Source organism: Saimiri boliviensis, chromosome 18, assembly GCF_048565385.1.
Source record: "Saimiri boliviensis isolate mSaiBol1 chromosome 18, mSaiBol1.pri, whole genome shotgun sequence".
Classification (NCBI taxonomy): domain Eukaryota; kingdom Metazoa; phylum Chordata; class Mammalia; order Primates; family Cebidae; genus Saimiri; species Saimiri boliviensis.
Genome location: NC_133466.1, coordinates 9,245,849 through 9,298,168, shown reverse-complemented (window position 1 = coordinate 9,298,168; position 52,320 = coordinate 9,245,849). Strand labels below are relative to the sequence as shown.

General features: G+C 48.3%; 1 protein-coding gene and 1 pseudogene across 2 annotated transcripts; both read right to left on the bottom strand.

The window, feature by feature from the left end:
- Positions 1 to 3,923: 3,923 nt before the first annotated feature.
- On the bottom strand, positions 3,924 to 25,244 carry CLDN14 (claudin 14). 2 transcript variants are annotated; one of them, XM_003927632.3, is made up of 2 exons: positions 24,624 to 25,244; positions 3,924 to 5,082 (listed from the first exon to the last, which is right to left on the bottom strand). In XM_003927632.3, the coding sequence occupies exon 2, from the start codon at positions 5,000 to 5,002 to the stop codon at positions 4,283 to 4,285; it is 720 nt and encodes a 239-aa protein (XP_003927681.1). In that variant the 5' UTR covers positions 5,003 to 5,082; positions 24,624 to 25,244; the 3' UTR covers positions 3,924 to 4,282. The 2 variants fall into 2 exon arrangements, with proteins under 2 accessions (XP_003927681.1, XP_010336590.1); XM_010338288.3 differs by lacking the exon at positions 24,624 to 25,244 and adding an exon at positions 23,505 to 24,354.
- A 4,454-nt stretch (positions 25,245 to 29,698) lies between these two features.
- Positions 29,699 to 34,275, bottom strand: LOC141581997 (26S proteasome non-ATPase regulatory subunit 4 pseudogene; annotated as a pseudogene).
- Between the last annotated feature and the right edge of the window lie 18,045 nt (positions 34,276 to 52,320).

The window sequence follows — 52,320 nt, the reverse complement described above, 5'->3', positions numbered from 1 at the left end:
GGTTGACATGAAAGTGGGATTTCTGGGAGATTTCAGAAGCTTTTGATTTCAAAAGTCTAAATCCATGAAACAATTAGGATGTGCTGTCCAAGAGGGGAAACAGGTGCTTTCAGTATAGAAGGGGCGGCTCCATCTCGGGAAATGCCTTCCCAGAGACTGCCTAGGAAAAAGTTACTTTCTCTCCAGGGTTCTACGGGGTAGAAGATTCCAGTGCCTATTCACAGGGAGGGTTAAGGAGCACTGGGAGCTCCTAGGCTGTGAAGGCATCAGGCCTGGCAGTCAGTGGGAAACCAGGGTGACCCCCAAGGACTGAAAACCGGTCCCCCATCCCTTCTAAGTCTAGGGCCTCCCTTTGTGCTGGGCCCCTGAGACCCGCCCTCAATGCAGGGGAAGGGAACCGGAAAACGTGGTTGACTTCAATCTGCATTTTTTCCCCCATAATGACTTTAGATCTCTCTGAATTGGAGCCAAATTTGATTTGATTTAGAGAAACAAAGAAACGCAGCATTTCTGAATCCATAAGGGTCACGCTGTAAATTTATGCCTGTAACAACGATTTCCTGGAACACATGAGTTGGAGTCATGTTCCCTTTGCAATCTGAAATGTGGGGTTGTACGTTGTACCTCCACCAGGAGATCAAGCTTTGTTGAAACAACCTTGGTTAAGAAATCTTAGTCCCAAAGATTTGGGCGAATACAGGCATCTCTCATGGCCAAGGTTGTAACGTGGCCAAGGGATCGCAAAGGATCTGAGTAACAGCGACAGCCAGAGAGAAAGGGGAGCCAGGCGCCGCATTCCTAACACCTGCTTCCTGAGGGTGGGAACCAAGGTCTTACGCAGTCAGCTTCCTGTCTGAACTGGCCAGCTGTCGGACGGCAGAGCCACGCATATCCCTTCCGGTGTGCCACTTCCTGTTTCCCATGGGATTCCATCTTGGACCTCTGGGTCTGACATCACCTTTCATCCAATCCGGCTAGGACCCAGTTAACACAAGCTCTGTAGTATGATGGTTCGGTAAAGAGCCACATATGGCCATGAAACAATTCCCTGAGTTATTTGGATAAAATCTGGAAATAAATGTGCTTAGACTATAGGTCATGTGTCTACTTGAGATAATGTATTCACCCCTTGCTCTGGGTTCAAATCCCAGGTCTTTTACTCACTTGCTCTGTGACGCTAGGCAAGTAATTTGATCTCTTTGTGCTTTAGTTTCCTTCTTTGTAAAATGGAGTTAAGAATAATATTCAGCTGGTACATTGGCTCACGCTTATAATCCCAGCACTTTGGAAGGCTGTGAGGTAGGAGGATTGCTTGAGCCTGCCCAGGATTTGGAAATCAGCCAGGGAAAAACAGTGAGACGCTGTCTACCAAAAAAAAATAACATTAATCAGATGTGTGATGGTAGACCCCTGTAATCTAAGCTACTCGGGAGGCTGAGATGGGAGAATTGCTTGAGCCTCGGCGGTCGGGCTGCACTGAACTGTGATTGAGTCACTGCACTCCAGCTTGGGTGACAGAACAAGACCCTGTCTCAAAAAAACAAAACAGAAAACTAAAAAGAAAAAAATACTATTTATCTAATTCAATCAGATTAGTAGATGAAAAGTATGTCTGATACATAGTAAATGATCAATAAATTGTAATCACTGTTACTAGTCTTTTACTTGAGGAGAAGAGGGAGCCATATTTTAGTAGTGACAGAATTCAGAGAAAGAGTTTGAAAAAGTTATTTTTTCATGGTGGGGTGTGGTGGCTCACTCCCGTAATCCCAGCACTTTGGGAGGCTGAGGCAGGTGGATCACCTGAGGTCAGGAGTTCGAGACCAGCCTGGCCAACATGGTAAAACCCTGTCTCTACTTAAAATACAAAAATTAGCTGAGTGTGGGGTGTGCACCTGTAGTCCCAGCTACTTGGGAGGCTGAGGCAGGAGAATCGCTTGAACCCGGGAGGCAGAGGTTGCAGTGAGCAGAGATTGCGCCATTGCACTCCAGCCTGGGCGACGGAGTGAGACTCCATCTCAAAACAACAAACAAACAAAAAAGAAATATTTAAGTATGTGGCCAGCCATTCCTTAAATCCTCTACTCTTCAATATTGCTAGAAGTCCCCTGAGAAATTTTATCACAGTGTAGTTTCTTAGGTATAAATGGCAGAGCCTAAAGCAGTCAGAAGAGGGCTGCCGGTGGGCACATGTTACCAGTGTGAGCCTTGGCCAGTGGAGAAGCAGGTGCCCGACCCAGTCAGGCCAGGAGGACACAGGAGGTCAGGAGAGCATCAGCAGGCCTCAGACCTGGTGGTTTCCAGGGCTCCAGGCTGTGGGCGGCCCGTCCTGCCCTTTCAATACCAGTTCTCAAGCCTCTTGACCCCTGTATAGAACCTCCCTGGCATGGAAGCCAGGGTCTCAGCAGGCTCACACGGGCGAGCCTGGCCCGCCGGCTGCATGCCTGCGACTGACCCACTGCGGCTCTTCCCTGCATTCGGGGAGCAGCCCTGACTCCCGGACCCCTGAGGATCGAGAGACTTCACATCACAGCTCCTCTGCGTATAGGTCTCAGGCCAAGCCCTTCCGCAGACTGAGCTGTTTCCTTTCACATTCAGAAGGTGACAGTACCTACTCAGGCTGTCTGAAGTGGGCCAAGGACAGGAGCCCCCGTGTACGTGAAAACAGGCCCGGGCTCCCTGGGCTGATGAGGTGTGTGTGTCACCATGTGACGTAGATGACAGCCAGCAGGGATCAGCGGTGTCCTCAGAGTCGTCAGGCCTCCCTCGCTCCCTAGACACTTTTTGCAGCTGTAGGAACAGCCACAGATGCTAGGACCTGCGCTCATGGCAGCCGGGACTGGCCACCCCAGAAAAGAAGCCAGCGAAGTCCCCGTGGGGCCCTTGGGGGCCAGCAGCGTCCTAACTGGGCTTTTTGCCAAAGCCTAGAAAGCTAAGACACCGGCCATGTTTCACTCCATTTTCCCCTCTCTTATTTATTTATTTATTTTTTGAGACAGAGTCTCACGCTGTTGCCCAGGCTGGAGTTCAGTGGTGCAATCTCGGCTCACTGCAACCTTCGCCTTCTGAGTTCAAGTGATTTTCCTGCCTCAGCCTCCTGAGTAGCTGGGACTACAGACACCCACCACCATGCCTGGCTGATTTTTGGGTTTTTAGGAGAGACAGGGTTTCACCATGTTAACCAGGCTGGTCTTGAACTCCTGACTTCAAGTGATCTACCCGCCTCAGCCTCCCACAGCGCTGGGATTACAGGCGGGAGCCGCTGCACGTGGCCCCATTTTTCCTTCTGACTCTTGTTTTCTTACCAGTGGGGACCTATTGCTCATGGGAAGAAAATGACATTGTCCTTATTTATTTATTTGTTTATTTTGAGACAGAGTCTCGCTTCATCACCAGGCACCAGGTTGGAGTGCAATGGCGCGATCTCGGCTCACTGTAACCTCCGCCTCCTGAGTTCAAGCAATTCTCCTGCCTCAGCCTCCTGAGTAGCTGGGATTACAGGCACGCGCCACCACACCCAGCTAATTTTTGTATTTTTAGTAGAGACGGGGTTTCACCATGTTAGTCAGGATGGTCTCCATCTCTTGACTTTGTGATCCGCCCACCTCGGCCTCCCAAAGTGCTGGGATTACAGGCGTGAGCCACCGTGCCCGGCCGACACTGTCCTTATTCTGTGACTTCTGGCAACTGTCTTTTTCCAAGGAAGCCCCTTCTCTCCAGCACTGCCCCTGAGTTCAAGCCGGGGTGCAGCTCCAGCGTTTTCAAGCATCTTACAGATGGAGATCAGCCTCGCCGTCCCTGAGATCCCCACCCTGCGTCCGATTCGGGACTCCCTTGTGCTGTGGTCAGCACTGGTGCATGGCTCTGCAACCCTGAGCCCCCACGGGCTCCCACTGTGGTTACCAGCACCTTAGGAGACAGAGTAACAGACACCGTCCGCATAAACAGCCGTGTCCACAGGGTTTATTCCTAGATCACAAACCAACCCCACTGACCGAACTCCCAAGTGACTGTATTAAACTTGTTATCAAATCACCCACATAAATACATATAATAAATACAAAAATGGGATTTTTTTTCAGTCTTTGGTACAGAGCGCTTTCTCCTCCTCTTATTTCACCTCTGTTCCTGCGCTCTAAAAACGCTTCCTCGCGTTCACGTTATTTCCTTGAATACAAAAATCACCTAGAAGTAAATTTGGTGCTAGAACCCCTGCCTCCATCGACACTCCCACAGGGGACCCAGCCCGCCGCGGCCCTGGGGAGAAGCTGGCCATGGGGACTCACACGTAGTCGTTCAGCCTGTACCCGCTGTGTGTGGCTGAGGTCACTGAGGGGGCCCGGTTGTCTTTGTAGGCAGCTGGTGGCTGGTAGGCGGGGGCGGTGGTTACGGTGGCTGTGGTGGCCCTGGGCTGGGCCTGGTAGGGCCGGTAGGGTGCCTCGTCCTGGCAGGACAGGCAAAGCAGGGTGCCACCGATGAGCGAGAGGGACGAGGAGATGAAGCCCAGGTACAGGGCCTGGCCGATCTCGAACTTCATGCTGCTGGGGAGCAGAGGGTTGTAGAAGTTCTGCACCACGTCGTTGGTGGTCCAGGAGACAGCCACCATGCACAGGAGGCCGGCCAGGATGAAGAGGGCGCCGCCGAGGATGGCGAAGGTGGTCTTGGCGGGCGTGCCCTTGGCGCAGCGTGTACACTTCATCCCGATGACGGCACAGGCGCAGGCCATGCCCGAGAGCAGGCAGGAGATGACCATGAGGGCACGGGCAGCCTGGAGGTCTTGGGGCAGCGCCAGCAGGGAGCGGTAGACCTGGCACTGGTAGATGCCCGTGCTGTGCCACACGCACTCCATCCAGAGCCCCTTCAGGTAGGACACGGCCGTGAGGATGTTGGTGCCCACGTGTGCCGTCCTCCGCCAGTGTGGCAGGATGGTGGTGATCAGCGTGCCCACCATGCCCAGGAAGCTGAGCAGGAAGCCGAGGAGCTGCACGGCCATGCTGGCCATGGTCGGCTGCCTGCCTAGGCCAGCTGGGCAGCTCCCTGGGCCCTCGGGGTCGTGTGGCTCCTCAGGCGCCGGCGGGAACCCTAATGAAGCCGAGCGAGGCGGGAGCAGGGAGAGAAAGGAAACGGGTTAAAGATTATCTCGTGCACTTATTTCTGTCACCGAAACCGAGTTTTCCATAGGCAGTTGGTGTGGCAATTAGCATGTTCTCAAAAATAGTTTCTGAGACGTCACTGGGTGGGAGAATACCTGCTTTCCTGGAAAGGCAAGATCTGAAGGGTGACAGCCGGATGCTGGCCTCGGGGAAGGGCTTCAGTGCCTGCGGGAAGTTCTGCTTATGTCTACCCTTAAGCACTGCTGCTGCACTGGAATCTCCTGTCCTTCTGTTCATCAGTAATCAGGAATAACAGTTGTTAAATCAACACGCGCTATTCACGCCTCGGACCGACAGTGTTAAGGTGTGTGCCGGCTGCGACTTAGAAAACAGCCCTGCGCCATTGTCAGGGTGAGGGGTTTTCTGAAGCGGGCAGCTTCCCCACCCACACGCTCAGCCAGGGAGAGCTTTAGTCCCCTGGGCAGGTCAGATGTTGCCTTCAGAATTCCAGAGCCGGATGTGACCTAGAGGTTGTCAGCTGATGCTGGGGCAGGAATTTCCAAGGTCACGGCTCTTTGGGAACCGCGGTAGGACCCCAGGCCAGCATCCCTTCTCTCCGGCACGGACCTCCGCTCCCACCACGCTCCCCGTTCGCTATGTCCAGTTGTCCTTGGTGAGGGCTGTCTGAGGGTGACTTTGTTCTAAGACAGAGGCTGCTACCTGGCTTTCAGGGATATGGGAATGTCAAGCCCTTTCCAAGGCTTTTAAAGAATTCTTAGCATACCAAAATCCAGGACGCTTTTTGGGGACAAGGACTCAGCATCCATGTAGGGCCAGGCATATAGAAGACACTGGGAAATACGGAAAGGAAGGGAGGGAGGGAGGGAGGAGAGAGGAAGGGAAAAAAGGAAGGAATGAAGGTGGAAAGGGAGGGAAGGGGAAGTTTCGAGTGGACACCACTAGCTTTTCTCTCCTGCCGGGGGCAAGGTAATCAATGAGACAGAGAATTACGAAGCCCTAGGCCCTGGCTGCACCACCCAGTGGGCAACCTGAGGCTCAGCCTCTTTTTTGATTCTGAAGGGAAAAAAAGGGAAACATCTCTGCTGATGACAAGTCAGTTCAGTGTCCCACAGCGGCCAAGAACTCAGTAGGCAAAACCTGTTTCTTCTTCTGCAGACGGCTGAGCCTCATTTAAGCTGTGCAGGCTGCAGGCAGGAAGGTGTGGCCGAAGGGTGCTGCCCATGAGACCCTGGGACATTGTCAAGAAATGCCCAGCAGTGCACAGTGGCTCACGCCTGTAATCCCAGCATTTTGGGAGACCGAGGCAGGTGGATACTTGAGGTCAGGAGTTCGAGACCAGCCTGGCCAACATGGTGAAACCCCATCTCTACTAAAAATACAAAAATTAGCTGGGCATTGGTAGTGCATGCCACCACCTAGCTACTTGGAAGGCTGAGGCAGGAGAATCACTTGAACCCGGGAGGCGGAGGTTACAGTGAGCCTAGATTGTGCCACGGCACTCCAGCCTGGGTGACAGAGTGAGACTCTGTCTTGAAAAACAAATAAATAAATCCCCTACTAGATGTAAATCACTTGGTGAATAAATAATTAATAACTGATGCTTCCACTGGGAGTCTAAACCATCATCTTGCTGATCTAAAAACATATACTGGGTTTAAATGCCTTGGCATTGTAGGAGGTAATTGGTTCTGTCCTGGTGGATGAACAAACAAAAATAAACATGAACAAAACAACGTGGTGCCTCACAGGACACGCGGTGGACTGAGGGGTGTCCAGGTGGGAGGGTTCGGATTTGTGTCCCCACCCAAATCTCTTGTGGAATTGCAGTCACCAGGGCTGGAGGAAGGGCCGGGTGGGAGGCGGAGGGGTCATGGGGCAGACCTCCCCCTTGCTCTTTTTGTGATAGTGAGTTCTCGCGAGATCTGCTTGTTTAAAAGCGAGCAGCACCTCCCCGCTCCCCTCTCTCTCTCCCTCCTTCTCCGGCCGTGTGGCTCATGCCTGCTTCCCCTTTGCCTTCCACCAAGATTCTAAGTTTCCTAAGGCCTCCCAAGTCATCCTTCCCATCCAGCTTGTGGAACCACGAGCCAGTGAAGCCTCTTTTCTTTATAAGTTACCAGGCTCAGGTCGTTCTTTGACTCCGGTTGCAGTGTGAGCATGGACGGATACGCTAAGGGAGGCTTTGCTGCTGCTGTTTGGGATGACTGGTCACAGCCCAGAATTTGCCACACGCACCGTGCACAATGCTGGCTTTGCACAAAGCCTTTCTTCCCTCCGCTCGGCAAGCACTCATTCTGTCCAGGGGCTGAGGACAACGTCACAGTCCCTGCTGGCAGCCGTCCTTGTGGTCACTGCCTTGGGGGAGGAGCTGGCACCAAGGCCAAGGTGGCTACCCTGACATGTACAGCCAGAGGGTGTGCTGGTGGACCCACACTACGCCCTGAGCACACTGATGGCACCAGCTGAGGGGCTGAGCACGGTTTGAACACTGACACGTGTCCTAGTTTATTCCTAGCAACCTAATGCGGCCATGACTGTTACCGTCTCCGTTTTACACATGGGGAAACGAGGAGCAGAGGATGAAAATTCTATGCCTGGCCTGGCTAGTGTGCTCCTTGGTGTCTTCCCCCCTTTCAACACTACCTGCCTCACTGAGATAGGACCGAAGTCAGTGTGAGGGCTGAGGGGTGGGGTTAGCAACCGATTCTCCTTCCCACGGAGATCCTAGAACAGCGGCCTTGCCCCTTGTGCAGGGGTTTAGGCGATCAGGGCAACCATGGGTCCTGCTCTGCTGGGGACCGCGGGGCTGCCCAGGACGGGGAGCTTCAGTGCTGAAACTAAGACAGTCCCAAGGAAACCAGGACCAGAGGCTTCTGCAGGTGCCCAGATCTTCGAATGGCCTCTGAGATCCCTTCCTGCCCTGCTTTGAGGCTGCCTCCAGGCTGACAGCCACACGGGATGTCCCTGGTCCAAGCACAGTGGGGCTTCTTGCGGCTCTCACTGTCAAGGTCAACTGTGAAGTATATGGATCCTAAAGAATGTGGCATGAAAGCCAAGCCCATTAGGCTAGGCAGGTGGACCAGAGGTTTATTGGAGGTCTAAATATTTATGGAGAGCAATGATGGCTAATTTTAGAAACCATTAGCCGGCTATTTTTAAACTCATGGTATAAGGATTTGCTAATTTAAGAAGTGAGTGTTAATGAGCCCCCAACTCCCAGACACCAGCTCCCCAACCCCCTTTCCTTCTTTTTTACCAGCAGCTGCTACTGGCATTAGGTAATAATTCAACTTCCCTGCAACTACTTTTCACTTTGGGGCCTTTCAAGGGAAAAATAACTTTAACTGAATGCATCTCCCTGGAAACCACATAAAATTCTTCCCTGATGCTCCAGAAGTGCCCTGCCCTGCAGGGCTGTTTGTATAGGAAGGAACTTGCCCAGCCTGGCCTCCCAGGAGGAGCAGCCCCTGCAGGGCTGAAGTGGTGTTCACCTGTGGGCTACTGTTTTCCTGTAGCCACGTGTGTGTGTGTGTGTGTGTGTGTGTGTGTGTGAGAGAGAGAGAGAGAGAGAGAGAGAGAGAGAGAGAGAGAGAGAGATTTGCTAGAGAGATACAGGTCCAGAACAGGGTTCCAAGCATCAAGCTCCAGAAAGCCCTCAGCAGGCTGGGTGGAGGTGGGGAGGCAGAATCTAACAAGATGTATGAGAGGAATCAGTGCTGGGTCTTGCATTTGGCATCACAAAACCCTGAAAGCACAATACTGGGTGGGGAGTACGTGCCTTAGCTGCACACGAGAGCAGGATTTAGGGCTGAGTTTCCCAATGACCACATCTTGGAATGCTGCATTTGCAGGATGTCTTGTGTCGAGGACATGAATGTCAAATATGTTTGAGAAAACCTGGGTGACTGTAGGACTTGGCATAGTTGGAAATGTGTCAGTGAGCATTGTGACTTTCCCAGAAGAGGTCTCATGTGCAGCATCTGCTAAACTTCCTTGACTAGAGACCCCCCCACACCCGCCACTCCCTTTACCAAAGAACAACTTGCAGTAAAATCACTTGGACATACCACTTGGACTTGGCAATGGTGAGATAGAGTGGGTTGCTGTATTAGTTTTTTCTCGTGCTGCTATAAAGAACTGTCTGAGGCTGGGTAATTTATAAAGAAAAGAGGTTTAATTGACTCACAGTACCACAGGGCTTGGGAGGCCTCAGGAAACTTACAATCCTAGCAGAAGGTGAAGCAAACACATCCTCTTTACATGGCGGCAGGAAGGAGAAGAATGAGAACCGAGCCAAAGGGGAAGCCTCTTATAAAACCATCAGATCTTGTGAGAACTTACTCACTATGAGGAGAATAACATGATGGAAGCCACCCCCATGATTCAACCACCTCCCACCAGCTCCCTCCCCACAACACGTGGGGATTGTGGGAACCACAATCCAAGGTAAGATTTGGCGGGGGTCACAGCCAAACCATATTATTCTGCCCATCTCAATCTCATGTTCCGGCCCCTCTCAAATCTCCTGGCCCCTCTCAAATCTCACGTCCTCACATTTCAAAACACAATCATGTCCTTCCAACAGTCCCCCAAGGTCTTAACTCATTCCAGAATTAACTCGAAAGTCCAAGCCTAACGTCTCATCTGAGACAAGGCAAGTCCCTTCGCCTATGACCCTGCAAAATCAAAAGCAAATTAGTTACTTCCTAGATACAATGAGGGTGCAGGCATTGGGTGAATACCCCCATCCCAAAGGGAAGAAATTGGCCAAAACAAAGAGGCTCCAGGCCCCATGCAAGTTCAAAGTCCAATCGCACAGTCATTAAACCTTAGAGTTTTGGTCGGCTTCGTCCCCAGCAGAGAGAGTACTAGAAAATGATAGAGCTGTAAAGAATTTTGAAAATCTGTGAAGGGCACTTGTGAAACACCAGAGGTGCTATAGGCCCTTCCAACTGGCTCTGGTTTCAGGATCACCAGCTCTGAAGAGAGAGGGTTTGTGTGTGTTCATATACACGTTGATGTTGTCTCTCTCTGCTTTCTCTGAGCTATGTTTTTCTTTAAGAAAGCAGGAGCACACAGTAGGGTGCCCTCGTTTGGCTCACCTCCTGGCCCACCTGGACCCCAGCTGCATCAACTTTAGCTCCAAATTAATCATTATTTCAACAGCAATGGCTATGGGAATAGGCTGGCCGGGACTGAGGGGTGGACATGTTGCTTTCCAGCCCACGTCTTGACTGCCCCCTCCCCGGTCATGTCTGTTTCATTCTTCACTTTGTCCCATCATCTGAAGTCCTTTCTCTAGTTCTTCAGGGTGTGTCCTTGGGGCTCTGTCCATCCAGGATTCTTGGAGGGGTGCAGGGGTGGAACGGGACCCACCCTATCTCACCATTGCCAAGTCCGAGTGATTGTGCCAAAGTGATTTCACCGCAAGTTATTCTTTGGTAAAGGAGGTGGCAGGAGTCAAGTAAGTGCAGTGGATGCTGCACACGAGACCTGTGCATGAGACCAGGCTTCTTGGAGGGGCACAGCGGTGGACAGGTGGGGTGTTTGAGTCCCTTGCGCTCCTTAGCCCTCAGCAGTCTCACCTGCTGCTGTCACCTCATCCCTTGCAAAATCAGCCCCTGTGATGTCCAGCTTTTCTCTGGACATGCATTGCTCTGTGACTCTTGACTACCCACGCTGGTGAGGGAAATGTCAGTCCCAGATGGGAGGGGTGCTGGTCGCCAGTGGGGAGCTGGGGCATGAGCCAGGCATGGTGGAAGTTTCTTTATCTGGAATTGCCCTGAGCGCTACTGTGCAGGTGGGGAATTGGAGGTGGCAGCCACCGGTGCCTTTTGCCTGTTGTGTGGTCTGAGTGGCTCTCGAGATGTTTGGGAACGAGCCATTGTACGCGTCTGCCCCCAAATGCTCTGACATGGTGTTGGGTCCGTTATAGAAACAGCGTAAAACTTGATTTGCTTTCTGTAAACTCATTAGAGAAAAATGAAGTGCCACCTTCAAATGAACATCGTCATTGGCCCTTGAAAGAATGTAGTTGCTTCAATGTGGATGATCAGCCACTTAAGAAAATGTCTGGTTCAAAAACCTGAATGTCCTCGTTGTCACTCCAACCAAATGGCCTCTTCCTTATTGTCTGGCTATTTCACAAATGCTTTAGACTGGGCGCAATGTCTCACACCTGTAATCCCAGCATTTTGGGAGGCCAAGGCGGGCAGGTCACTTGAGGCTGAGAGTTCGAGGCCAGCCTGGCCAATATGGTGAAACTCCCTCTCCACTAAAAATACAAAAATTAGCTGGGTGTGGTGACGCACCCCTGTAATCCCAGCTTCCTGAAGGCTGAGGCAGGAGAATCACTTAAACTCAGGAGGTGGAGGTTGCAGTGAGCTGAGATTGCACCACTGCACTCCAGCCTGGGTGACAGAGTGAGACTCTGTCTCAAACAAAACAAGATAAACAAAATCATAAATGCTTGAATTTGAAAACTAAAAATAAACTCAAGGGAGATTTGGGTTCATTTAGATGAGACATATTAGCAAAACTACCCAACACAGAGAAAGGAAAGTAGCTCTTATGCTATGAAGTATCTGCACGAAATAACTTCAACTGGTATTTCCTTTTCTCTTCTCGTCTCGTCTCATCTCTTCTGTCTCTTCTTTTCTCTCCTGTCTCTTCTCTTCTCTTCTCTTCTTTTTTTTTTTTGAGACAGAGTCTTGTCTTGCTCTGTCGCCCCAGCTGGAGTACAGTGGTGTGATCTCAGCTCACCGTAACCTCTGCCTCCCAGATTCAAGCGATTCTCCTGCCTCAGGCTCCTGAGTAGCTGGAATTACAGGACCCCACAACCACATCCAGCTAATTTTTGTATTTTTAGTAGAGATGTGGTTTCACTCTGTTGGCCAGGCTGGTCTCCAACCCCCAGCCTCAGGTGGTCCACCTGCCTTGGCCTCCCAAACTGCTGGGATTACAGGTGTGAGCCACTGCGCCTGGCCTCAACTAGCATTTCCTAAGGACATCTTGGACACTGCGTTTCTTAATAACCTGCAAAACAAATGTGTATCTTTTCAAAAACCTTAGGGATACTTTAGAGGGGCTATTTTTAGCACATCTTCTTACACAAATATGTAAGAATGAGAAAGTGACCAACCGATTCCTTGGAAAACCCATTTCATATTCATTTCAAATGCACTGTACTGTGGGGTTTTTGGCTCTAAAAATAAAATTTTCTTCATTACTATTCCAAACTTTCTCTAACTTTCCTTGGGTTCTTTTTTCAGACTGGCAGGCATCTGTATTTTTAATGTGTGAGGACTTTCTGTGCCATCCACGGAGTCCTTCACACGGTCTTTCCATGAGAGGCAGAGACAGGGTACTTACATGACCACGACTTATTACTATCATCATAGCTACTGTTTGCTGTTGTGATTCAGGAAAACAAATGTGAAGTATCCTACTCAAAAGCATACAGAAATGACATGTTCCATGAATTCCTCCCCTCCCTTTTGGATGAAGGAATCTCTTTTTTATAATAAGAACTGATTTGAGGAAAAGTTTATGTTAACACAAATGAAAACCATGGTATGTGGTTAAATGGTTACAGAGGCTATTTTCAACTCAGTAAGGTTGAATGACCTATTGAAAGCTACAAACTTAAGTCATCACAAACATTTAAAACCCTTTCTGGAGGCATTATCTCTCTCATTTCAAGGCACCAAAGTTCATTATAATTCACTTAAAATGCAGCAGACGAACATTTTATTTTTTGAGATGGATTCTCACTCTGTCACCCTGGCTGGAGTGCAGTGGTGTGATCTTGGCTCACTGTAACCTCTGCTTCCCAGGTTCAAGCAAGTCTCCTGCCTCAGCCTCCCAGGTAGCTGGGATTACAGGATGCATAACCACACTCAGCTAATTTTTTTTTTTTTTTGTATTTTTAGTAGAGACAGAGTTTCACCATACTGGCCAGGCTGGTCTCAAACTCCTGACCTTGTGATTCACCCGCTTCAGCCTCCTAAAATGCTGGGATTACAGGCATGAGCCACCACGCCCGGCCTAAAATGCAGTAGATCAACATTTAAAAATGAAATGATTGAATTTCATTTACTTAAAAACATTGGTGCCTGTTCAGAGCGATTTTTCCTGACAAGATAGGCAGCTTTGCTATGTTGTTGTTTTTCATTTTTCAAGGTGTAGGTGATAAAAAACTTGCCATCTGAGAGCAAAGATACTAGAAAAGTAAAACAAAAAATAAAAACCCTCAAAACCCAGGTGGACATAAACATATTTCCTAAAGCTTTAACTGATTATTAGATGACTAATGGTTAAGTGTTCTCTGGGCACACTTTATCTAGGGGATGCTATGGATTGACCTGTTCCCCCAAAAGAGACATGTTGAAGTCCTTCCCTCTCCCCAGTGCCTCAGAATTGACCTTATTTGGAAATAGGGTCATTGCAGATACAATTAATTACGATGAGGTCATATTAAAATAGTGTGGATCCTAAACTGATAGGATTGCTGTGCTTACATGAGGCTTGGCACGTGAAGACGGAAAGAGAAAGAACGCGTGCAGATGGAGGCAGAGGGTGGAATGAGAAGTTACCAAGCCAAGGAAAGCGCAGGATGGCCAGCAACCCTCAGAGGCCCAGGGGGAGGCCCGGGGCAGATGCTCCCTCACAGGCCTGGAAGGAACCAGCCTGCCCACACCCAAGTTTCCTGCTTCCAGCCTCCAGAATCACGTTGTTTCGGGCTTTCCAGTTTGTGGTGCTTTGTTGTGGCAGCTGTAGGAAACACACCCAGCAGACGGGCTGAATGGCAGCAGGGAGAATTACAGAAAAAACGCTTGGCCGGGCACCATGGCACACGCCTATAATCCCAGCACCTTGGGAGGCCGAGGTGGGAGGATCACTTGAGCTCAGGAGTTCAGGACCAGCCTGGTCAACATGGTGAAACCCCGACTCTACTAAAAATAAAAAAATATTAGCTGGGCATGGTGGTTCAAGCCTGTTATCCCAGCCATTTTGGAGGCTGACATGGGAGGATGGCTTCAGCCTGGGAGGGGTGGGTTGCAAGAAGCAGAGATTGTGCCACCGTACTCCAGCCTGGGGGAGAGAGCCACATCGTATCGCAAAAAACAAACAAATGAAGAAACCTCATCTCTGATTATGAGAACTGGGTCTCCTTCCAGGACAGGCATTGAGCGTGATCTGGTGTCTTCATATTTGTCATTGATAAAAACAGGCCGGGTGCAGTGACTCACACCTGTAATCTCAACATTTGGCAGACCAAGTCAGGAGGGATTGCATGATTTCAGGAGTTCAAGGCCAGTTTGAGCAACATAGTGAGACCCTGTCTCTACCAAAAAAAAAAAATAATAATAATAATAAAAAAAATTATCTGGGCATGGTGGTGCGTGCCTGTATTCCCAGCTATGTTGGGTGCTGTGTGGGAGAGTCACTTGATCCCAGGAGGCTGAGGCTACAGTGAGCCATGATTGCACCACTGTACTCTAGCCTGGCAACAGAGCAAGACCCTGTCTCAAAAAAAAAAAAAAAAGAAAAAAAGAAAGAAAGAAAAGAAAAGAAAAAAGAAAGATAAATACAAAAATCAAAGCCATGGCTAGCTTCATGTCCCAAAGTATGCAGGACAAAACCCAAGGATAAGGTAGAGGACGTGGAGAAAGAAGAATCTGGAAAGCCCCCTGCAAATCTGAAAATTCAAGCACAAACACAATCTATAGTAAGTAACCCATACAGTAATTGTCATCAAATGACTCAGCTTCTCCAGACATAAAAAGTGTGTGAATTCTCATAGCTCACAGAGTTTGGAGAGTCACGTCTCCAGCTTGTGTGCAATTGGCTGGGCTGCACCCAAATTGGTGACTGACCTTTTCAGGCTGGATGTCTGGTTTTCTTAAGTCAACATGTCTTGGTTTCATAGACCATAAAAGCCCAAATTTGGGGCAGAGTCCAGATTTGAATGAGGTGACTCAGAAGCCTGCTGAGGCTTTGCCTTGGAAATCCAGCAGAGCCCTCTGGGTTCCCCCATTAGTCAGGACTTACATCAAAATAGAAAAACAAAACAAAACAAAACAAGAAAAATCCCCAAGCAAGCAATAGGACATTGTCACAACTGGCTGAAAACCTTCATGAATAAGATAACTATTCCATGAATTTTGTAAGCCTCTGAAAATTATTGAACTGGCAATAAATTGCCGTGATTAAAATTTGATGGCAAATGAAAACATAAGGCTAAGATTTTCTTTCTTTTTTTTTTTTTGAGACGGAGTTTCGCTCTTGTTACCCAGGCTGGAGTGCAATGGCGCGATCTCGGCTCACCGCAACCTCCGCCTCCTGGGTTCAGGCAATTCTCTTGCCTCAGCCTCCTGAGTAGCTGGGATTACAGGCACATGCCACCATGCCCAGCTAATTTTTTGTATTTTTGTAGAGACGGGGTTTCACCATATTGACCAGGATGGTCTCGATTTCTTGACCTCGTGATCCACCCGCCTCAGCCTCCCAAAGTGCTGGGATTACAGGCTTGAGCCACCGCGCCCGGCCAAGGCTAAGATTTTCTAATGCTAAGGAAAATACTATTAAACGTGAGGTTTCAAACTCATTCTCTGTCAAGTTAGCCTTTGAAGCCCAGGTGCTCCAAAGCTGTTAGTTGTACATCATGAGAGTAAAAACAGTCACAGTTAAAGTTACAGAGTGTTTATGATAGTCCAAACACATGCTAAGTGCTTCCATGGGCATTTAATTCTTAAACAAATCTCAAGGTGCGTGTTGCCATCCTTATTTACAGGTAGGGAAACTGAGGCATAGAACGGTTACATAACTTGTCCAAGGCTACATCTGGGCTGAAACTAGGGAGACCAAGCAAGAGGTTCTTGTGATCATTCAGGTAACAGATGCCGGGAGGCGGGGCCAAGGTGGCGGAGACAGAGGTGGGTGCCAGGAAAAGGTCAGTTTCTTCATTCAGGTGAGGCTGGCAGAATGTGCTGATGGTTTAGCTGGGGGGTGTGAAATGCAGGTGCCTGACGTTACTGTCTTGGGCAACTGGAAGAATGGAGTTGCCATTTATTGAGAGCTTGAAGAGGATTCGAGATCTAGGTTTGGAGGGTGTGATGATCAATTTAATGTGTGAACTTGGCTGAATTGTGGGGTGCCCAGATCTGCGATTGAACACTGTTCTCTGGGTTTCTATTAGGTTAGTGTTTTGACGAGGTTAATACTGAAATTCTGCCCTCCAGAATGTGGGCGGGCCACACCCAATCAGGTGAAGGCCAGCCTGGAACACACAAAAAAGACTGGTATCTTCGTCAGCTCAGGCTGCCACAGCAAAATACCATAGACTTGCTGAATTAAGCCACAGAAATTTGTTTTCTCACAATTCTGGAGGCTGGAAAGTCCAAGATCAAGGTTCTGGGTGCTTTGGTTCCTGGTAGAAATTCACGTGACCTTTGCACGCAGGCAGAAAGAAGTCTTTCTTTTTCCCTTCTTTTTAGAGCACAAATATCATGAGGGTGCCCACCCTCTTGACCTCATCAAACCCTAATGACCTCCCAAAGGCCCCATCTCCAAATACTATCAGATTGGGAGTTAGGGCTCCAATGTAAGAATTTTGGGAGAATGCAAATTAAAAAAATATATATATATATATTTTTTCGAGACAGAGTCTTCACTTTGTTGCCCAGGCTAGAGAGCATTGGTGCAATCTCTGCTCACTGCAACCTCCACCTTCCAGGTTCAAGTGATTCTCCTGCCCCAGCTTCCCAAGTAGCTGGGATTACAGATGCCTGCCACTACATCCAGCTAATTTTTGTATTTTTAGTAGAGACAGGATTTCACCATATTGACCAGGCTGGTCTCAAACTCCTGACCTCAGGCGATCCACCCGCCTCAACCTCCCAGTGTGCTGAGATTACAGGCGTGAGCTACTGCGCCTGGCCGTGGGAATGCAAATGTTTAGTCCGTAACATGCAGCCCCCCTCCTCTCCCAAGCAAGAAAGCTTTCTCCAGCAGACTGTGTTTGGCTTTTATTGGAAACATCAGCCCTTCTCAGCTCTATAGCAGGCTGCCTTCTGACAAACTGCAGTTTCAGCGATCCTGGGTCTCCAGACAGCTAGCCTGCCCTGCAGAATTTTATTTTATAGATGGGGTCTTGCTATATTGTCCAGGCTGGTCTTGACTTCTCAGACTCAAGACCAGCCTGGGCAATATAGCAAGATCCCATCTATAAAATAAAATTTAATAGGCCTGTGCCACCATGCCTGGCTAATTTTTAAAAATGTTTTATAGAGATGGCGGTCCCACTATGTTGAAAAGTAACTCCTGGGCTCAAGCAATCCTCCAGCCTTGGGCTCCTAAAGTGTTGGAATTACAGGTGTGAGCCACTGTGCCTGGGCCACCCTGCAGATTTTGGACTTACCAGCCTTGACAGTCATGTGAGCCAGTTCCTTACAATTAAGAGATCTCTTTTTATATAGATACACATCCTACTGGTTCTGTTTCTCTGGAGAACTCTGACTGATACCAAGGATGAAGGGCAGAAGAAAGGAATTTTGTTTTGGACGTGTTGAATTTGAGATGTCTGTGCCCACCCAGCTGGGAAACCATGGTTGGATATATAGGTGCAGGGTTCAGGGAGGAACGGAACTGGAGAAGTCTTTTGTGTCTCCACAGCTTGGAGATGGGATTAAAAGATGGATAGAGGCTCCTAGGAGGGAGTGTTAGATAGGGAAGAGCAGGGGCCCCAGGGCTGATTCCAGGAACCCTCCAACGTCAGGGGAGGGATGAGGGGAGGGAGGTGAAGAGGAGCCAGCCATGGGCTACAGGAGTGGCTGATAGTGAAGCGTCAACCCCGAGGCTGGTGAGTAGGGACAGAGCTCCATGTTGGAGAGGGCAATCGACTGCGTCCAGTCAAGTCATCTGATGGATCAAGTCATCTGGGCTCTGAAGAGTGACTGCTGGAGCAGCGACATGAAGGAAATCGGAGACCTTGATAGGCTCAGTTTCGGTGGAGTTGACTGGAGTGGGTTCAAGAGACAATAGGGACAGAGGGACGGGAGAGAATGAGCCCAGAGAACTCTTTCAAGAACTTGAACCGTCCAGGGGCATCAGGAAATGAAGCAACAGTTTTAGGACGGGAACCAGGGCCCACAGACTTCAGGGTATCTCTCAACACAGCCAGGAAAAAGAGTGACGTCTTCTATTTCATTGACCTCTCACTGACCACAAGCATTTCCTTCAATCCTGAATGGAGGCAGCCGCCTCCAGCAATATGACCAGTGCCTCTGCCTTCATCAGCAATAGAGATCATGATATTTTGCATCGCGTTACAGGTGTTGCAGATACCTACAAAGAACATTTACCATTGTCAAGATTTCAAATGGTACTCATAAGCCCCTTGTTAGATCTCATAATGTAATGCATTAATAAAGAAGGTCATGCATTACTGGGAACAACATTGCGCTAAAATATTTTGATAACTGTGCTTTGATATAATTCACTTCCTTTATAATCCTGCATGCCATGTGTTCTGTTACACACTTAAAAATATTGTGCTGAGAAGAATACATCAGCTTTGCCAGACTCCTCAAGGGAGCCCAGGCAATTGCCATCCCTGCTGCCCAGAACAGCATCGACAACAGAAAAACAAACCCAAAGAGTGAGCAGCCTCTGCCAGCAGGATGTGTAGGCAAGAGAGGGCTCCTGTTTTGCTGTTGTTTTGGAGATGAGAGACGGAGGCATGTTTGCATGCCCGAGGAGATGGTCCAGTGAGGGGGGAAACGTGTAGTGACAGCAGGGATCCTGAGCTCACAGGGAGAGATGGGCTGTGAGCAGCATGTGGAGAGCGCACTCCAGAATGGGAGAGGGGGCGGGAGAGGAGGCTGGGGGATGTGGCAGCGGGCACTAACACACTTTCTGAGATTGCTCCAATTTCTCAGGGAGGTAAGAAGCAACGTGACGTCTTGAGACAGGAGATCCGGGAGGAGGTGTGGGAGGCTTGAGCACAGAGAAGGAGACCATGGTCATCCAGGAGAATGACGGCAGGCCTGGACCAAGTCAAGGGGCCAAGTGCTGGTCAGTGCCGGGTGCAGGTGGGGCGAGTGGTCCTGGGGGTACCGACAGACCGTCGCGCCGGGCGGCCTCTCCCACCACCGGCGGCTGCACTGCAAGGGTCCCAAGAGGACAAAGGGCTGGGCTGGACTTGGTGGGGGTTTTCCTAGGGGAAAATGATGCAGGCAGACAGCCAAGGGAAACACGTGTGCACGCAGAGGAATGAACATCATGGCGGGCCGTGGAGTCGAAGCTGGGACAGACGGGCACGAGGACATAAGGAGGGTCCGTGCAGCCTGGAAAAGTCACCTGGATCAGTGGCTCTCCGGCCTCCTGTGGTATCCGCAGCCCTCAGAGAGCTTTAGAAAGATCCGGATGCCCTGGCCATCTCAGGAGAGTCTGATTCACTGACCCGGGTGGGGTCCATGTGCGGGAAGGTTTGAGCTCCTCTCCCATACCAGGTGATTCTGATGTGCAGCCAGGTTTGAGAACCACTGGCTTGTTCATTTCATTAAATATTATTTTATTTCTATTTGAAAGATAGGTTCTCGCTCCATGGGCCCGGCTGGAGTGCAGTGGTGCGATCATAGCTCCCTGCAGTCTCGACCTCCTGAGCTCAAGTGATCTTCCCACCTCTGAGTAGCTGGGACTGCAGGTGTGAGCCACTGCATCCAGCCCCACTGGCTTCACAGATGTCACTTTTATTATTATATTTTATTGTTTTGAGACAGAGTCTCGCTCTGTTGCCCAGGCTGGAGTGCAGTGGTGTGCTTGGCTCACTGCAACCTCTGTCTCCTGGGTTTAAGCGATTCTCCTGCCTCAGCCCTCCCCATAGCTGGTATTATAGGCATGTGCCATCATGCCTAGCTAAGGTAGAGACAGGGTTTCACCATGTTGGTCAGGCTGATCTCGAACTCCCGACCTCAAATGATCTGCGTGCCTTGGCCTCCCACCATACCTGGCCTGATGTAACTTTTAAAAGTCCTATTAGGAGCTTTTTTTTTTTTTTTTTTGAGACAGTGGTTTGCTCTTTTTCCCAAGCTGGAGTGCAATAGTGTGATCTCAGTTCACCACACCTCTGCCTTCTGGGTTCAAGTGATTCTCCTGCCTCAGCCTCCCAAGCAGCTGGGACTAAAGGCTAGTGACACCATGCTCGGCTAATTTTTTTAAGATGTTTAGTAGCAACAAAGTTTCACCGTGTTAGCTAGGATGGTCTGGATCTCCTGACCTCATGATCCGCCCCCTCAAAGTGCTGGGATTACAGGCACGAGCCACCGCACCTGGCTGGTCCTATCAGGAGCTTTAAAGAGTCCAAAAGAGTTTAACGGAGAGTCAGAGTTCAGATGTGTGTTCTAGTGGGCCTGCTCGCCGACTGCAGGCTGTCTCTGGGAACTCCTGAGATGGGGACAGCTGTGCCTGGCCTGTCCCGGGAATATGGTCGCACCCACCCATAAGGCTAGGCTCTCCCATTCCCTTTGAGATCCTCTTCTTCCGCTACAACCTTACTTTCCCCTATGTGATCCCTGCCTTCCCCATCTAGAAAAACGTGGAGCGTTCTTTATTTATCTTGCTGCCATCTGGCTCCCACCTTCCCAGAGTCCCAGGGAAGCCTGTTCTTACAGCCTGGGTTCTCTTCCCAGGACCCCAGCCCCTTACGACCACTGAGTCTCCCTCATTATTAATGTGGCCAAGAAATTACCCCACAGGCATTTATATTTTCATGGAGGACCTTTAAGAACAAAACTCTTGGCCCTGGCCCCAAAGCATACACTTGCAGTGGTGAGAATATGATTGGGTCAGTATTCCAGGAAAGCCTATGATACTTTGACACCAAGATGTTTAGAATTACTTGGGTCAGGTATGAGATTTCAGATGGCAGAAATCCTTGTGCAGGCAAAGGCCTTGCAGATAAAGTAGTGCATGGTGGGTGCGGCTTAGCCTTTAGACGGATACACGGTGGCCAGGCTGTGCATTTCTCTGAAGACTATCAGGCCCTTTAGGTTACCTTTGCCTGCTCTCAAGACTGGCTAGGTAATTTGCAGAACCCAGTGCAAAATGAAAATACAGAACCCTTTGTTCAAAAATTATTAAGAATGTCAAGATGGTGTCTGCAGAACGTCAAGCCAAGTGCCAGCCCTTCTGAGCACGGGGCTCCCTGTGACTGCATGGGTCACGTGCCCATGAAGCTGGCCCTGCCTACTGTGGACATGCCAGGAACTGGACATTGAGATTCCCCCCCTTAAAACAATGAGTGCATTAAGTTAGAGGTTGAGAGGAACAGAGACACTCTTACAGTGTTCCGTAGAATCAAAAATGTGGTTTTGGCCGGGTGTGGTGACTCATGCCGGTAATCCCAGCACTTTGGGAGGCCGAGGCAGGCAGATCACGAGGTCAGGAGTTTGAAACCAGCCTAGCCAACATAGTGAAACCCTGTCTCTACTAAAAATACAAAAAAATTAGCCGGGCATGGTGGTGGGTGCCTGTAATCCCAGTACTTGGGAGGCTGAGGCAAGGAGAATCACTTGAACCTGGGAGGTGAATGTTGCAGTGAGCCAAGATCGTGCCATGGCAATAGTACAAGACTCCATCTCAAAAAAAAAAAAAGGTTTCATATGTTTACTTTTCCTTCATTCAAGTGTAGCCCAGATGCCTCTGTGAATGTCTGCAATGGAAGAGTTTTTTTTTTTTTTTCTTTTTGAGACAGAGTCTGCCTCTGTTGCCCAGGCTGGAGTGTAGTGGTGCAGTCTTGGCTCACTGCAATCTCCGCCTCCCGGGTTCAAGTGATTCTCCTACTTCAGCCTCCCGAGTAGCTGAGATCACAGGCGTGAGCCACCACACCCGGGTAATTTTTGTATTTTTAGTATAGATGGGGTTTCACCATCTACCCGCCTTGGCCTCCCAAAGTGCTGGGATTACAGGTGTGAGCCACCATGCCCAGCCGGAAGAGCCTTTTGAAAACAAAGCTCTTGCTGGTCTCCTGTGCCCAAGAGTGGCCGCCAGTGGAAACAGACCTGCCGTTCTAAATCTGTTTTTGTTTCTTTCGTCTTCCAAGGAAGCTGTAGATGAGCACACGCCCTTCCAGGCCTAGAAGGGAACAGCTGCCACTGAGTGGCTTGCCTCTTTGCACAAGGGACTCAGCTCAGAGCTTCCGCTGACCCTGGCAGGTCCCCCTGACACTCCTCCTGGGAATGAAGTGGACCAGGTAAGTGAATGAACCTCAGCTTCTCTCGTCCTTCTTTTCACAGAGTGAGAAGACGGAGAGAAGGAGGCTGTAGCAGCTCAGGCCCAGGAGCCCTCCCAGCAAATGGCCCAGAGTAGAAAATTCTCCACACGATGTTGCTGCTGGCCACCCAGTGAAAAGTCCATGGCCCTGTCAGCCACCTGTCCTGCTAATGCTGTGAGTGAAGAATCCACAGATCAGCTGGAAGGAGGAACGTTTGAGTTTGAAAATGCCCAGAATCATTCGTGAACTGACAAGGCTGACCACCTGCACTTTAAAAATACACCGGTACTAGCCTTGTAAACCAGACTTTTAGACTTCTTACTGGCGTCATGAAAGATCTTTTTTGATACATAGGCAACAGGATGATTTTTTAAAACAAAAATGAACATATTCCATTTTATTGATCTTTACCAAAAAAAAAAAAAAAAAACTAACTGGAAAACAGGAAATAGTTACTAGTAATGTTTTCTTTCTTTCTTTCTTTCTTTCTTTCTTTCTTTCTTTCTTTCTTTCTTTCTTTCTTTCCTTTCTTTCTTTCTTTCCTTTCTTTCTTTCTTTCTTTCTTTCTCTTTCTTTCTTTCTTTCTTTCTTTCTTTCTTTCTTTCTTTCTTTCTTGAGACAGAATCTTGCTCTGTCACTCAGGCTGGAGTGCAGTGGTGCGGTCTCAGCTCACTGCAACCTCTGCCTCCCAGGTTCAAGCCTCGGCCTCCCCGGTAGCTGGGATTACAGGTTCCCCACCCCCCCGCCCACCTCGCCTGGTTAATTTTTGTATTTTTAGTAGAGACGGGGTTTCACCATCTTGGTCAGACTGGTCTCAGACTCCTGACCTCATGATCCACCTGGCTGGGGCCACCCAAAGTGCTGGGATTACAGGGGTGAGCCACCACGCCCAACCAACAGTAACATTTTCATAGCACCAAAGGAAGAATCTACGTTTCTTCGTTTTTATAGATTTTTCTGTAGATGTCTTAAGAAGCATCGAACCCCTTATACAGTTGGGTAAATAAAACACAGTAAGCTTGGGATTTGCCAATCAGATTGGAGCCAGATAAGGATGAAGGCTGGCGCTGGCTTGAAGTCTGACTAATCTTGGGCAACCTGCTCAGCCTATTACTCACCTGACCGTCGACATCAGAGCAGCTCCTCCCCAGAGACAGCTAGAAGATGCTGAGATAATCTGTGTAAAAGCCAGCAAGCCTTTTGGGAAGGATACCAGCAAATGCAAGGCGTGTGCTCTGAAGTTTTATCGTCCTATCAGATGAGCCTGTCTCCAACCCCAGTGAGCTGACTGAGAGACGGGCCTGAGTGCTGAGCTCAGATTGCAGCATCTTTTCACAGCAGACCCCGGGCCAGCCCCGGGAGCACGTGATAATGAGCTGTCCTCTGGTTTCCCAAGACTTCAAAACCGAAAGCCGGTGATCAAGAGCTGTGTGGCCTTGAATGTGGCAGGAGTTAAAGCCAGCACCCAGTGAAAGTCAGTGAGGACAGCACTTCACGGTTTGGGGACCCTCTCTGCTCTGGGTCCATTGGCTGTTCACACTCACTAATCCCGGTTCCTTTTCTGTTTCACCTGGGTCCTGCCTGCCCATCCTGGGAAGCCATGGCAGCTGTTGGGATGCGGAGAATTACTACGGGGATTGAAAGATTCACTCATGTCTCAAATTCCATGGCCTTTCTCCTCTCCAGCCCAATTTTTTCCCTTATTGAGAGAGACTGCTTTCCCAGCCCTTCTGCCATGCCAGTATGTGTGCGTGTTGGGGGGCAGGGGTGTATTTAGGGAGGAGGAGAATGTCCTCAAGTCTGGGAACTTGGAACCCTCTGCCTGGCCCTCTTTGCAGAAAAACGAGGGAGTCCCAGCAGACAGAAGCGCGCAGCGGCACTGAGCTCCCGGAGCTGACTCATGACCTCAAAACCCTCAACAGATTCAGTCCTCGCTCCCAAACAGGCCCAGTAAGCAATGAAAGAGTTCTGTCAGACACTCAAGAACCGGATTATTGTCCTTCCTGGCTCATTAGGAGCCTGGCTGCCCTCATGTCGGCCGCTCGGGGCCCTGGGGGCCACCCAGCGCAGCCTGCAGCTGCCTTTCCTTCAGGGGCCAGCACGATCCCTTCCCCTGGAGAATGCTGCAACCCCTGGTCGCATATACATCTAACAGGCCGGGCCTTAGGGCTTCCGAAACGGATGACTGTCAACCCCAACCCTGCCCACCCACATCCACAGCTTCACCCCAAACTCACACACAGAGAACCTCGAGTCCCATCGGCCCGCTCAGGTCCCTTGCCAGCTGGAGCCGCTCTGGAGCCTGGCTGGACTCCAGCTGCCATGCTCAACAGGACTTAGCAGGGACGCTGTCACCCTCCTGCCTTCCCTCTTCTGCCGACCGGTCACTTCCAGGACGGAGTATTTGAGAGAAAATTGTCTAGACAATTACACTGTTCCTTAGAACGGTCTGCGTGGGCACACGTGCCACTTGTTTAACCAGCATGAGAGGGGGTGGCTTGGCTAGGGCAGACATTCAAGACCAACCAGAAATATCATTGCATGGTGGAAGAAGAATGTGTGATACATCAGAACCTGGGCATCTCCTTCCTAACACGCCCTCAGGATCAAGCCTCCCCTACTCAGCCTGGCAGGGTTGCAGGGCGTCCCTAGTCCAGCCCCACGCCTCGCCTGCTCTCTGCTCTGGGTCCATTGGCTGTTCACACTCACATCCCTGTGCCCTGGAACTGCCTGATTCTTGTAGATTACTAAAAATCTACAGCTCATTCCCTCCTGTGCTCTGATCACCCGCTCACAGCGACTGTATCCTCTAAGCCACTACCTGGCGGTTGTCCCCACACTGCTTTGGGCTCTTCTGATATTGAGCAACTCAGCTTCTCGGCCTTCAGGTTGCTATGGGCCCTAGATGCATGCCGGTCGATTCTGAGCAACAAGCAACTGCTTCCGTTTGTTTTCTTTTTCCTACAATTGAAGCTGTGGGTGATTCGGGAGGTCAGTCGGTGGACTGCGGAGCTGCATGGGTCAAGGAGCACAGCGTGGAACGACGGACAATTTGCTATGACTTGGAGATAAGAGGCAGTGAAGCCACTGCTGATGGAAGAAGGTGGCTTTCCTGGAAGGTCAAGACATTTGCTTGAGAGAGATGTCCAGCAGGGCTGGGGAGAGTTCTGCTGGAAGGGAGGGCAGCACCCAGGGGTGGCTGAGGGAACTGGGCTGGGCTGGGAATGCTTCCAGCCCTTTCAGTTGTGATTCAGTGATTATGAGATGTTTGGCCTTGAAAATTGTAAGATTAAATCTCTTGGTGGGAATGTGTAGCCAAAAGCCAGCATCCTTAGTAGCTTCGAGGTTTGGGGACCCTCTCAGGGCATGAATCCCCTCTCTTTTTCTAATTTGAAAATTGCTGTGGGCGATTCTGGAATTCAGAAGTGTGCTGGGAATCACGGATTTAACATGACAAGCATTTCTGCCCCTTCCTCACTGAGCCCACCGCGGATGCTCCGGGGCCAGGGACTTACTTGGGCTTCTGTGTGTCTTCCACAGTGTGTACCAATCCGCCTGGCTGTGGTTGGTGCTTAATAAAAAGATCGCAGCGAAGGAATCTGGTGTGGACGAATGCCTTGGTCGTGGACAAGAAGCCTGGCCCCTGTGTCCCTGGCAATGGGACAGTGATGGACAGAAAGGCAGCACATCTGACGGTGTCAGGAGCTTGGAGCAGGCATTCGGAAGCATCTGCTAAATGGTACCGATAGAGGACTGGTAGACACATAACCCACATCTGCATAGCTTTTTTGGTCTTTTCTTCGGAAGTGAAGAGTCACGAACAAAACCAACTTTGGTTCAGGTCATTTGATAGGCTCAGATCCTCTATCCTTAGAGGTTTTCCAACAGATACACCATTTCACTATCCATGCCAGGAAACTTACATAACACTATGGCAGAATTTTACCTGACAATGAAATAGACCTTTTTTGTTAGATCCTCCGCTCCACCTAAAGAAGTTACACAAGCGGAAATGAAATTGTTAAAGGAATGAACTGACTTGAGGATAGAATCATTGCCTTTGCTGAACAACATTTTAAGGATATAGGAATATATAGGGGTATTAGCATCATAGTAAAATGTGCCCATATTATCTGCAATTTTATACTGGACTTTTTAAGAAATTATTTGTATAGCTTTGCCTTTGACGTGACTTGGTTACAAGTTCACTGCATTAAGTTTACAACTGGTTTTGATTTCTTGGCTTTCATTGTGTATTATTAGGAAACCCTGCAGAGAGAAAATGTAAACTCCAAATTGCTTTAAAACATTATGATATTGTTTAGGAAAATTATACTGTAACAGTGAATGAAACGGACATAACGTTCCATTTTGTAGACATTGTGTGAAACCATTATTAGTCTTGATTTTCTTTGGAACAATTTATTCCTGTTCTGGGCTGAAGTATAAACACTCTTTGCCCTGTGACCCTGGCCCAAGGCTCCTCTTGGATCAAATGACCTTTCCTTTGAGGGCAAAGTCACAGGAACATGATGTAACGAAATCTAAATAGAAAGGTATTGATTTGTTCTTTGTTCATCAAATAGTTATTGGACTGCAGCAAGTGTGAGTAGCAGGGAGCCTGGCTAGCACTATAGCTTCCCCAGCTGCCTCTCAGAGTTGCAGCCGCAGGCACACACAAAGCCAGGGAAAATGAGGGCCTAGGGAGGCTGGTCCCAGAGGCTCCAGCCCTTCTCTCCCAATCCTCTCCCTGAGTGGGTGGAAGACTCTCCTCCTGGCTCTTCCAATCTGCCATCAGTGTCTGCCCTTGGATCTGGTCTTAAACTCCAAGGTGTAAATGACTCGTAATGGCTCAACATTTTGTCCCTCCCAGGAGGCACTTTTAAGTCTAAGGAATAAAGATTTAACAGTAAAACTCCAAATGCTAATCAGGGGCAAATGAGGATTTGGAGGAGGAAGGTCTTGAGCATTTTCCTTACACTCCTAAAGTCATCCTATTGAGTTAGGGCAAGAACTATCCTGATGGATTGGGTATGATAGAAGTCGATGTTTCAATGGCTAGCTGGATGGATGGATAGATGCATGGATGGATGGATGCATGCATGGATGGATGGATGGATGGATGGATGGATGGATGGATGGACAGATGGATGGATGGATAGATGGATGGATGGATAGATGGATGAATGGATGGATGGATGATCAATGGATGGACGGATGGATGGATGAGTGGATAGACGGATGGATGAACAGATGGATGGATGAATAAATAAATAGACGGATGGATAGCTGGATGGATGGATAGCTGGATGGATAAACGGACAGATGGATAAACGGATGGATGGACAGATGGATGGATGGATGAATGGACAGATGGATGGATGAACAGACGGATGGATGAATAGATACATGGATGGATAGATGGACAGATGGATAGATGGATGGATGGATGGATAGATGGATGGATAGATGGATGGATGGATCAATGGATGGGCGGATGGATGGATGAGTGGATAGATGGATGGATGAACAGATGGATGGATGGATGAATAAATGGATGGATGGATAGCTGGATGGATGGATAGCTGGATGGATAAATGGACAGATGGATGGACGGATGGATGGATGAATGGATGGATGGACAGATGGATTGATGGATGAGTGGACAGATGGACGAATGAACAGATGGATGGATGAATGGATGGATGAATAGATGGATGGATTGATGGATGGATAGATGGATGGATGGATGGATGGACGGATAGATGGATGGATTGATAGATGGATGGTTAGATGGGTAGATCACCTTTATTCTGATGTCAACTGGTCTTTGAAGCTTGATTTATTTTTTGACTTCTCATGTAGCCAGGCTAGGGTCTGACACATTATGAAGTTGACAAAATGTCTGTTAGATTCTGGATTCAAAAGCCCTGTGTTCTTGGGTTTGAGATTGTACTTTCTGACATGAGTGAATCGCAAATCAGACTTCAGAGATGGTTACTTTTCCAGCAAGAGAACAGCCCTGAAACTTGGCCAGAGCACTGGTGTCCCGGTGCTGCTATAACAACAGTGCCACATGCTAGAAGGTTTGAGACAGCAGCCATCTGTCTGTTGTCTCGCAGTTCTGGAGGCCAGGATCCAAAACCAAGATGCCAGCAGGGTTGTGCTCCTCTGAGACTGGGTAGATGCCATTCTGGCCTCCTCCGGCTTCTGCTGGTGGCCAACATCCTTGGCATTCCTTGATTTTCAGCATGACCGCTCTGATCTCTGCCTCTTTCATCACACGGTGTTCTCCCTGCACGTCTCTCCTCGCGTGCTGTTCTCTTCTCATAAGGCTAGCTGCCAGATTAGATTAGGGCCCACTTTAATGGCCTCGTCTTAACTTGATGACATCTGCAAAGTCTCTTTTTCCAAATAATAGAGACTTTGGAAATAGATACTTCCCAGATGTCAGTAGGGCTTCAATAATGCATTTTGAGGGACAGACTTTACCCCCTGACAGTTAGCCATGTGTGTACGTTACAGTTGCCACTATTTCTCTTACATGGAATGAGACTGTGATTTACTTTTTTTATTGATGGAGTCTTGTTCTGTCGCCTAGTCTGGAGTGCAGTGGTGCGATCTCTGCTTACTGCAATCTTTGTCTCCTCAGTCTCCCAAGTAGCTGGGATTAGAGACACACATCACCATGTCTGGCTAATTTTTGTATTTTCAGTAGAGATGGGGTTTCACCATGTTGGCCAGGCTGGTCTTGAACTCCTGACCTCAGTAATCTGCCCACCTCGGCCCCCCAAAGTTCTGGAATTACAGGGGTGAGCCACCGTGCCCGGCCAAGACTCTGATTTTCATTAGGAACAGAGGGATCCTGCCTGTCACCAGGGCTACCTGAAAACAGGTTAATCAATAGAGCAAGAAGCTGCACTAGTGACTGCAGCGGTCAAGTTCATTTCCAAATAGAGAATAAAAGCAGCATGCCCTCCCAGTCCTCTGCCCTGTTCTGCTTTCTGTCTAGGGACACCCTCTCATCCTCAGACAAGTGACAATGAAGTGACAGTAAGGGCAAACCAAGCCACTGCCCAAAAATTTCACCGCTTACCTTGGAGAAGCTCTCATTTCCCATCAGATATAAATGAAAAATCAGAGACGAATCTGCTGGGAAATGAGAGTTCCATTTCTTTTTGCTGTTGTTGTTGTTTTAAAGTTGCCAAGCTTTATTTAGGTTGTAATGGTTACAGGTAACACACATGTAACCCTGTATTCCGTGTCTCCCGTGCGGTCCCCTGAGCAGGCTCTGCGACCCTTTCCCTCAGTCTTACTTCTTATCTTTCCCCTTCTTGTCCTTCTTGCCATCCTTGGTGGCCTGGGAGGCCAGGGAGCCCAGAGCACTTCGAATGGCTTCATTGTTGGGATCCACACCTGGGAGATTCTCCAGGACACTCCGAAGGAACTTGGGGTTCTTCATCACGTCGTAATCATCCTCCTTCTTGGCTGGCTCAGATGTGTCCGTGGCTGAGCTGGCATCAATGTCTGCTGATTCCACCTGGCCAAACTGCTCCTTGCAGGGACATCTGCATGGCATGAGCAATCTGCTCCTCCTCAGTCATACTGCTTAGGTCAGGAAGCCCAGTATGGCCAACCTCTTGCTGGCTGGCGGTCATCTTCAGCAGGGCGTTGTCTGAGTCTTCAGTCCCAGTTGTAGCAATCCTGGCCAGGTGGGGTGGGAATCCCACCAGATCTTGGGGTAATCACCATGGTGGGCTTGGTCACACCTGAGAGCCCCCAAGGGCAAGGACCTTAGTCCCTGATCTTCTGCAGGAACATCAGCTGGATGCGAAAAACTCCATCTCAAAAAAATGGGAAGCAGAATCAGAAAGTCTGATTGGATCAAGTTTATCCTGAATTGACGGTGGATTGACTGAATTTTGTTTCATTGTCAAGTTTAAGAACTCCATTACGGGGTGGGATGAAGGCTTGAGACAGAAATCATGTTTAGTGATGGAAAAGGGAATCTGAAATGTTTCGCTGCCCACCTGAGTTCTGGTCTCGGGAAACTGTACTGACTTCATCAAGAAAGCAGGTGCTGCATGCACAGTTGATCAACGCAGAAGCGGATGTTTACAGTGAGCAGTTGAAGCAGCTTCCCTCCTGACAACTTGGAGCGTGGGGCTAGAACCCCCAGCCCACAGGCTAAGAAGCAAAGGGGGGTGATTTTACAACCAGTGCGCTGGGTTGAGAGTGCTCCCACGCTCCAAAGTTCCTGTCCACTCAGAACCTTAGAACGTGACCCTCATTTGGAAGTAGAGCTGTGGATGTAATGAGTGATGAGGTCACAGTGGATTAGGGTGGGCCCTAAACCAATGTGACTGCTGTCCTTATAAGAGCAGGGGAGACGCAGGCTGAGGAGGAGACTGCAGCTATGCTGCTGTGGGGCGGGGAGGGGGCGTGCCAGGAATGGCTAGGGCCCACCAGAAGCTGGAAGGGGCAAGGAAGCCTCCTTCCCTAGAGCTTCAGAGACAGCACGGTTCTCCCGGCACCTTGATTTCAGAATTCTGGCTTCCGGAGCTAGGAGTAAATTTCAGTTGTTTTAAGCCACCTAATTTGAAGTACTTTGTTATAGCTGCCCTAGGATGCTAATACACTGTGTTATAAAAATCCGGGTTTCTGCTGGGTGCAGTGGCTCCCAAAATGCCTGTAATCCCAGCACTTTGGGAGGCCGAGGAGGATCACTTGAGTCCAGGACTTTGAGACCAGCCTGGGCAACATAGTGAAGCTCCATCTCAACAAAAAATACACAAATTAGCCAGGCATGGTGGTGCACAGCTGTGGTCCCAGCTACTTGGGAGGCTGAGGTGGAAGGATCTCTTGAACCCAGGAGGTTTTGAGGCTGCAGGGAGCCATGATCACACCACTGCACTCCAATTAGGGTGACAGAGTGAGAACTTGTTTCAAAAATAAAAATCAGGGTTTCTGGAGCCACTGCTCTATCTGAAATGATTTAGAAGCCTTTCTTCTAGGGATAAATTCCTCCAAATTTAGAACCAGGCAGGATATTTTGGGCACAAGAGGGTCCCAGGGTGTCTCCACGTAGCATCCCCTGATCCCCCTTCCTAGTCTAACAGTTGACGTGGACCCCTGAGAGCAAATGTCTGCAAGTCACTCGGGATGCCGTCCCAGCCAGTGGAGAAGCAAGCCGAGGAAGGGCGAGAGAGAGGTGGCAGGCGCGCAGGCTCTCTGCTTTCCAACAGGAAGGGGCTCAGGGCCTGCTTTCTTTTCCCTCCCTTTCAAATGGATCCTTCATATCGCCAATAACTCTCATCTTTCCGCAAACTCCAGCAGGCCCCAAACGAGCTGAGAAAATATCCAACTTCAAAGGTTTTGCACAAATCATCTTAAAGGCCTGACCTAAACCTGAGACAGCCGGCACGAAGCCCAGAAATCACTTCTTACAAGACACCATTCCCCTCCGCAGGTCACATCTGTCACTGCCCCTCACTGCCCCCCCCACCAGGTCCCAACCACCTGAGACACCTGCACGATCCACCCTCAAAGCAGTGAGTTAGGGGCCGTGCTCCTGATCCTTGGCCGGTGGCTTTAGTGTTATTCTCGGGGGTTGAGTGGGGGCACCTTAGGGGGCTGCCCTGTAAGAGCCGTGGTCTAATTTCCTTTGCTACTTTACTTAGCTCTTCAGTCTCAGTCTCAGACACTGAACTGTGTCTCCGCCACTGGTGGTGACAGCACAGGGTGACATTGCTGTCAGGGAGAGGAAGATGGTTTTTTTTTTTTTTTTTTTTTTTTTTTTTTGAGAGGGAGTCTTGCTCTGTCCCTCAGGCTGGAGTGCAGTGACGCAATTCTGGCTCACCGCAACCTCCACCTTCCCAGGTTCAAGTGATTCTCCTGTCTCAGCTTCCCGAGTAGCTGGGATTACAGGCACCCACCACCACGTCCAGCTAATTTTTGTCTTTATAGTAGAGATGGAGTTTTGCCATATTAGCCAGGCTGGTGTCGAACTCCTGACCTCAGGGGATCCACCTGCCTTGGCCTCCCAAAGTGCTGGGATTATAGGCATGAGCCACTGTGTCTAGCTAGGAAGATGCTTCTGTGAGCTGGGACAATTGTGAGTGAAAAGAGAAGAAAAAAAGTAAAATAATACCACTAATAATGCCTTTTCTCTGGTCCTGGAAAATCTACACGAACTTGTATTTTACATCTCTTGTCTGCATTTAGTTGACAAGCAAGATGAAAGACCAGTAGAATAACTGGTGGGAAACATACTTGTACGGCAGTGGGTTGGTTGAATAAAATAAGAGATTTCCAGTCTCAGACTGGATATGTGCACTTAAGATCAGCAGTCATGGCTGGGCGAGGTGGCTCACGCTTGTAATCTCAGCACTTTAGGAGGCCAAGGTGGGTAGATCATGAGGTCAGGAGCTCAAGACCAGCCTGGCCAAGATGCTAAAACCTCACCTCTCCTAAAAAAAAAAAAAAAAAAAATGCAAACATTAGCTGGGTATGGTGGCAGGTGCCTGTAATCTCAGCTACTGGGGAGGCTGAGGCAGGGAATTGCTTGAACCTGGGAGGCGGAGGTTGCAGTGAACCAAGATTGCACGCTGCACTACAGCCTAGGTGACAGAGTGAGACTCCATCTCAAAAAAAAAACAAGATCCGCAGACCTGCTGTGAGTACAAGCCTCTGTAAAGTGAGCACCATTGCAGGTGAGATGGGGATGTGGAAATGGGTGGGCAGATGGCAAAGCACTCTTCCCCTCCACCCAGGAAAAAACGGTCGTGGGAACTGGCTGTGGCAGACAGCAGCCTACAGAAAGGTGGGGGCACCTCTCCGCTGGCCTTCAGCTTCAATACAGACACGGAAAAACCAGTCTCGGTTCTGGTTTGGGCCCCACTGGCTGCATGTGCCTGGATGCCATCAGCCCTGCACAAAGGTGGCCACTGAGGAGCCCTCGTGAGAGCTGAAATTCAACCAGGCTTGGTCCCTGTCCGAGGTGCCAGGAGTCTGTCCTTTTCTTCTAGGTGGTTTGCTCAGCAAGGGAACTTACTTTTTGTAATTTAGCCACCTAGATGGGGGTGCCTTCTTGTACTCCATCCAGCTGGATGAAGCACCTTTATTTTCTAATTTGACCAGTTTCAGGCCACGTGAGAATCACTGATACCACAGAAGAGGAACCTTTCTGGGGTTGCGTCTTAGGAAATTTCACTGAAGGAGGGGTATAGAGATGATGTCATCGACCACACGACTCAAGAAATAAGCCCAGAGCACACATCGGTGCCCCCGCCACTGCTGGGAAACTGACCTTCAGAGCGTTCACGTGAACGGGGCCATCGCCTTCAGCTTTCTCCAAGGTGTTTTTTTTTTCCTCTTTCTTTTTTGGTCTCACTCTGTCCACCAGGCTGCAGTGCAGTGGTGTGATCTTGACTCGATGAAACCTCTGCCTCCTGGGTTCAAGCGATTCTCCTGCCTCAGCCTCCCAAGTAGCTTGGATTACAGGCGCCTGCCACCATGCCCAGCTTTTTTGTATTAGCGACGGTGTTGAGATGAGGTTTCACCATGTTGGCCAGGCTGGTCAAAAGCACTTTAATTCTGGAGGAGGCTTAGAAGGTGGCTTTGCTAAATTCTGTGAGATCTGTTTGGAAATACAGGACGGAGGGAAGGAGAAGACGAGCAGGGAGCACTGAGCAGAGCCTGCTCCTCCAGCCCTCGGTCCCCCGTCATCCGGTGGGCGCTGTTGGAGGGATATCCGGACACCTGCCGGCTCCCCGGTCTCCAGCCCAGCCTCAGGGGCTCTTTGCCACTGCCCTGCCATCCTTCCCTCCCTGGAGTCCTGTCCTCAATCTTCTTTTCTTCCGCAAGTCCCTGTATTGGTTTCCAAGTCATACTGGAGTAAGGTCGACCTTCTTGCAGGATGACCTCATTGTAACTCCACTAACGAGGTCTGCAATGACCCTATTTACAAATAGGCTCACATTCTGAGGTTCGGGGAAGGACGTGAATTTGGGGGGGGGCACTATTTAACCCCATAACATCCCCCCAGTCTCCACTGGCATTGCAATCACCCACAGACGCTCCCAGCCTAGCAGCCGGCCCCTCAGATCACTGACTGTGCTTACCCCGGTAACTTCCTCTTCTGCTCCAGAAGCCCTCCTCTTAATGTTATGTTCCTATTAAGAAACCCGTTTGTCCTTTATTTAATTATCTCTAAGCTACTGTACCTACATTTTCTTTTTCTTTTTTGAGACAGAGTCTTGCTCTGTCGTCCAGGATGGAGTGCAGTGGCGCAATCTCGGCTCACTGCAACCTCCGCCTCCTGGGTTCAAGCAATTCTCCTGCCTCAGTCTCCCAAGTTTTCACTTGAAATCTGCATACACAGCTTTTTTGTTTTATGGGCTGGGTTCCTACAGAGAGTTATTCGTGAGGGATTGAACACAGTTAGGCTATCAGTAAAAGGTGATCAAAATTAGAATAGCGCTGCTTCCTCTGTGTTGGAGTCTCCCAGGTTGCTGCCGGGGGCTGCAATGTCTGTCCCAGGGCCCCAACCCGGACCTGCCAAATCAGAATTTCAGGAGGGGAGGTTGGGAATCTGCTTTTATGTCAGCCGTTGTTCCAATCCAGGTGACTCTCATGCATTGTGAAGTTGAGAGTCATTGATTTAGACACGTAGACGATAAATACTGATTCTTGGACTACGGAGCCAAAGACAAAGCGAGGGACTTATTACAGCTCATGGGGCCGGCTGGGCAAAGCCAGCAGGGATTTATTGCTTCTCAGATGAGCAACGTTTCCACAAGGCTGCTGTCATCTCCTGAGGACAGAACAGCATTCTCACAGAATCGGGGGCTGGTGGAGAAAATCAGGGGTCTCCAAGCAACCCTGTGGGCAGCACTGGGCCCAGAAGCACATGCAGAGTCTACCTGTCCTCCCATGCGACTCCCGCGAGGTGGAGAATTAGAGCGTGTTGTTCATTTATAATGTTTGCTTTGCTTTTGGAAGCAGCCTGGGGCAGCTCAGGCTAGGTTTTCGCTGTGGTGTTTGACTTGGCTTAGCTGCAAAGGTCCTCCTTTCTAGTCTGTTTATGGCAAGTTAGCACACGGCCCCATATCCAGGAGCCTAACACCAGACCTAGCAGAAAGCAGGGAATGGGCAAAGAAATGAAATGTCGGCGGGGCTGGGTTGGGCTTCCCCGTACACACCCTCTCAGCCGGGAGCTCGCCTGAAGTCAGGCTGGGCACGAGGCCACCTCAGACTTTGCAGCTTCGGACCTGTTACTGCAGCCCAAGTGACAGTGACATCTCAGACAGTGACATATCCCGCTGACCAACCACAGGGTCTGGAGGATAAGTTCCCAGGAAGGAGATACATTCCGTTCTTTTTTAGACAGAGTTTCATTCTGTTGCCTAGGCTGGAGTGCTCACTGCAAACTCCACCTCCCGGGTTCAAGCAATTCTCCTGCCTTGGCCTCCGGAGTAGCTGGCAGTATAGGCATGCACCACCACGTCTGACTAACTTTTGTACTTTTAGTAGAGACAAGGTTTCATCCTGTTGGCCAGGCTGATCTCGAACTTCTTGCCCCAAGTGATCCACCTGCCTCCGGCTCCCAAAGTGCTGGGGTTACAGGTGCGTGCCACCCTGCCCAGCTGACACATTCCATTCCTTAGCTCCCTCTTTGCTTACATGTTTTATTTCCTTTTTATGAAGCCAACTCACTATCAGTAGGAAGTTGCTGATTCGTTTTCATGTTTACTCCTAAGTTTCAAATAGCCACCACCTTGTATTTTAATAAGACTCATGATCACTGTGCCAGCCACCCCCTCCAATCGCTTCATCTCATCTGCACAGAGCTCTACGCAGGGAGTATGGCTTGATCCCATTTGATGATGAGAAAGCAGACTCAGAGAGCTTACATCAGCGGCCCAAAGTTGCCCAGCTAATTAATACCCGAGGAGCGTGGCTCAGCAGCAGCTCTCCTCAGCATGTGCCTGCTGTCTGCCCGGCTAGTGGCCTGCTGCATGCTGAACCCTTCAATGGTACCTTCATCTTTCCTTCTCTGCCTCGGAGGAGGAAAGGATGATGGCTTATCTGAAGCCTGAAAGATTTCACCCAGGTCAAGCACCGTTTGCATGAAATATATCTGCCCAGTTTATGTCAGCAACAGGAAGAGCAAAGAAAGCTACCTGTTTATATTGCCACATCTGTAGGGCATTAAAATACATTATTAACAGAAGTTTCTGTCAATATCTCACTTTTTTTTTTTTTTTTAGAAAAGTGAAACCGTGATTGGGATACACTAGGGTGGGTGGGAGAAACCAGTTAAAATCTGAACTTGGGGACATGGCAACGGTCATCTGACCCAGGGGGGGTCACATTCAATGAGCACAGACAAAGTTCCCCAGAAGTCAGTGGGACATTTGGGCCTGAGACTATGAAACTGAACTGGAACTTACGGGCTTTAGGCCCAGAACTCCTGAATTTCCTCCTTGAGGATCTCCATCCTTACTGTTTTCCTTCTAGATATTCTGCTGCTTTGACACGGACGCCACCCGCTGACTCACACATTCCACTCAGCATGGGTGGCGACTGGGAGGCTCTGTTAGTGTCTCTTTCAGTAGCCTGGCCCTAAATTAAAGGGCCCATGGTTCTTTCTGGTTGAACACACCCCAGGCTCCCAGCTTGCCCCTGGCCCTCGAGAGGGGTTGCTTTTGATGGCAGGAGGGAGATCAAAGTGAATGTATTTTAGGATCTTGTTACTAGGCCACAAAAAAACACTGGATGGAAAGTCTTATGAATTTAAAAAGCCCATTAAAAAAAAAAAATCCAACGAACCCAAAAGGGGTTAAGCTATTGTTTAAAACATAGACCCAGTGCCTGAACCCTACATACTCGTTTGCAGAGGTTGGAAGAGGTTGGAAGGGGTTAATGGTGCTATTCTTTCTTGAATGTTCTGGAGCACAGCACAATGAGCCAAAAGCAGTCAGAGGGAACCATCATGAGGAGTAGTATGTGTCTATCTGTGTTAACTCCAATATCCACAATAGCTGAACCTTAGAATTATCTGAACTGTGCACACTGGGAAGCAAGAGCTTTGATGGGTTTAGTAACCTGTCCAAGATTAGGAAGTTAGCAAGAGGCAGGGCCCAGAAATGAACAGAGTCCTTTCTTCTGCAAGCTGGCTCCCACAAAATACCATTCTTATGCCTGTTAAGGTCTGATGTGGTATCATATTATACTACTGTACTAGCAGTAGGGGGTCAAGAGCATGATTCCATCTCTGTAGTATGCTTAGGGGTCAGTCCTGAAATTAGCAGAGTTCGCTTTCAGTCATGAAGAGGGTATTCCGAGGAAATGATATCTTAGATTGCTTTCTTTTAGTGCACAGACATCACTCGAGAGGCTTCATATTACTGAGACGTCTTGTAAACTTTACAGCTACTGTTTTACACTTCATCAATGTTCCCGATCTTACTATGGTGTTCACTTCAAACAATATTGAGTGTGTAAGAATCAAATGCACATTGTACAGTATTTGACATGGATGTCTTTAGGAGCCAATATTCCTTAAATATCCTGGTTTCAGTGTTATCCACTAACACTTTAATAGATAGAGTTTCTTTGCATTTATAAATATAATAGTAGTAAAAATGTAAGTTGGTTACTATAAAACAAAACACCATATTTCCGAACTACTAAATATCTATGTAATCTTGAATCCATTTCACCTAAAGGAAGGAAAATGTTCTCAACCCAGGCTACACATTAGATCACTTGAGAAGCTTTGAAAAATTCTTAATGCCTGGGCCCCGCTCCTAGACCAATTAATTCAGTTTCTGAGAAGTGTGGTCATGGTTTGAACATGCAGCCAGCGTTGAGAACTACTGGATTTAGGCAAGAATGGATTTTTTTTTTTTCTTTTGAGATGGAGTCTTGGTCTGCAGCCCCAGGCTGCAGTGCAGTGGCATGATCTCAGCTCACTGCAACCTCTGCCTCCTAGGTTCAAGTGAACCTCCTGCCTCAGCCTCCCAAGTAGCTGAGATGACAGGTGTGCACCACCATGCCAGGCTAATTTTTGTATTTTTAGTAGAGATAGGGTTTCACCATGTTGGCCAGTATGGTCTCGAGCTCCTGACCTCAAGTGATCTGCCTGCTTCAGCCTCCCAAAGTGTTAGGATTATAGGTGTGAGCCACCAAGCCCGGCTAATATGGTTTGGCTGTGTCCCTACCCAAATCTCATCTTGAATTCCCACGTGTTGCGGGAGGGACCTAGTGGGAGGTAATTGAATCATGGGGGTGGGGCTTTCTCATTCCGCTCTCCTGATAGTGAATAAGTCTCAGGAGATCTGATGGTTTTAAAAATGGGAGTTTCCCTGCACAGGCTCTCTCTCTTTGCCTGCTGCCATCCATGTAAGAGGTGATTTGCTCTTCTTTGCCTTCCGCCATGATTGTGAAGGTTCCCTAGCCACACGGAACTGTGAGTTCTCCATTAAACCTCTTTCCTTTGTAAATTGCCCAGTCTCAAGTATGTCTTTATTAGCAGCATGAAAACAAACTAATACCCCAACCAAGAATGGATTTTTAAATTAATGGAATTAGGTCTGATTAATATCAATGCATTAATATATAAAGGTCTACATTATGCATTACAATCAAGAGTTTCAAATATAATGCAACTGAAATGTATGCAATGAATACAATACATACAATAAGTCATTAACGTCCAGGTACAAGTAGATGCTCAATAAATATTACTGAATTGCTGAATGAATGGCATCCTACAAAGTTTTATCTGATTTTTTTTTTTTTTTTTTTGAGACGGAGTTTCACTCTTGTTGCCCAGGCTGGAGTGCAATGGCACGATCTCGGCTCACCGCAACCTCTGCCTCCTGGTTTCAGGCAATTCTCCTGCCTCAGCCTCCTGAGTAGCTGGGATTACAGGCATGCGCCACCATGCCCAGCTAATTTTTAGTATTTTTAGTAGAGACAGGGTTTCACCATGTTGACCAGGATGGTCTCGATCTCTTGACCTCGTGATCCACCCACATCAGCCTCCCAAAGTGCTGGGATTACAGGCTTGAGCCACCGCGCCCGGCCAAAGTTTTAAATGAAAAACATATTTTGATGAAATTAAGATGCTATCAATTGTAGGATGAAGCATCACTGATAAAGAAAAAAATTAAATGATCACATGCTATCTAGTATATGTCACAGCCTAACTTCAAAAATGCTAAAAAGGCCAGACATGGGGGCTCACGCTTGTAACACCAACACTTTGGGAGGCCAGAGTGTGAGGATCACTTGGACCCAGGAGTTCAAGACCAGAGTGGGCAATATAGCAAAATCCCATCTCCAGGTAAAAATAAAAAATTACCTGGGCATGGTGGTACACGCCTGTAGTCCCAGCTACTTGGGAAACTGAGGCAAGAGGATCACTGGAACCTAGTAGTTTGAGGATGCAGTGAGTTTTGATCACACCACTGTGCTCAAGCCTGAGTGACAGAGGGGCACCCTGTCTCAAAAAGTTAAAAACAAGAAAAAAATACATTAAAAAATTACTGTATTTTTCTTAGTCTACACCAGCTGTTATACCACTAATTTCCACTAGATGCCGCTGTGATCTGCTACTTCAGGTTCTGGAAGACAATCTGAAAACGCCAATTTTCTCCAAGGATTTAAAATGGAAATAATTCATACCCTTTAGACACAAAAGACATTGTAACCATCTCGTATTTTAGGGTGTTGTGGCTCATTCTTTCTCTGTGTTAAGGTCTATCTAAAGTATCTAATGAAGTGTAAAATTATTTAAAAAGGAAACTGAAAAGTGTTAAGGGCTTGAGAGAAAGCAGTTACTTCCCTTTTATCCACGCCCCCAAATTTCACATTTTGCATGTAACTCATGACCAGTCTGCAGTGGGTCATAGAGAAGAGACAGTAACACGGATAACGATGCAAGCTTTAGGGCCAAAAGGAAGCCCATGAAGCTTCCAGAGACGTGCTTGGAGCAACGCTCCTCAGACTCTCGCCGATCTCCACGGTATGAGAACCGAAATGGAGAATAAGCATCTCAAAACCTGTATAACAAATTTTAAAAAGTTTTACGTCTGCTAAATCTAATAAAAAGGAGCCGGGATTATATTTCATATGTCTTCGTTTCGTATTTCATTTTTCTAGTAATTCAATTCTTTTAGTATTTTGCAGAAGTATTGGTCCATAACAGATTGGAATTCAAAAAAAAAAAAAAAAAATAGCCCTTCAGCCCAGATAGCTTTTGAAGCACTGGAGAGAGCTCAGCCCAAGCTGCTGGCGGAGCCAAGGGCAGGACGATGACCCCCATCGCACTCCTGAATGATGCTCTAGTTAGTAGACAAAACAGGTAAGAAAGGGCGGAAGAACAGGAGCGTCTTGATGGTAAAGGACAGGATGTCTGGAGAGGTAAGAAGGGATCCTGAGAACGGGACAACACCCTGGGGAGCCCAGCATCTGAACCCACAGTCGGCGGCTCACCAGAACCCACCAGTTCTGCAAAGGCTTGGAGATTCCACCATTGCTGCTCCCAGCACCTCCCCGGCCCAATGCATAGACAAATAGCCTGGAACTGACCTTGGGATGAGAGGAACTCAGGTGGTTACAGTGAAAGGAAGATGCAAAAACGCTGAGAATTGCCCAAGTCTTACATAGTTAGCTTCAAAAGAGAAACAACACAGAGAGGTCCATTGTTAACCCTTTCCTGGTTTGATCCGCCCAAAGCCAGCTGGCTTGGACGGACGGAAGCATAAGGCACTGTGGGTTTCCATGTATGGGTAGCTGTGAGCGGGCCTTTTTGCTTCTCTGAAAAATGCCCTGTTACACTAGCCTACCGTCAGTGCCTTTTTAAGAAAACCATTTGATAATACCTATCAAAATGTAAACTGTGAATATTCTTCCACTCAGCTGTTTCTCTGCGAGAAATTCATTCCCTAATTATTTACACTCCTGAAGTAAAGCAAAGGCACAAATAACACAGGATCCAATACTCTCTGGCTCTTTCTGAGAGAATAAAACTGGATAAAATCTAAACATTCTTTGCAAGAGATTAGTTAAATAACTACAGTACACCCATATGGTAGATTAACATGCACCGTTGAAAGAGTAAATGCCCCTGCATTGCTAATACACAGAGTTCCCGGACACAATGTTAAGTGAAGGCAGCAAGCTGATGTGCAGTGGGGACAGCACGATCCCATGTGTGTAAAAAAGAACAAATGAGGGACCAGGTGTGGTGGCTCATACCTGTCATCTCAGCACTTTGGGAGGCCGAGGTGGGTGGATCACCTGAGGTCAGGAGTTCGAGACCAGCCTGGCCAACATGGCGAAACCCAGCCTGTACTACAACACAAAAATTAGCCAGGCATGGTGGCAGATGCCACCACAGTAGTAATCCCAGCTACTCAGGAGGCTGAGGCAGGAGAATTGTTTGAACCCCGGGGGCGAAAGTTGCAGTGAGCCGAGATCACGCCACTTCACGCCAGCCTGGGTGAAAAAGCGAGACTCCGTCTCAAAAAAAGGAAAAAAAAAAAAAAAAAAAAAAAAAGAACAAATGCATTTCTGTCATGCAGAGACCCTCTGAGGGCTGCACAAGAAGCTGGTCACAGTGGTCATCTGTGGAAGGTGGAGCCGAGGGTCAAGGTCGGAGAGAACTTTCATTTTTCACTTCACACCCTTGTATGTGGTTTGGCTTTCACAGTGCTAATTCATTATGATACCATTGGTCTCAGAAATACTTCTCTTAAAAGTTGTATATAATTACCACATATATACATATAAGTAAATAAAAATATACACACATATATGTGTATACATGCACGCACACATCCCTATCACAATCCATGCTCTCAGCCAGAGAGAGCTGGGGAAGGAGATTGTCTTGTCTCCTTTGGAGCTCTTAGGATATGACACTATATTACAAACACTCTTGGGAAAAGAGTATTTTCAGTGCCGTCCTGAGTTGAGTATGTTCTGCAAAATGCGCTGTTTCATCCACCATGGTCTTCCTTTCTACCACTCAGTTCATGTTCTAGGGAACAGTTTCGTGTTCTAGGGAACAGATTTGACTCACAGTTACGAGTAAAAGGTGTTCTGGACGTGCCCTGAAGATACCAAGGAAGAATATCATACAAGCCAGGCGTCCAAAAGCTACTTTCCAGGCAGCTCAAGTTGCCTTCATGGAAATGGTGGAGGAAGCAGAGGGTGAAGTTCAGGGACAGGTGGAAATCCTTCACAATCCCAACGGGCATCTCTAACAGCACCGTAAGGCTGGGAGGAAGGACCAAGGGCATGTGAAGAGCATTAGAGTAGAAAGCCGGAATTAAGCTTATAAAGACCCACAGAGCACACAGGCCTTCTGTGTCATGGCCTGACAGATGACGTGGTGGGGGGCCCGGGGGAGCCAGGAGTAGTGGGCAGAGCGTTAGCAAGCACAGAGCCACCCTCCTCAGGGACACTGGAGCACCGAGGCCAGGGTTTCTGTCAGCCAGGGTGGGCTAGCTGAATGTCTGCAACATCACTGAAAACAGTCGCAAGTCGGAGAGACAACGGCCTTTTCCAGAACTGCACTGTGGGAGATGGAAGGTTCTGGAATGAGGGCTTTATACCTCGAGGGTCCGGCTTCAGGACATTGTCCTGTGGGTCGGTAGGTGTCCTCAATTGTGGGGCTTTTGTTTTACCGAGAGAAGGCTGCAAGTTTGAGGCAGAAAATGAACTATCTGGAAGAAAAGAAGCAGCTGAGGCTGCTCCCCCGGCCCTTTCTTCCTGCTGGTCCTTTCCTTTATTTATTTAGAGCACTCAGCCTTTCCTCTAGGTAAATACTGAACAAATATTTTTAAGACCACTGTTTAAACAGTGTCAAATTGTTACCCTGCCTTCACCTGGCCCTTGGCATGGCTGTGGTGTGTACTGTGCTCCGTCCTGACTCTCTTTGGTTGAGCCGGAGGTGGCCCTGTCGCTACAGGTGGAGATGGCCGCCCACCTGCCGTGAAAACACTTCCGGGGTCCACCATGTTGGGAGGAGCCCGGACGGGAAACCACAGGCAGGAGCATGTGGCTGGGAATGGAAAGCAGGAGTGGCTCTTGGTATTACTTTGGGCTAAATTAGGAGAAGGATCGATGTTTGGAAGTGGTATTGGTTGCAGGGAAGGAGGAGTTGGGATGGAATGAAATTTTTTTTTTTTTTTTTTTTTTTTTTTTTGAGACAGAGTTTCGCTCTTGTTACCCAGGCTGGAGTGCAATGGCGCGATCTCGGCTCACCGCAACCTCCGCCTCCTGAGTTCAGGCAATTCTCCTGCCTCAGCCTCCTGACTAGCTGGGATTACAGGCACGCGCCACCATGCCCAGCTAATTTTTTTGTATTTTTAATGGAGATGGGGTTTCACCATGTTGACCAGGATGGTCTCGATCTCTTGACCTTGTGATCCACCCGCCTCGGCCTCCCAAAGTGCTGGGATTACAGGCGTGAGCCACCGCGCCCGGCCGGAATGAAAATTTTTAGCCCAGAGAAAGGGAGCGGTGGTTGCTGGCTGAGGCGTCTACTGAAGGGCTCCCATGTAGAAGACACATAAGGTGGGGGGCAGAATCCCTGCTGAGAGGGAGGGGCCCGTCCCACGCAGAAATTCCTTCTCCCTGACAGCTTCAGATGTCTTAGCAGCGTTGTTTTCAGACTGACACCTTAGAAACCAAAAGTCCGTTCTCTCTCACGGAGAGGTCCAGCCTTTGCCCCAGCAGATGGTGTGAACTCCCACAGCCCAGCTACGTCCAGGGCTCCGCTGGGTTTTTAGCCTCCTTATCCTCAAATGTGGCAGGCCCAGCTCTGGGCCAGTCAAGTGCTGAGCTTATCCAAGACATTCTTCCACCAGTCAGACTGGAAATACCAGCAAAGCCGTGGCAGCTGCCCTCAGAGGCACTGTCAGTAATTTTTTTTTTTTTTTTTTTTTCCTTTCGGCCAGTTCCGTTTTGACTAGAAACTGGAATAATAATTCCAATGCTACATGTTTACAGATTTTAACTAATTGATCCCTTGGAGTCCTCTTTTGGGGAAAAAGCATTCTACCCACCTCATACATCAGGAAAACCAGAGGCCATATGGTTTGGCTGGGCTGGGTGGTCTCTGGTGTCAGTAGGAGAGTGGAGGCTGCGGCTTCAACAGCTCTTGACTTCTTGGCCTGGGTCCAGATCCCTGGGCCTTGCACCCCCTAGAAAGGTGACACATGAGAAATTGAAGTGGACCAGACCATAAACTCTCAGGAGCAGCTGCCTCTGGAGAGGAGGGCAGGCCTCGTGGCCCGGCCTGTGCCTGTTTCTCTTGGAGCGACAGGTGGGAGAGGAGGAAAACCCGTTACTACAGGAGTGTTTCACCCACCTTTAATTACCACTTAAAACAAAACATTCTGTAATGAAAATTCCCCATGAAAGAAAACTCTAAGTTGCTGGGAAGGTTTCATCTTTCCCCTTGGAATCCCAAGGTCTGCAGCCATGTAATCCAGTGTTGGTCTGGAAAAAGATTTGTCTACAGGCAAACCCTCATGGGGTGTTGGGGATGGCTGCAGAGGGCAGCAGGGCCGGTCCCGTACAGGAGGCTTTAGCAAAATCCCTCAGGTCAACCCCTGGCCTACTTGTTAAGAACCCTCTGAAACCTTTTAATACGAGGTGGATATGTTTTCTTCTGATTCTGGCTTCTCTATTGCCAGCAGTGTTTCTCTCAACAAATTAATGTGAGTTGGTGGTGGATGGAGAAGAGGAGAGAAGGGAAACCAGGCTCTCCAATGGTTATGGCGATTTCAAGACAAGGGAAGTGGTAGAAACACAGAGGGAGGCAGGCTGGGGAGCCTCCGGTCCCAGCAGGTGAAGACTCACACAGAGGCATGCAGGTCAGCAAACAAATTCAGGCTGGGTTCCCAGAGGGAAAAGCTTGTGTTTTCTCTAAGTGAGCAGGCGTGATGAAGCACATTCCTTTTGTTGTTGTTGTGAGTATTCCTCTTACATAACTTCAAAGCTACAAAACCCTCAGCGCCACCATCTTCGTATTTCTTTCATTTTTTTTATTATTACACTTTAAGTTCTGGGATACGCGTGCAGAACGTGCAGGTTTGTTACACAGGTATACATGCGCCATGATGGTTTGCTGCGCCTCTCAACTCATCACCACGTTGGGTATTTCTCCTAATGCTATCCCTCCCCTAGCCTGGCCCCCGACCCCTGACAGGCCCTGGTGTGTGATGTTTCCCTCCATGTCTGTGTGTTCTCATAGTTCAACTCACACTTATGAGTGAGAACATGTGGTGTCTGGTTTTTCGTTCCTATGTTAGTTGGCTGAGAATGATGGTTTCCAGCTTCATCCATGTCCTCACAAAGGAGCTGAGCTCATCCTTTTTTATGGCTGCATAGTATTCCATAGTGTGTATGTGCCACATTTTCTTTATTCAGTCTATCACTGATGGTCATTTGGGTTGCTTCCACGTCTTTGTTATTGTGAATGAAACCGCCCTATTTTCACAATGTGTGGAAGCAGATTACCAGCGCTGTTTGGAAGCACAATGTTGCCATCTCAACGGTTTCTCCTTCTGAACCCATAATAAGTGTTTACTTAGACCAGATCCCATGTTGCTCTGTGTCTTTGTCCAATTTTCTTATGTGGATTTTACCAATTCAATGGTAGACATTTTCGTAACAGGGACCAGAGTCTTTCCATAATCAATAGTAGTTCAAATGATTGAACAATAAGTTTCCCCTGTGTGCAATCAGCTGAGGAACATAAACTAATTTCAGTCTCATTTCTAGTGCTTGGATTTTCTTCCATCATTCCAGGTTTCCTGTCTGCCCACACGTTGAGGGTCCTCCTGCTGCAGGGAGCACATCTGTGAGCCATGTGTTTCCCGTCTTTGCTCCTGTACAATGGCAATTTTTTTTCTTGGCTACTACAGAAAACCCAGCAGATTCAGATGTACAAGAAACCACACCAAGATCTAAGATGATATTCATTGATGTTATCAGTGGGTCGGATGCCAACATCTGCCTAGAGAGTGCTTACCCTGAGAAGCTTACCCCAATTCTGAGTTTGGTTGGTCTGTTTTGAGGTGGTAGGCTCATATTGAAGTAATTTCTCCCCAGAAAAGGGTCTAGAAGAGGTTTATTTGTAATCTATTTTATGTAGCTGTGACTGCCTCAAGACACCTGCAAAGGGTTAGTAAGAGTGTGTGTCTGGGCATGTGGGTAACTGTTCCAGCTCAACAGCCTGTGAACACCATTCGCAGTCCTTGAAATGGATCTCCAGGAAGTGCTGGCTGTTAATGACTCTGCCCTGATGCTCCTATGTGAGCAGAACAAAGAGATAATGTCTAACTTTGCAAGTAGCTGAGTGCTCTAAACTGATGACTAGCGAAGGGAGAGGGAGATGCTTTGCCATCCGGAGTCTGGAAGACATTGCCAAGGGAACACTGGGAAATTAACAACTCTCCCATGCTAGGAGATTGACTTTCCAAACTGATAGAAGAGGGACAAACTGATAGACTATGGTGTTGTGTCCCTTCTACCAGCTGAGGGAGGGCTTCACCTGAAGCAGTCAGAAGTGCTAAGAGAAGATTTATGTGGTAAGGGAGAGGGAATCTTTCCAGCAGTAACTATTAATTGACTTTCATTTTGTAGAAGAATATTGTATTAAGTGTTTGGAGATAGAAAAGTACGGCATGCCCTCAGGATGTTTGTAATTTACTTGGGGACATAAGACACATGATTGAAAAGCTAGTTAAAATACAAGGAAATGGAATATCCAGTCTCCAGAATAATATTCAGCCATCGAAGTGGATGAATCTGATCCATATGTACTCGGAGTTGAGTGGGATAACGCCAGTAGCAGAACAAGACAGTATCTATGTGCAAATTAAAGCAAAACACACAGATGTGTATGAACATATATATGTATGCACACACCTGAAGGGGAACTGGAGAGGAGCCCACGGAAAAAGAAGCAGAGGCTCCTTTCGGGGAGGGAAGTGAAATTGGCGAGGACAGAGAAGGGCGCCTTTCACATTTTTACCACACATACTTTTGTATTGAGTACATTATTTAGATCAAGAACGTCTTTCTATATTTCTCATGTGAAAAAGGAAAAGAATGAAAAACGTAGCCACAGAGCAAGTACCTGATGGATGCCAAGGGATGACCCTAAAGGTAAAAGTGGTAGCCTCGTCTGCCCATCACCCCACGAACTCTGCTGCCTCTCTTCTTCTTCCTTGTTTACAGAATCCCATTTTTGCTCAGGAATCGACCTGCCTGTGTCTCAGGCGATATCTAGAAAAATATAAAATCATGGGGGTCCCATCCCATCCCTCTGCAGTTGGGCTTGGTCTTCTGATGCCCTCAGGGCCAATGAGATCGGCGGGACTGTGCAGGGGGCTGCTGGCTAAAGCTGCCTTGCTCTTAAAAAGAGAAACAAGCAAAGGGCCCACTTTTTCCTTCAACAGGAAAGCACCGTTTCTGGGTGTGAGTGATGACTGGCAATCCGGCAGCCGTCTGAGCCTTAGGGAGCTATCCCAGGGACCAAGCCAAACTCGGAGGAGGTTGGGAGAAAGATGGAAAAGCCTGAATCCTTGATTTTGTTGAGCCACTGAATCAACCTACCCCGGAGCCGTCCTAGCTCAGGACTTTGACTCCAGTGAGAGAACACATTTGTTTTTGTTTAAGCCAGCGGGGGTGGGAATATTTGTTACTTTCCAAATCACATGCCAGTCACAGGGAGCCCCGTTTGTGAGGCTTCAAGCCTCTTGGGTGCGTCTGTGGGGATGTTTGAGTCCTCAGGGGCATGGCCACTGGGAACAAGAATGAGAAAGGGTCATAAACCCTCTGTGGCTTGGGAGGCAGAGCAGTCATCCTGAGCTAGGGGCACTGTTTGCCCTGGCACCTCAGTGGGTGAGAGGGACTGCTAGGGTGAGGTAGGGAGGTATATTTAATACAAATAGCCCCTCAGTCTGGCCCCTGGGATATTTGATATGAGTTCTTTTTTTTTTTTTTTTAATTGACACAGGTTCTAACTCTTTTGCCCAGGCTGGAGAGCAGTGGCATGACCTCTGCTTGCTGCAGCCTTGACCTCCTGGGGTCAAGTGATCCTCCCACCTCAGCCTCCCATGTAGCTGGGACTACAGGTGTGCACCACCATGCCCAGCTAATTTTTTTTGTATTTTTGTTGTTGTTGTTGTTGAAACAGGGTTTCCCGTGTTGCCCAGGCTGGTCTTGAACCCCCGGACTCAAGTGATTCTTTTGCCTCAACCTCCCAAAGTGCTGTGATTACAGGCATGAGCCACCGCGCACAGCCTACAAGTTTGTAACAGAATCAGAAGGTGTAGTTGGAAACCATCACAGCTTCATGATAGTTGAAAGGGAGTTTTCTTCCTTCAGAGAAGAAAGCATCGCTGCTCTCATGGGGAAAGAATATTAGCAGCCTCATGGGAGCTGGAGTAAGGCTGGAGTTGGGACACTGGGCAGCCCTGCAGAGCCATAGGCAGGTTGCAAGGGTGCGCAGGCGGAGCCCCAGGCCGTGCATGGTGGGGAAGAGGCAGGCAGGGCGAAAGCCCCTGCAGGTGTTTCCAGGGTGCGCCAGAAGTAATGATTTCCATTGGTTTGTAGATTAATCTACTTGAACGAAACTCCACTCATCCCAAACTGGTATTGATTAAAAACATCTTAAACTGGGATAATCTCTTGCAGTATGTTGGAGCTGTGCCCCTGAAGAGAGAACAGGAAAACAAAATCTGATTGTGACTGCGCGTGTGTGTGTAGAGAGAGAGAGAAGAGAGAAGGGAAGGCCATGGGAGGAGAGGAGAAGGGGGAGGGGGAGGGATGAGTCCTCGTTTAAGCTGGTCCTGAGGAGCGGGTGGCTGGTTTCTGCATTGAAATAGCTGTTTTCTTCTCTTGTCTCACCTCCAGCTTGAAATCAACCACCACCTTCATTTCTTGGAATGAAGTCGAAGAAAGCTTGCTCTTACAGTGGAAACCCCGAGAGAAGTAAAGTGGAAAACGCAGCCTCGGGTCTTCCCACTGTGAGCTACGGACCCACAAGGTCACTCAGAGCGACTTGAACGTGCTTCAGGGGCCATAAATGCTCAACTCAAATCTCATGTAAAACTGTTCCCATTTCATGCCCGTTAGGATAGCCTGAATCAAAAACCAAGGCCCTTGAAAACAGCAATCGTTGGTGACTGTGTGGAGAAGCTGAAATGCTTTTGCGCTATTGGGACTAAAATGGCGCACCGGCTGTGGGAACAGTAGGGAGGTTCTTCCAAAAACGTGGCACAGAACGACTCCACGGTGCAGCCATTGCACTGCTGCATACACGCCCAAAAGACTGAACACGGAGACTCAAGCAGCTCTTTGCACCCCAGTGTTCATAGCAGCATTCTTCACAGTAGCCAAAGGTTGAAACAGCTCAATATCCATCGATGGATGAATGGAGAAGTCAAATGTGGTGTATCCATATAATGGGACATGCTTCAGCCTAAAGAAAGTAATGAAGTTTTGGCACGTGCTACAACGTGGCTCAACCCTGACAACACTATGCTAAGTGAAATAAGCCAGACACGGAAGGAGAAATGCTACTTGATTCCACTCATCGGAGGTTCGTGGAACAGGTAAATTCACAGACAGAAAGGAGATGGTGGTTACCAGGGGCCGTGTGAAGAGGGGAAAGGGGGATTATTGTTTAAAGGATACAGTTTCTGTTTGGTATGATGAGAACATTCTAGAAATGGATAGTGGTAATAGTTGCCCAATAATGTGAATGTATTTAGCTCTTTTATGCCTAGTGTTCCATTATTGGAACGCTGGGCATGTGGGAGTGATTGATATCGTACTGCTCAAGGTCATTGCCAAAGTCTGATTTTTCACAATTGTCTGCAACTCAAAAAATTGCAACCCAGGAATAAATGGGTTAATGCCACTAAATTGCACACTTAAAACTGTTTAAAATTGTGGATCTGCTGCCTCAGCCTCCTGAGTAGTGGGGATTACACGCACCTGCCATCATGCCTGGCTAATTTTTGTATTTTTGTAGAGATGCGGTCTCACCATGTTGCCCAGGCAGGTCTTGAACTGCTGACCTCAGGTGATCCACCTGCCTCAGACTCCCAAAGTGCTAGGATTACAGGTGCAAGTCACTGCACCTGGCCCGGTATGTATGTTTTAGCACAATTTTTAAAATGAAAAAAAAAAATTTCTGTTTACAAAACTGTAATAAGGACACTCAGATACTAAAAAATACACGCAGGGTCCACCCGCGTGCTAAGCTGGGCTTCCCTTTTACCTTCTCTCTCTCTTTTTTTTGAGACAGAGTCTCACCCTGTCACCCAGGCTGGAGTGCATTGGTGCTATCTCGGCTCACTGCAACCTCCACCTCCTGGGTTCAAATGATTCTCCTGTCTCAGCCTCCTGAGTATCTGGGATTACAGGCGTGAACCACCCTGTCCGGCTGATTTTTGTATTTTTTAGTAGAGATGGGGTTTCACCGTATTGGCCAGGCTGGTCTTGAACTCCTGACCTCAGGTGATCCATCCAACTCGGCCTCCTAAAGTGCTGGGATTCCAGGCGTCAGCCACTGTGCCCGCCCCTTTTACCTTCTCTTTGTGCTTACCTGGGAATCAAAGTTCTCCTAGTGTTTCCACCAGGGAGTTTGCATTTATTGCAGATACACCAGTGGCTAGGAAGTTTGCATCTCTTGTATGGATCCATTAAAAATTCAGACTTGCTTTTCTCCACTCACATAAAGTCGCGGGAACACCACCATAACATGCCCTACCACAGCCAAAAGAGCCTGTTGTGTATAAACAGCTTGAGACATGCTGAATTATGATATTATGTTTGTCATTCATTGTAAAGTTTTGATGCTTCTTGCCTGACTTTTATAGCTGTGAATAAGAATACAAGTGACCATTAGATATTGTCCACAGTTTTGCTTTAAAACAGAAACTTCCCTCTCGTTCTCTTCTCTCCAGCATCTGGATCAGTTTAAGCAAAGAGCATCTTGACACAACCATCAGGAACTTCCTCTCAATTTCCGTATTCATCAAAATGTACAAGTATTATAAATTTAAACTTGTAAAATTAAATTTTACCAATAAGGTACTACATTTGTTTCAGACATTGTGGTTTCAATCAGATTAGAATTCCGAAAAGTTTCTGCTAATAACGAAAAAGTTTGAAAAGTACTGTGCTTGTTCAATTCCCATTTAGTTCAGTTAAATGAATGCTTATTGAAGACTTTGTTCGAGTCTTAGCTGGACACACCCCGTACAGTGGTGAGAGACGAGACATAGGACAGTTAAATTCTGATTGTCCTTGAGCTAAGAATTGTTTTACATTTTATTCTACTTTATTTTAGTTTAGCTTTTTAAGATGCAGTCTCATTGTGTCACCCAGGCTGGAGTGCAGAGGCACAATCTCAGCTCACTGCAAACTGCGCCTCCCGGGTTCAAGCAATTCTCCTGCCTCACCTCCAAAGTAGCTGGAATTACAGATGTGCCCCACGATGCCTGGCTAATTTTAGTATTTTTAGTAGAGAAGAGGTTTTGCCAAGTTGGCCAGGCTGGTCTTGAACTCCTGACCTCAAGTGATCTACCCACCTCGATCTCCCAAAATGCTGGGGTTACAGGCATGAGCTGCCATGCCTAGCCTGGTCTTTACATTTTAAATTAGCTTAAAAAATATTTAAAAGAAGAATATCTCATGATGTGAAAATTATATGAAATTCGAATTTCAACGTCCACAAAATAAAGTTTCGTTGGAATGCAGTCACATTCGTTTGTGTCCTCTCTCTAGCTGTTTTCATCCTACCACTGTACTGCTGAGTAGTTCTAACAAAGGCCATCGAGTCCCAAAGCCCAAAACATTTACAGAAAAAGTTTGCCAATCTTGGATTAG

Excerpts from the sequence above, each read along its gene's own strand:
- CLDN14 (XM_003927632.3), bottom strand. The coding sequence starts at position 5,002 with ATGGCCAGCATGGCCGTGCAGCTCCTCGGCTTCCTGCTCAGCTTCCTG.